Below are 56,608 nucleotides of genomic sequence, written 5' to 3'. Positions count from 1 at the left end.
AAGGGGGCCGGACAGTCGTTCGGGAAAGGGGCTGGGCGGAGTCTCGCGAGGTGCGGGAACTGGCTGGGGGCCTGAGGCATTCTGGGAGGCGATGCTGGGAAGGGGCGGTGGCCCTGTGCCCCACTACCGTGAGCTGTGTTTAACCCCTTCGGCGCTTCTCGCCTTGGGGCCGCCACGCGGGTAAAGCGGGGGGGATCGAGAAGTGGTAGCTCGACTTCCAGCGCCCACTTTGTGCCTCTCTCCGCCTGAGCGGTTTTCACTGACACTTCTTGTAGGTAACAAGAGACAGGACTTTCCCTTTTGGTCCTCCCCTAAATGACTCACTGCCGCATAATAATGAGACAAAAAGATACTCATACCAGTAAAACGGTTATTTCACGATTGATGAACCTAGACAGTTCTCCATTTTCTCCTGTGCTTTCATGCCGCTATGTGTTTGCAGAAGCTTTATTTGCAGAAGCTGCACACGCAGCCTACAGCGTTCATGCCACCTGGTGAACTTGGTGATACGATTACGGGTTGTGTGAAGAACTTGGACTTTGGGGACATACTTACCAGAATGCACCTGAGGCAATATCCTGAAGGGAACACAGAACCTGGAGTCAAACGGACCTAGACCGGAATTCTGGCTAAGCCACTCCATGGCTATCAGCCTAATACCTCACAGCATTATTGAGATTAAAATCAACATAAAACACCTGGCAGGTTGGAAGAGGGTGTGAAGGGGGACCATGACATTAGGTCCATATAATGTGGCTCCTGACATATAGCAAGTGTTTAATAATTGGTACCAGCTGAGGGGCAGTGGGCACCGTACTTACCCTCTCTGAGCCTTGGTTGCAGAGCATGAAATGAAATGATGTTCAGAGTACCCAACACACAGGTTTTCTGTGCCTATTTGTTGAACCAGTCAACGTCCAGAAACATTCCTAGAATCAGTCCTAAACTGGATAGTGGCCACTTCTTTAAAATTAGGGAGGAAGGGTCAATGGCCACATTTGAAAGTTATCCCAGGGTGAGGAAGCATACCCTCCACTCACTGGTGTTAGCGCAGTGCTTAGGGAAGATCAACACGTGCTGCCAAAGCCTAACATCATGGAGTTCAGTGCTCCTGCTTCTAACACTCGTCACACAGAAGACTTGCACATCCAATAAACAAAACCCTGCAAAGTGAATAGACTGTAGAAGGTGAAATAGGCATGTTTTTTAAATCTTCTGTCCGCTTCTAACTTCACCCCAATAGGGGGAAAGGAAGAACCCCACCTCCACGACCAAAAAATTGTTTGACCTGATTTTTCACAAAGGGGTGGTGGTGGTGATGGTGGTTTAATCTACAGCAGACGCAGTGACCTTTGACAAGTCATTTGGCTTGTTTCAAATGTTTTCTTCTTGAGTAGCTTCATCCCCCTCTGACCTCCAAGGAGTCAACTAGAGAAGATTAATTCTAAAATTTACATGTTTAGTACAGGCACTGTGGTTGGCAGAATAACGTCCTCCTCGCCCCCTCCCCCCCAAAAAATTAAAACTATCTATGCCCTAGTGCCTGGAACCTGTGAATATGTTACATTCCATGGCAAAAGGGACATTGCAGATGGAATTAAGGACCATAAAATAGGGAGATTATCCTGGATTATCAGGGTGGACCCAGTGTAATCACATGGACCCTTAAAAAGCAGAAGAGGAATGCAAAAGAGATGCTTTGGAGAGAAGAGGCAGGAGAAGAATCCGATTCGAAGCTTGAGAGGAACTCAACCCACTGTTGATGAAGGGGCCATGAGCCAGGGAACGTAGGCAGCCTTTAGAAGCTGAGAACAAGCCCTGTCAGCAAGTAATGGGACCTCAGTCCTGCGGCCTCATGGGACTGAGCTTTCACAACCTGACTGAGCTTGGAAGCAGGTTCTCCCCACCCCAACCCCGGAATCTGCAGAGAGGAGTCCAGTCCTACTAACACCTTGATTTTAGCTGTATCCAAGAACCAGCTAAGCCACACAGTCCAGACTTCTGACCCATAGAAAGTGTGAGACAGAAGGTTTTAAGCCACTAAATCTGGTAACTTTTTACAGTAGCAAAAGAAAGCTAATGTAGGCAGGCACCGTGGAAACGCCTTTAAGTTTTTCGGTCAATTCTGCCTGGCTGTCAGTTGGGTCAAGCCATGGGGGAATCCAGATGTGAATGTTCAAGGTCTCTGCCCTTGCAGGATCAAACGGAAACTAATGACAACATCATAGTTAAGTGGGAAAAGAGTATGTTCAGAGGACTATACAAGATGTGTGTTAGAAAATTGGCTTTAGTCACTAAACCTTAAATAGCTGTCATTTTTTAAGTTAATGACACTCATGAGTGTATTCTCTTGTCACAAGCACCAAAAACAAACCTATACCTTTTTTTGGTGTGTGTTTTTCTGTTTTTAATCACAGTGCTTTTATTACAGAATTTCTTTGAAGTCAACACAGGTGCCACAGGACAGTATAAGATAAACGGGACTGATATCCAACCCTGCCCTGTTTGGGGGTGAGTCAGTGTTTTCAAACTGCACAGTTATGAGCAAAGCACACATTCAGGAATCTGAATAACAAACACACCACCAGCAGACCCAAGCATTTCCAAAAGGACACATACACCCCTGGAACCTCACTATGAGATAATGTATTGCCACTGGCTTTGGACTTCAGCAGGCCTGGGTTTAAATCTTCTTGCAGTCATTCTCCAGCTGTGTGGTCTTGGTCAAGTTATGAAAACTCCCATTGACTCAGAGCCATCAATTTAGACAATGGGGTACATAAACTCAAAAGGTGGAATTGGGATTAAATGGGACCTTTGTGAAACACCTTGAACACAGTAGACTCACTAAAGGCCAGCTGTCTTTGCCACCGAGAAGGTTTAGAGTCTGAAGTGTAAAAAGTGTCTCATTTTTATACTTCAGTGAACCTTCAGTGAACCCTGAAACAGAGTTTGCCACACTAACGAATGTTCTCTCCCAGTGACTCTGTCCCCATTTTCAAATGAAGTTGAGGTTCAGAGAGGTCAAATTACCTCCCTCAGGTCCCAGTGAGATCACATCTGCTAAACTTCCAGCATAGCAGATGATCCACAAATGTGCACCTCTCCTGGTACCTCCCACATCTCATTTCCTTGTATGATTTCTGGTCTAATGTCTGCTCTTGTTAGCATCTTTTTGAGGTCATTATCACACCCCCAACATCTGGCACAGTCTTGGCACATGGTAGGCACTCAATCTGGATGACCTTACTCAATAATTACTTTATTGGACAAAGTCCCTAACTACAAATTTCCCATGGAATAAGCCCTATCCAGTATTTGGAACCTGCCCAGGCAGAATTGGTAAACAGTGAAGCATGATTCACCCAAACAGACCTATGCAAGTTGTAAAGATGCTTAGAGATGGAGACCTCCTCACCTCACTGTGGTCATTAGGCACAGAATCTGCCCACGTGATGGGCAGCCCTAACTCAGCTTACCTGCCATTCACCATCATTTAAATCCATTCCTGTTTTTTCAGTCTCCCATCAGGCTGAAAACGTGTTTAAATCCCATTTTACGCCACCAAAATGTTAATAATGGTTACTTCTGGCTTGTGAGACTACAGCCAATTTGGGGGGAGGGTGTTTCCTACAAAGTATTACTTTTTTTTTTTTTTTTTTTGTGCTACGCGGGCCTCTCACTGTTGTGGTCTCTCCCCTTGTGGAGCACAGCCTCCGGACGCGCAGGCTCAGCGGCCATGGCTCACGGGCCTAGCCGCTCCGCGGCATGTGGGATCTTCCCGGACCGGGGCACGAACCCGTGTCCCCTGCATCGGCAGGCGGACTCTCAACCACTGCACCACCAGGGAAGCCCACATTATTTTAATTGAAAAAAATTATTTTTCATCTAAACCACAAAACAAAGTGCTTAGATTAAGGTGGCAGATATAATGTTTTTCACTTCTTTACACTTGTCTGTAGTTTCCAAATCTTCTAGAATGAGTATGTGCTACTCATACTCATTTGAGTATGATGAAAAAAATAAAGATTTTAATGCTTAACAGTATGAGAACACCTTTAATAATACTTCTTTTCATTTTACTTAAGAAGATTTGTGGGGGGCTTCCCGGGTGGCGCAGTGGTTGAGAGTCCGCCTGCCGATGCAGGGGACACAGGTTCGTGCCCCGGTCTGGGAAGATGGGCCCGTGAGCCATGGCCACTGAGCCTGCGTGTCCGGAGCCTGTGCTCCGCAACGGGAGAGGCCACAACAGTGAGAGGCCCGTGTACCGCAAAAAAAAAAAAAAAAAAAAAAAAGATTTGTGGTGTCCCCTCCCAAATGGCCTCAAAGGATGACCTGAGCTAGTTTTTACTAAAAGTATAGATAATAAAAGCCCTCTGCCTGATTCTTTAAGGTTTTCACGTGGAGATTTCAGGACCCCATTAAGGAGCCCATCCCAATTTTCAATATCTCTTAATACTAAAGAAGTGTACTCATCTACCATAAATCTTTCTCATCTCAATTTAAGACATTTCCTCTATTCCTTCTCTGTGAAGAAGGAAAAGAAACTTTAAAGTGCATTTAAACACCAAAATTTTAAGAGTGGTGCTAATTTGATGAAATTGGGTTGTTTCTTCATTTTCAATTTTTTATACTGAAAACATTAACTTACACACTGCCTCAAGTGGCTTTTGTTCCCCCTCCTCTTTAATGATTGCTAATAACTGAATGTGAAGTTGAGGGTTTGAATAAATGGCTTTCACAGGCTTTAACTCTTGAATATCACAACCCACCATGTGAGCTGAGTAAGAAAATTGGCAGGGCCAGTAAAGCAAAGGAGCTTTCCCCAAGATCACACAATTAGTTGTTGTTGGAGTCGAGATTTAAACTTAAAACTCCTCATTCCAAATTCCTTCCAAGGCACTGTGGTAGCCAGCCTCCAAAATGCCCCCCGCCCCCCCCCCCATGATTCCCAGCCCTGACATTCATATCCTTTTTAGTCCCCTCCCACTTTGAATAGGGCTGAACTATGGAACCAATAGGATGTTTTGCAAATGACCATGTGTGGCTTCTGGGGCTAGGTCATAAAAGACACTGCCTTGTTCTCTTAGATCACAGGCTCTGGGGGAGGCCAGGCACCCTGTCGTGAGGACACTCAAGCAGCCATATGGAGAGGTGAGGTCTACACGGCCAGTAGCCCCAGACAAGCTTTCAGATGACTTCAGCCCTGGCTACCATCTTGAGAGATCAACCTCATAAGAGATCCAGAGCCAGAATCACCCAAATATGCTGCTCCTGGGAACCGTGTGAGATAATGTTTACTGTTTTAAGTCACTAAGTTCTCAGGTAATCTGTTACACAGCACTAGACAACTGAGAAAGACAGTGCCTCCCTTCTGCTTAGTTTGTACATTCTGTGAAAGCTGCTGAAAATCAAGGGACCCTCTTTCTGGACAAATTTTACTTACACCTATTTATACAAAATTCTTTAGAGCATTTCAGGGTGTGCCCAGACCCTCTGAAGCCAATATAGTAATGCTAGTAACAGTAGTACTCCCCCTTTTCTCAAAGTCTCAGAGAAATAAAACCACTTGTCCCAACTTGTGGGGCTACTATATGCCAGAGCCAGGATTGACACCCAAGTAACCTAACTTTGCACATACCTCACACTCTTTTTCACCTTGCTCCTATGATCCCGGAGCTCTAGGTTCAGAACCACTGCGCTAAGCTAAGTAATCCCATCCCTTCTCTAACTTCTGTATCCTTGCCCTTCAATTACAGAAGTTGCATTTCTTTACCCTATTTTAATTGCAGTTCCTAAGTTATCCACTGCGTCCTAGTTCCCGCCAAAGAGACAAAGTCAAGGTCACTGACCCTGAGGGCGCCCTGGTCTAATGGGATCACAGACGTGGAAACAAATAACTATACACATTCTTAAGACCCACCATCAATTTTGGACAAGGATGAAGTAACAAACGCTGGGAAGGCAGACTTCACAGAGCTGGTGATTCCCTGGTTCTTGAAGGCCCAGAGGAAAGAGGAGTGGCTCAGGCGAGTTCTAGGTAGAAGTGACAGTGAGTATGATGGGGGAAGGGGATGACAGCCTCCACGTGTGCATGAAAGTACAAGTGTGTTCAGTTGGGGAGGGGTCAGCAGTCCAGTGGGGCAGGAGGACCCAAGGGCAGAAAGGTGGGCTGGGGCCTAGTAGGGGCATAAGGGAGGGACAGGAGGTAGATCTCCAGGCTGAGGAGTTTTGATTGCCTCCTGTAACTACCAGGAATCAACAGAACTCTGATTTGAGCTCAGATACTGGCTCTTACCCAACTCTGTGGTCCCAGACCCAACAGCACAGAGCCTGACACAGAGCAGATGCTCTTTGTTTGCTGAACGGATACGTTCAAGCAGGACTGGGTGCTAACACTGGTCTGCAGTGGAGGGGGAGCAAGACGGGTGCAGTCGCCCCAGACTCCTCCTTGAATATTTCTTCGGCAAGGCCTTCTGCTGCCCTATACTCACTAAGTCCTTCACACTCCCATAGCATCCAAAGCTTCCTTCAAAATGTAATGAGGAAAAATATAATTCACTCTTGACATTAATAATGACTTCCTCAATGTCTGCTCCCCAATTAGACTGTCAGCCAGATAAGGTCAGGGACTGTGGGCCTATTTACCATCCTGCCCTCTGTCCTAGAAGAGAGGCTCTTCTATCCCAGAAAACAGTAGTACAGCATGGGGCACCTTCTTTAATTGGCAATGATAAGTTCGTACTGATACAAGCCCTGTGCTGAGCCCTGGGGACTAACAGTCCAATTAGACACAGTTCCTGCATCATATAGATGGATTTCAAGTGATGGCAAGTCAATATGGGAGGTGCCCTAGTGATAGAAACCTGGGGTGCTCCTGGAGCTGAGGGAAGGGGATATCTCAAAGCTGACACTATGTAGAGGAGAAATTATTTCCCAAATCAGCAATTATAGGGCTTCCTTGGTGGCGCAGCAGTTGAGAGTCCGCCTGCCAATGCAGGGGACACGGGTTCGTGCCCCTGTCCAGGAAGATCCCACATGCCGTGGAGCTGCTGGGCCCATGAGCCATGGCCGCTGAGCCTGCGCTTCCAGAGCCTGTGCTCCGCAACGGGAGAGGCCACAACAGCGAGAGGCCCGCGTACCGAAAAAAAAAAAAATTAATGAGTAGATACAGAGAACAGACTGGTGGTTGCCAGAGGTGGGGCTGTGGACAAGATGGGTAAAGGTGGTCAAAGGTACAAACTTCCAGTTATAAAATAAGTCCTGGGGATGTAATGTACAGCGTGGTGACTATAGTTAATATTACTGTATTGTATATTTGAAAGTTGCTAAGAGAGTAGATCTTAAAAGTTCTCATCACAAGAAAAAAAATGTACAACTCCATATGGTGCTAGATGTTAACTAGACTTATTGTGGTGATCATTTTACAATATACACAAATACAGAATCAATATGTTGTACCCCCTAAACTAATATAATGTTATATGTCAATTATATCTCAATTTAAAAAAATGAATAACTTTCTTATGTACTAAGAAAGTCACATTCACAACAACAACAAAACTTACACCATCTGGAAATACAGTTAATATAAAATCACACATCTTATATAAAGAAAACTATAAACTCCACCAAGGAGCATAAAGTCTTGGACCAATAAAGAGCACAGCTTGCCTCAGGCTGGAAGACCCTATAACGTGGATATGCATTATCTCAAAATTAGCCTATCCAGTAAATGGCATCCCAATCAAGATCCCAGTGAGATTTTATTGTCAAAGTGATCCTAAAATTCAACTGGAAAAATAGATGCATCGTTTTCATAACAAAAAGACTGAACATTTACTGACAACTTGCCATGTGCCAGACTCTGGCCCAAGGACCTCCTATGCATCATTTCATCTCATCTTCACAAAAACGCTGTAAGGTAGATACGGTTACTATTAACTTTAAACAGATGAGGAAGCAGAGGTTCAGAGAGAAAAAAATAACTTGCCCAAGATTACACAGCTAGCAGGTGGCTGACCTGGGATTAAAGCTCAGGCTGGCTGAACGAACCCAAACTCTGCGAATTTAACCACTCCGCCATACTGCCAAAAGAAGTTTGAAGATGAATGAGTTGGGACTTGTTCTACCAGATACTAAAATGCATTAGGTAGCTACACCAACTAAAACAGTACAGTTTTGACAAAGGAACTGACAGACCTATTAAACTGAACAGAGTACAGAAATAGAGCCAAGTGTATAAGGAAAGGACGGAAGTCAATAAACGGAACGGGACCACTGGGTAGCCATTGGGAGAAAAATTAAGTTGGAGCTCCATCTCCCTCCCTAAGTCTAAATTCCACCTCTTAGATCAAAGATGTACATGTGATAAAAGAAACAATAAAAGCATTGGAAGAAAAAAACAAGGGAATGTTTTAATAATCCTGGAACCGGAAGACTTTCTAAGCATGTTATAAAAGTTTTTAAAAAATCCGTCCAGTAAAATCAAGTCAAGATTTGACTTTATAAACTTAAAACTTCATATGTGGCAATAAAATACCACACACAAGGTTAAAGACAACCAATGAAGTGGAGGAAGATATCTGTCACATACATGACAAAGAGTTAAAATTCCTAATAAACAGGGACTTCCCTGGTGGCACAGTGGTTAAGACTCCACGCTCCCAGTGCAGGGGGCCTGGGTTCGATCCCTGACCAGGAAACTAGATCCCACACGTGTGCCACAACTAAGGAGCCAGTGAGCTGCAACTAAGGAGCCTGCCTGCTGCAACTGGTATGGTGCAACCAAATAAATAAATATATTTTTTAAAAGCTTCCTAATAAACAAAGAGTTTTTAAAAGTCAATAGGAAACACCTGAATTAGAAAAATAGTCAAATAACAATGGCCTAAAAAGGCAATTAACAAAAGAAGGATCACAAACGGAAATAAATACTTGAAAATATTTTCCACCTCATTAGTAATACTGGAACTACAGATAGAAACAAAATTGAGACACCATTTTTCAAGAGAATTGAAATTTTTCAGACTGGCAAAGGTTAAAAAGATTGGCAGAACCTAGTGTTAACAAGGATATAGGGAAATGGGCATAATTTATGCACGGCCGGTGGGAGTGCAAATTCATATAGGCATTTTGGGAGGCAGTTTACCAATATGGGACAAAATTATAATGGGAAAACCCTTTGATCTAGTAATTCATTTATAGTGATTTATCCTAGGAAGGAAATTAAACAAGTGAACAGTGATCTATATATAAGGTTGCTTTATACAGTATTGTATAAAACAAAATAATCTGAAAATGACTTCAATGACTATCTATAGCGTTAAATAAATTCTGGTATTCCATACAATAGATTACTAGGAAGCCATTTATTTATTTATTTATTTATTTATTTATTTATTTATTTTTTCCTTCCTTTCCTTTCTGCGGCACGCAGGCCTCTCACTGTTGGTGGCCTCCCCCGCCGCGGAGCACAGGCTCCGGACGCGCAGGCTCAGCGGCCACGGCTCACGGGCCCAGTTGCTCCGCGGCATGTGGGATCTTCCCGGACCGGGGCACGAACCTGCGTCCCCTGCATCAGCAGACGGACTCCCAACCACTGCGCCACCAGGGAAGCCCCCTAGGAAGCCATTAGAATAATAATATAAATCCATATTTATTAACTGGACATATGTCCATAACATATTATTGAGTGAAAATAGGACAGGTGTGTACTATGGACCCATATATATTATGAAGGTCGAACTAAAAGAGTTTGCATAAAGAGATATCTAAAAAACTGGCTATCAGCTATAAGAAATAGAATTTCCAGTGATTTGTAATTACTTCTTTAAGTGTTTTTGTATTGTTTGAATGTTTTACCATCAGAATATATAATTTTTATAATCAGAATATTGAATAAAGCTTGCTATATTTTGATTTTGAAATAGCACTTAACACTTATTATACAACCTAGGAAATTTATATTATCACATTTATCATATATCAACATGTATCAACCCTACAAGGAAGGTATTATTCATTCATTTTACAGGAAGGGACACAATCCAAGGCTCAGAAAGGTTAAGCAACTTGCAATGGAAGTATCAGGATTTGCACACAGGTCTGGCTGACACAAGAGCTCTTTCCATAATGCTGCACTGTTACTAATAATTAATAGTGCCATTAATATTTAATAATATATGCCTCTTATTGTATGCCTATGAAGTGACAGATCCTTGATGGATGTTTTCTTTCATCCTTCCAGCAACTCTTGAGAGCAGCGGGGTGGGTATTAACCCTCCTACCAAGGTGCAATAGCTTGCTTCGGGCAATAAGTGCTAACCCAGGTTTATCTAGCTCCAAAACCTCCCTGCTCCGTTTTGCCACATTTCCTGCTGATCTGGTAGAATACTGTCTTCACCTTGAGACACTGTTTGCCCCGAGGTCTTTGCTCTTCTACATGTCCTTGCATCTCCATCTTGTAACTCTTTGGATAGATTATAGTGCTTAAATAGAGATTATGTATTTGACCATAATGCAAATGTTTTCTTTTACCATGCAGTATTTAAACAAGAATGTCGTGAAGTCTTAGTTTATCTGCTAATTTTATCACTCAGCTCAGAAGCCTTGGGGTCTCCCTGGACAGACTAAAACCAAGGCAGCCAGGCTCCTACACAGTCTAGCCCAGAGTGCCCTGGGCTCCCTCCGTTCACACTCCTGACCACACCCCTCCTGGGTTTTTCAACATAGAAGCCCCAGCATCCGGCAGCAGGACTGGCCCAAAGTGGCATTCAGTAAGTGCCAGCTGAAGGGAGGAAAAAAGAAAACTCTACCATGAGAGACAAAGATTTTAACCAGGCAACTCGAAAGGGGCCTTGGAGGCTGAGTGAAATTTAATTGAGCGGAGATGAGGGTAGGCTTAGATGAAGGCAACATGCTCGCAAAGTCACCTGGAGACCCACCTCCATGCAGTGCTGTCCAGCTTTACAAAGTGCTTTCATATAATAATCATAACAGCTACTGTTGACAGAATGCTCGCCACATGCCAGGCGCCAGGTGCTTTACACATCTGCTTTCTTATTCATGTATTTTATTTATTATGATTATTATTGTCTTTATGATTAATATTTACTTTCTGTCTCTCTCCACTAGCTCCACACAAGCTCTAGGGGAGCAGATTTTTTTCCTGTTGTGTTCAAAACAGTACTTACTGCTGAATACATTACTGAATCCTCCACAGAGCTCCACAAGGTAAGGAGGACTTTTCATCCCCACTTTACAGATGAGCAACCTGAGGCTTAGAGGGGACAAGTGACTTTTCCAAAGGTAGAGATCCAACAAAAGGACAAGACTAAAAGTACATCCGTGGTCTCTCTCTCTCTCTCTCTCTCTCTCCATTACCTCTGCAACAGCCTGGATTCAGAAATGTCCATTTCCGGCCTTGGCGTTGGGAGCCGCCACCTGCCTGCTCCTTACTTGACTAATAATGACAACCACTCACTGAGCAACACTGCCCACTCACTGAGTACTTGCTACAGGCCAGGCACTGTTCCCAGTGCTTCACACATTTTGACTCAGAGCAACTTAGGAAGTACTTGCTATGATGCCTTTCTGGTAGTTGAGGAATCTGAAGCCCCAGGGAGGTTAAAAAAACTTTGCAATAATCATACAACTAGTCAATGGTGAGTTCAGAATTCACAATCCAGCAGTCTGGGTCCAGTGCCCACGCGTTTCACCACTGCCCACGCTGCCTTCGTAAGATGGCAAAGCAGGAGTCAGAGCAGTGGGGGAGGGCTGGGATTTCTGGAGCACTTACTAAGGCCAAGGCCACTCGGCCTGGCCTGTTAGGCATGCTCTCCTGTATTCTTTTCACGTTCTCTTTCCAACCTCATAATCACCCTGTGAAGTTACAGATGAGGAAACGGGGAGTTCCCAGACCCTAAAAGCACCAGGCAGATGAGATAGAGAGTACATTAGTGGGTTGCCTAGGGCTGTGGGGTTGGGAGGAAATGGGGAGTGGCAGTCAATGGGTACTTTTGGGGGTGACGAAAATGTTTTAAAATTGGTGGTGGCGATGATTGCACAGCTAGGTGAATATACTAAAAAGCAATAAATTATACACTTTAATGGGCAAATTGTGTGGCAGGTGAATTATATCTTAATAAAGCCTTTTATCTTAAAAGCGGGCTGGGGGGCACATGGAAGGAAGTGGCAGAGGTGGAATTTTCACCAGCTTCAGATCAAAAACTTTGGAGCTACTGTTGCCTCTTCTTTTTCTCTCACCTCTCACATACAGTTATCAGCAATCAGCATGCATCTTAAGACATCTTACCACTTCTCTCCGCCGCTCCCACTGCCTGGTCCAAGCCACCACCTCTCCTCCCAACCACCACTCCCCTTCCAGGCGGCCTCCTTCCTCTCCCGTTGTTCCCTCTGCTCTGTTCTCACAGAGCAGCCAGAGGAATCCTTTCAACCATTCCTGTCGGATTTCCCTCTCTTACTCTCCACCTCTTTTGCTTAAAAGCCTCCAATGGTCTAAAAATGAAATTCACTTACAATTCAGCCTTGGTCCCCCACCACCTGTCGAACCACACTGCCTACTAGCCACACTTTGCTGTCCCCAAACACAGCCCCACCACCAGGCCTCTACACTGTGGTTCCATTTCCCTGCAATACTCTTCCTCCCAGTACCAGATACCTACACGCTTGCTCCCCAGTTTCACTCAGGCCTCTGCTCGAATAGAACCTGTCACCACCGCAGAGAAGCCCCAGCGGACCTCCCAACCTCCCAACCTAACCCAGCCACCACCCCCAGCTCTTCACTCTCTAACCCCTGCCCTGCCTTGCTGTCCTTCAGGGCACCTCTGACCACCTGACAGTCCATTCTTTTTTGTTACCCATCTGTCTCCCCCACTAGAATGTGCCAGCCCTGGGAGCAGGAGCTTCATCCTGGACCCCGAGGACTAGAGCGAGGCCCACAACATAGTAGGTACTCAAAAAAATGAAGACAGGAATCTGGTGCTAAAGCCCTGGCTCTCCTCACTGCCCCAGGACAACCAAGCAAAGACGACGGATCCCTGCATTGAACACACCCCTCACGGAAATCTGCGCCCCCCGCCCCCAAGCACGCTCTGAGCACCGGATCTGAGCCACTGATCACTTCGAATTGTACATATTTGTGAATGACGATACCTCCCTACCAGAATGGGAGCTCTGGAAGCCCTGAGCCATAGGTAGCCCATGACATGTGGCACAGAGTTTGAACAGCATTATGTAAATCTTTTGTTCACTGGCCAAAGAAGATAAATTTCAAAACCAGTGGCAGAAGTTTAATTTCTCTGTTCCTAAACGTAGCAAAGGAACCACTTTCATTCTGCTACCCTGAAAAATGCCTCAGCCCCATTCCTAGGGAACCAAGCCACAGTCAACCCTTGGAATGCCTTGGGTTCTGAGCTGTGCCAGGGAAAGCTCCTTGCAGAATGGAATTTGCCAACCGAGCCCAGAAAACCTGTGTGAACAGCAGGCAAACTTAAAGCAGCACTTAGTGAAACTGCTTCCTGTTATCTCAGAGAGAAATAGTAGCATGAGAGGCTGGCTTAAGGAGAAAATGCTGGAGTGCAATAAATAGGGCTGGGCGTCACCCCCGCCCCCGATAAACACCCCCAAAAGCCTCCGAGGGCTGCCCCTCTAGCTACAGGCTGTGCCTTGGAGTTGAACCTCTTCTCACTCTCCACTCCCAGCACTCCAGGCCTCGGGTTCCCCAGCATGAGCCCCGTGTCTAGTTCATGCCGCTGCCTTCGTCTGGCATGTCCTTCCCTCCTCTCAGGCGAGTGAAACCCTACCCAATATTCAGGAGCACCGCTCAAATGCGGCCTCCTCTGTGAAGCCTTCCTCCACCTCTCCTGTCCTATCACTCCTTCCTCTGACAGAAAACACTCTGTCCTGAGCTGTGGGTGTCAGCACCGACCCAACTAGCTGATCCATCTAAGTGTCAAACCTAAGAAGACAACAGGACATGCCCTCGGGAACTTATTGTCTAATTGGGGGAGACCAACGTAAAGAAATACATTCATCGCAAGTTGGGGAAAGGGCTAAGAAGGAAGCACGGTTTATTTAGTGAGAGACACCACACAGCCAGGTGGAGATGGGGGGAAACCAGAATGCGTGGTTGGGGAAGGTTTCTTGGAAGAGATGACATTAAACTGGTACCTGATCAATGAGTACGAGTGAGCCAAGCAAAGAGTGGAGAGAAATTTCCAGAGAGAGGGCACAGCACATGTGAAGGTGTCACGGCATGAAAGCGCTTGGCATAACCCAGAACCAAAAGGATGCCCGGGAGCGCAGCGGGAGGAGAGGAGGCTGGCCTTCTCGGAGGTCCTAACCACTCTGAATCCCCGTCGTTCGGTGTTTTTGTCTCTCCCCGCCTCAGAAGGGCTGGAGAGCATTTCACTCCTCTCGGTCTCCAGTGAAGAGCAAGACACCTGGCACTCAACGAGCATTCAACAAGTTCCTGTGGGCTGCACTGTCCCCAGCCATGCGGGTGAGCCACTTCTCTCTCTGCCCGTTGCCCCGCCCCAAAAGCCAGTCCCCAGTCAGCTCGCCTAACCGAAGCACCGGGGACGGTTTACCACAGGCTGCTGATAGAAACAGAGGATGAAACAGGAGCAGCTGTGAGAGCTACAGTTACGTCCTTGATAAATGCCACCGACAACCCAGTTGGCAGATGTGACCACCGCATAGTCCTTGGAGACCAGATTCTCAGGGTAAAATTCAATCAGATGGCAACTCTAGTACAAAAGGACCTGCCAAAATCACGCGCCCTGAGACAAAATACCAGTGTGAAGTTCAAAACAGTTTCCAAGGTCAACTGTTTTTATTCACAGTACTGCTGCTGATGAAATGTATGCGTTTTTTCCCTCCACCCGATAATTAAGTCTGATTCTCCAGACACCAAGTGGGTGTCCTACAATTCAATTCAGTACTGACACTAACTCCCAGTATTTCAGGACTTGGTCCCACAAGACTGCCCCCACTTCAGAGGCTAGTCCAAAGTCCCAGGTTGCCACTTGTACCTCTGACCAACCAGCTATAACTGTTGAGGGTTTCCACAGTCCTGTCCTCAGGTTAAATAATTACTAGAATGAATGGCTCACGGAACTCAGGAAAGCACTGTAGCTACTATTACCGGTTTACTATAAAGGATGCAACTCAGGAACACCCAAATGGAAGAAATGCATAGTGCAAGGTTGGGGGAAGAGCGCGGAGCCTCCCTGCCCTTTTCGGGCGTGCCATCCTCCCAGCACCTTCGTGCGTTCGCCAACCTGGAAGCGCTCCAAACCCCCATCATTTAGGGGCTTTTATGGAGGTTCCATTAGGTAGGCACGATTGACTGAATTATTGACTATTGGTGATTAACTCAACCTACAGTTCCTCTCCCCTCCCTGGAGATCAGGAGGGAGATCAGGAAAGTTCCGACACTAATCACATGATCCGTTCCTCTGGCAACCAGCCTCCATCCTGAAGTTATCCATGGGTCATTTTATTAGCATAAGCTCAGGTATGGTTGAAAGGGGCTTGTTAGGAATACCAAAAGATACTCTTATCACTCAGGAAATTTCGAGAGTTGTAAAGTTTTGGGGGCATAAAGACCCTATATATTTCTTACTACATCACAGAAGGTTTGAGTAGTTTCTTGATTTTTTTTTTTTTTAAACAACCCGGAAGATGAGAAGACAACTTGGTGAGTCAGCAGGAATTTCCCAGTTGCCCTGTACCTCCCCTGATATATAGCCCCTGACCCACCCAGATTTCTGCCACTTTCAAGAACACACTCAGAATTCTTCAAATCACACTCTGAACCCTTGCTTTCTGGCTAATGAGTTTTGATCTGTTCTCAACCAATAATTATACAAGCTAAGCTAAGCTAACTCATTTTGGAAAGAAAGGGGGCTATAGGGACATTACACATAGTTTGAGGCCATCCTATGAAGAGTTAAGAATCACTTGCTTATAGGCCACCGTCTCCTCTGTGCTCTTCACGTTTCTTGTTGGTGTATATATTCTTAAAGTCCTCTACTAAATTCTATTCTGTAGTAGTTCTCCATGCTTCCCCCTAGTGAGGGTAAAAAAGGACTGCAGATAACTTCCTGTGAAATTCTACTTGTCTGTTACATGAGGCCTTCACAAACGCTGTTCCCTCTTTTTTTTTTTTTTTAAATAAATTTATCTATTTTTGGCTGTGTTGGGTCTTCGTTTCTGTGAGAGGGCTGCCTCTAGTTGCGGCGAGCGGGGACCACGCTTCATCGCGGTGCGCGGGCCTCTCACTGTCGCGGCCTTCTCTTGTTGCGGAGCACAGGCTCCAGACGCGCAGGCTCAGTAGTTGTGGCGCACGGGCTTAGTTGCTCCGCGGCATGTGGGATCTTCCCAGACCAGGGCTCGAACCCGCATCCCCTGCATTGGCAGGCAGATTCTCAACCACTGCGCCACCAGGGAAGCCCTGTTCCCTCTTTAAACAAATTCCCTTCCTTACTTTCTTGTCCAGATAACTCCTTGTCCTCTAAATCTCACTTTATGCCATTTCTCCAGAAAGCCCTTCCCTTCTTTACTCGCCCGATCCAAATTAGGCCCCTGTTACTCTCTCATAATGTCTTATAATATCACTTTACGGCATTTGTCATGATTTGTAATTCTACTTTTGTGTGCATTAGGTTACCATTTACCCTGCCTCCCTCCCCATTAAAGCACAAGCTCCATGCAGGCAGGGACCATGTTGCTCACATCTCTATATCCAGTGCCCAGAACAGCATGGCACATAGTAGGTACTCAATATGTATTTGTAAGTGATGAGCAGCTTTTCTACAGAGGCCTAGGGTTTTCTAAACATAATATGCCCAGTACTAGCTTCTAGTTCCTTAGGATACAAATTGTTCATGGTGTCTTCTGAACACAGGGTCCTGTCACAGCAATAACCACATTTTATTATTTTTTGGCCATACTGCGTGGCTTGTGGGCTCTTAGTTCCCCGACCAGGGATTGAACCCGGACCACGGCAGTGAAAGCATGGAGTCCTATTCACTGGACCACCAGGGAATTCCTAATAACCACATTTTCAAATGTCTGCTCTCATCCACATACTTGAGTACTTGTTGCTTTAAATGTAATGCTAATCCTCCACAATGGCCCTGCCAGGCGGGGATTATTGGCCCTATTTTACAGACAAGGACGCCAAGGTTCAGAGAGGTAAACTAAATTCCTCATAGTCACACAACTAGTAAGCAGAGGCACAACCAGGATTCAAGCCCAGCTCGGAGTCCACGGTCTGAGCTCCTTCTGCTGAGTCCCCACTCCACAGACAGGGTACATGACCCCCAGGGGGACACGCCAGCAGGCCTGAGCATATGAGAAACCATGAGACCAACAAGTGACCCATTTCTGGTATTTTTTTTCTTGATGGTAAATAACATGAAATATTTCTGTGTTAAAAAAAGATATATATTTTAAAGTATAATATGTAATAAATTTAAAGAAACATAAAAAACAAAACACAGAAATTAAAAGAAATTTCCTGCCTGTCTCAGGAACCTTCATGGAAAAACACGAGAAGCACTTGTCACTCTTTCTTCATTTCATGTCCCTTTACCTCATTGCTATATTTTTAAAATGCCAACATTCCAACTCAATCTTCATTTTCCATTCCCACCCTCCTTTCACTAGAAAAATTCAAATGTTTAGAGAAATTGTCAGTGTGTCAGCCACAGGCAAGTCATTTTCAAAAACGTTAGTCATTTATGAGGACACCTTTTTGTAAGTACAATAAATCTGATTGATTTTTATTACACATCTTAGTTTAGCATCACTTTTACATTCCTAGACAAAGAGATGATACAAATAAATATGAGTTGTAAAATTAGAGCCCCAAGTATTGGCATATTCTTTGTCTAAAGGTAGCCAAAGAGAAGGTCAAGATCGATAGTAACTCCAAAGAGCCATAAAGCCCACTGCCTCCTGCCTGCCCCAGGATCACTCCCTTCATAAATAACCTCAAAAGCACTTCATTCAAGAAACAAGGGTGGGGAGAAGGGGGGCAGGTTTCTGAACAGTACAAGACAAAACCCTGCATGACAGACAATAGCCAGGCCCACTCTTCTTATCCAGGTCCCTCTGAGCATTCCGATTATGGCTTTCAGAGAATATTAATAGCCCCCTTTTCGTCCACTGATGGCGCTGAGACGGCCCAAGGCGTTGTTTGCAGTGAGCCTCGACCTCAAGTGGGAAATGCGAGGCAGAACTGATATCCCACGTTAACAGGGAATCGACGCTTCTCAGAAACCTGGCAACGATTCTACATTCAGTGAAGGAGGACTTACAAGAGTCAGACAGAAGCGGGGCACGGCCCACGTCTGAGCTGCAGGACTCTCTTACGCCCTTGGTCGTGGAGGTGCGGGTGGTGAGATTCAAGCAGCATGCAGGCATTCGACGGAGGACAATCCAATATTAGGGCGGAGTCTTAAGAAAGTGCTTCATGCCTATGATTTGTGGCCTTGGGTTCTGAATCCAGGGGCCTGGGAGACATGGGATTTGAAATCTGAAGCCAGATACATTCCTACCAATCAGAGCAAAAGGGGGCCTCACTGAGGGGGGTTGCACACTCCGTCTCAAACTCCTTCTCTCAGATGAGCTGCTTAGATCCTGTTAGACTTGCTGCCAGACTTCATTAGCTGCTGCTGACTTGAAGGCCCTCAGATGGCTTGGAACATTCTAGCATGACTACAGACATGAAAACCAGGTCCCTCAGTCGACTTGGTAGGTCTACTCATTTGGCTCAATTCAGAGCCCAAAGCAGCAGCTTTCCGGTGGCAGCAAGACATTCTACTGTCTACTCTATTCGAACACTTCTCGGATCCATTCTGAGAGAAGAAAAGCACCGGAGACTGCTCTGGGGCGGGACGGCCTCACCTCCACCCAGGGGTTCTTCTACTTTGTTTCACAGACCACCAGATGAACACAGCCAAGTACAAGGCAAGCCTGTTTTCATAATCCTGCCTGTCAACTTGGCTTTCTTCTTTTGCCTTCTTAGAAAAGTTCTATGGTCACTCAATCACCTGTGGTCAGAATAGCCACCTCGAGACATCAGTATTCAGCTACAGTGTTATCTGCAATTTTCAATTCTCAGATTTGCCAAATGGATATGTTCAGCCTAGAGAATTCAGACTAGCTTCGAGGAAATGTGGTGCAAGAGAGAGGTGTAACCGGCAGGTCACCATCTGAGGCTACCCACCTCATTATCTGGTTTCTGTTCAAACAGGTAAATTCTTAGTAAATAATAAAGAAGCCGAGTTTGATCCCGAGAAAGATGAGGGATGCCTCCATTATGCTCTGGGAATTGCTGAAAAGGGCCCTGGGTTCAGAAAGAATGGTTATAAAAAGGAGACAAGCTGTCAGACGACAGAGCTCCATTTGTAGAGCACTAAGACATTGCACTTGGTACCTCCTCTTTCCCACGGGTTCTGATCCAGAAATGTGCCCTGGGAACTGAGCAGCTGAGTTAAAGTATAACTCAAGGCCCACCTGAGTCGCCACCTAACCGAGGCACCGTGCCAGCAAGGTGCGCCGGTGTGGCCGACTGGGGACGCATATTGTCCCCTCAGGCTTGGCTCGTGGACTCAGACACCAACGTGGGAGCTTCCAGCCTGGATTAATCATTCAACGGGCCTTTAATACAGACAAAGGCAACAACTGCACGGTAGCGTATTTCTAAAGTTGGGCAAGTTCTTGATCTCTCTCTCTCTCTTACAAACACACGCAGACACACTGGAAGCTTGTGCTTGCACACCCGTGCACATTTATGAGCTTCTCTTAGGGGGAAATGAGTAACATTCACCTAATGACCAACGTAAAATGAAGCTTTGAATTTCAATAATACAAAGAACTAAAACTTACAAACCAAACTAGTATATGTAAACGGCAATTCCTAACTCTCTCCTCTGAGCCTATGCGATCGCACAGCCACACCTCGCCACCACCTTTGGCTCTGCCTGAGAAGAGCCACAGTTCTAGGATTAGGTGAGTTTTCCGCTGAAGGCAGGCAGGATTCCTCTGCTTCCATCTGTTATGCCTTCCCTTGCCAATGCAAGAGTCAAAGCCTCTTGACTCTTGACCTGCCTGGTCACCCCAATGCTCTCTATGCAAATATGGAACAAAACGGGGGATGCAAAAGTGCCACTATGTGTCTCGTCCCCCCAGCTCTCGTCCCATCAGAGAAGGCAGAGCCAGCCTCCCTTCTCCCACACATCAGGCCCACTGCAGAGCATGCTCTGGAGGCAGAGGATGGGCCCAGGCAGGGATGCTCAGAGCATGCGTGCATGGGGAAAATGGTGACAAATGAAGAGTAAAGTGACACGGTGTATGGACATGGCATCAACTTACAGATTTATGTCTTTGACAAGATGGTCATGGTTTTGAGGTTTTCAAGAAGCTGTTTCCCTAAACTCTCCAAGGAGGCAAAGGGAATGTTATTTCTATTGCCTCTGACATTGAATCCTTCTGGAGCAGAAGTCGGTAGCTTCCTCGAAAAACATCTGCTCCTTCAGCAGATCCCAGAGGGAGATCCACTTCTTACTGAGGGGCATGGACCGTGCCCCTCAGAGGCTTGGCTCCAAATGAGATTTCTCATTTCTACCTACAAAAACAAGCACCTGTTCAAGTTCTAGGGCTTTCGCTTTCCAACCTCAGTATCATTTTATCCTGAGCCTCCAAAGACTTGGTCCTGCTAAGGTGACTCCTGATTCTGCCCTATTGTTCAACAAGAAGGGAGCCCAGTGTAAAGAACAGGCTAGAAAGGAGAGGGGAGAGGGTGGGAGGGCAAGGGAAGGGAGAGGAGAAGGAGGAAAGGGAGAAGGGAAGCAAGGTCTCTGGTCATTCTCTTGCTTTCCACTTCGGCTATCGCGCTTTACCTTACCCATGCATTTCTGAGATGCTAATTAAAGGACGGTTCCCAGAGGAGCTGAGTGCCAGATTATGACCAGCATGTTTCAACCAGATTAAGTTGGTTAATCTGCAAAGAGGCCATCGCTCCTCCCCAGCGGAATGGTTCTGAGTTTGGGCTCGAGTCCTCTCTGCGGGTTTTTGCTTGTCTCTTCTCTCAGAAGGCAAACGCTGTTTATACTCTGGGAGAGGAGGAAGTGGGTTTACTTTGGAACCAGCCCCCGAGACTGTGGATAAAGCTGAGATGCGGGGGTTCCTGAGGAAGAGGAGGAGGATCCCGACTTCCTTCCACTTTTAGGTCTGCAAAAGTCAAGCACATACGTACATTACACATCCCGTCTCTGACACAGATCAGATTCCTTTCCCATCAAATGCCATTACATCTCAGGGTGGCCTTGCCTCAGTGGACTTTCAACTGTAAAACTACCAGAGACTGGCACAGCCTGCCCCTCTTCAATGGCCAACACAACCTGCCAACGGAGGAGTGAGATCTCAGGGGAGGGCCTCTGATTCTCAGCAATTGTTATTCCATTAAAATCATATTTTGACTTTCTCCAAATTGGTAAAAAATACTAAGTTTGCAGGTAGAATTCACTCCTTTTTTGGTTTTTCACTCAATTATTTTCCTTAAATTTCAAATCCAGAATTTAACAAGATAGAATTTCTAATTTAGCACCAAATTAAATCCTTGGTCATTTAAACTGAGGCTCAGAGCCTGGGTTGTGGATTCAGATAGACCTAGGTTAACTCGGGCTCTGCCACTTACTTCCACGATAAACAAGCACTTTTGCCACACTCTCCCCTCATTTGTCCTTGTTCAAACATGTTCTGTTCAAACAGAGGTCACCAAAAGCCACTCACCTGGCCTTGGGTTTCTTATTTGCAGTGCTTTCAAAGGATGATGCGTCCACCTGTATCTCATCTTCATCCTGCAGAGCTGCATCCAACGCGGCCTGGACTTTGGGGGCAATGGCGGGCCCCTCGTAGTCTCTGGTGGTCCGGCTGGGCATGTCCAGCTCCAGCAGCACGATGTTTTCTGCCTGCAGAAGCAGAGCCAAGACCAGCTAGGATGGCCTCCAGTCACACAAAGGGAGTTCAAGCAATCTAAACCCAAGAACAGAACCTCAAATTGCATGCTACTCAAAGCCTACCAAGGGCCCGCCCGGAAGAAGTGATGTAGTTTTATAACTTTCTTCCTGGTGCAGTTACAGATGATTTTTATTTTCTTCTCTATGCTCTTTATTTTCCTTTTTTTTTTTTTTTTTTTTTTTGCGGTACGTGGGCCTCTCACTGTTGTGGCCTCTCCCGTTGCTGAGCACAGGCTCCAGACGCGCAGGCTCAGCGGCCATGGCTCACAGGCCTAGCTGCTCCGCGGCATGTGGGATCCTCTGAACCGGGGCACGAACCTGTGTCCCCTGCATTGGCAGGCGGACTCTCAACCACTGTGCCACCAGGGAAGCCTTACTTTCCTTTTTTTCTTTTGAAAAAAACAAAAAACAAAACCAATGAACATGTATTCTATCCTAAGGGGAATAATCAGGGGAAAAGAATAAATTAAGTAAAACCCATTTATTGTAGACAATGTGAAAATACAAAAAGATACGCAGGAGAAAATAGTAGTCACCAATAATCTCCCCACCTACGGCAGCTTTGATGAACTTTTTGGTTGCAGAGGGAAGGAGGCAGGTATGGTGTATATATGTGGAGGGTGTGTGTGTGGCAGTATATGTGCTTATTACCACATTTTAAAAATCAGACTGGGCCCTGCCTCATAACTGGCCTTGGAGATAGATTCCCTCACTTGATATCCCGCAGTGGGCCTTTACCTAGCTCCTAAATACCAAGTTGAGTGTGAAGAGGGAAGAACACCCATGGTTCCACATCTTCCCCTCTAGCTCCTCCCACGCAGTGGAGTTCAAGCCCCAGGGCCCCAGAGGGGGCACGAGGGGCCCCAGCTGGGAGAAGGTAGGGGAAAGAATAGCGTGGCTCCACTGATCAATTTTACATGTTGAGACACTGCATAACATTTCTCTTAATGGAGCCGGTCCATTGCTAAAAATCATCTGAGAGCCACTGCTTTAAATTCCACCTTTAGATCAAGGTAAGCCACCTGGAAACCCACATATTTGACTTGCAGGCTTTAAAATCATGTTTTTGGCTTAAGACATGAAATAACCGGCACTCTCTGAAACTGCTAGAAAAAAGTTTCTGAGGATTCTGTGTGACACATCACTCATCCTCCACTACATAAAGCCTCACCTAATACATCTTTTTTGCTTTTGTTTTCTTTAGGTAAAATAACTCAATGCCAGGAAGAACAGTGCCTGAGGAGCTAACTAATCCTAATCTGTTCTGCTCTGGCTGCTAAGGGAGATTCAAAAACATTTAAAATTTTTTAAGTGAAAATCTTTCATTATAAACGTAATACAGGGAACTCCCTGGTGGTCCAGTGGTTAGGACTTGGTGCTTTCATTGCTGTGGTCCAGGTTCGATCCCTGGTCGGGGAACTAAGATTCCATAAGCCACAGAGTGTGGCCTAAATAGATAAATAAATAAAAGTCATACCAGTTCCCCACTGACAGTTAGAAAATACAGATAAGCAAAAAGAAGAAAATTTAAAATGAGTTCACTTCCATTAACCAGCGACAACCAGTTCACATTCTGATCTACTTTGCACCAGATTTTTCAATTCATATATACACTTCCAGTACCAATTGCTCTATAACTTAGAAACACATGTGTCTCCTGATTCATCCACTTACCAGCTACCTGACCTTTAAGCCACAGGACTGACCGAACAGAGTAGGTGAGAGGGCTCAATTAGAGAAAGCAGCAAAGTGCCGAGTACAGTGCCTGGCACACAGCAAGTGCTTATCAACAGAAGCCTGTACGGTATTTTTATTGTAAAATACGTTTGAGTCATTAAATAGTCATCAATTATGTCACTTCAAATAACTACTTGACTCACACACATTATGTTAAACGGAAGGACCGTCAGCTCTTTCACGCATTTCCATCTCCTGTTACTAGACGTCTACTTTCCTTCCCATCTGCCCGCAAGGCCATTCTAAAGCTCATTATTGGCTACGTGGACAGTATGTTTGGACTCTCCTCCTTCCCTCCTGATTTGCTAAATCTCATTCTCTTTTACCTTTTTATTTATTATCGTTTGTTATTTATTAATTATATTCATCTATTATTTGTTATAATTGTTATTATTAATATTACTGTCCTCAGATCCCTCTGGAAAGAGGATACAAACTGTGACTTTGCAGACCGGTGCCTAAGGGTTTACATAAATCTAATCTCTTCTAAGACAGAGGAGAGAGAAACGCGAGTACAATCTTCTCACCCTATATCGAGCCTCTGGACGAATCATCATGGACATTCTTGCGTGCTGGCTCAACGGTCTCTTGTATCCCACAGCTGACACTGGCCGCTTCATCATCTGTTGATTCCTGGAAATGGACTGTGGTGGTCAAAGCCCTGGCTGGAGTGTGTTCCACAGTCCCAGGATCGGTACTGTGGAACCAGCACTCAGAAAACTGAGCCTTCTTTAGCTAGAACCTGAAGCAAGAAACTCCCTGGACTGAAGGCTGACATGTAAACGGGGCAGGAGCTGCTTGTATTTTCTGCTGGGGTGGCTTTCTGATTCAAGTGTGAGCATCACGCATCTCTTAAGCTGGAAGGGCCCTGAGTCAGCCTCCAGTTCTTAGGCAGCGGGCACGAAGCCTAGCTGTAGACACTCTCCACCCCCGCAGCCCTAGCAGACATCTCCCACCTTCCAGGGGAATCCGGATGCAGACTGAGAATCCTTCTCCACATTGCCAGACCGACACGTAAGAGAGCACCTATGTACCGCCCCTCCCTTGGCCCAGCAGTTTCACTTGACAGCTGGGGGAGCTGAAAAGCAGGAACTTGGGAAAGGTCATTAGTTCACTGTGATAAAGTCTCCCAATTCCTAACACCATACTCATCACCAAACTTTTACCTCATGGACTTATGGCAGCCACAAAGACCTGCAATTGGTTCCAAGTTTAAATGGATCAAACTGTGTTCTTACCATACCTCTCTGGCCGAGCCCAGCTTATCAACATTCTTTCCCTCCTCCCCACCTTAAAGTCTACTTGAAGTCATTTGTGACTTACTCCAGTCTGGTTATAGGATGTAATTTCCAATGATCTTCCTCTTCATCAAAGAAGGATCTATTCATAATTTTACTTTTTTCTTCCAGAGGGATGAAGTTTTCTATAATAAGATGCCTGTAAGAGCACACATACATGGGTGAATAGATGGAGAAAGAATACGAATGAGGTGTTGGCTATCTGGTCCCACGTGAAGTAAGTAATAGGTAAGGGTCAAGTCACTCAGCAAACATTTACTGAGCAGGTACTATGGGCCTAGCATCATACAAAGAGCTGGTTTACAGACATGAATGACACTTGGTTCTGCCTGAGATAAACAAACACTCTTTGGTATGCTGACAGGTCTGTCCTAGGAATATGGAAAGGTCACTTACGCCCAAGGAGTAGCAGCTTGAGGAGGTGAAAGGACTAAAGAGGAAGGCAATGCCTGGGCTACACTGGAGTAAACACGTGCTAAGTGAAGTATTTGGGGAGGGCCACTGGTACTGCTAAGCCAGCTCGTTAACTTCCAAAATGCTGAAAACAGATTAGAAATTAAACTGCCTTCCTCCAATCCTATGCATTGTTGCCCAAGGTGGAGAACTCCACATTCTAATCACCAGAACAAAGAGCAGAACGAGATGGATTTCAGTCCCTTAGACCCCTGAGAATGAAGACCATTCCTGAGAAGAGTCTCTGCACCCAGGGAACATGGCACCCAGGGAACATGGCAAACAATGAAACTGGAACCCACTGGGTTGTGTCTCTCCATGGTGATGACGATCTCCTGCCCCCTCTCTGTGTTCACTCTTTCAAAACCTCAGGACAGAACAATGCCAAAAGGGTGTTAACGTGGGAGAGACACAAAACAAACACCACAGAGGTGTAGGGTGCTATGAGAAACAGGCTGACTCGCTGTTTATTCAAAAGATATTAATTAGAGGGACTTCTCTGGTGGCTCAGTGGTTAAGAATCCGACTGCCAATGCAGGGGATACGGGTTCAAGCCCTGGTCCGGGAAGATCCCACATGCTGCAGAGCAACTAAGCCCGTGAGCCACAACTACTGAGCCTACGCTCTAGAGCCTGCAAGCCACAACTACTGAGCCCATGCGCCACAACTACTGAGCCCGTGCGCCACAACTACTGAAGCCCACGCACCTAGAGCCCATGCTCCGCAACGAGAGAAGCCACCGCAATGAGAAGCTCACACACCGCACCGAAGACTAGGCCCCGCTCCCCGCAATTAGAGAAAGCCTGAGAGCAGCAACAAACACCCAACACAGCCAAAAATATATATAATAATAATTTTTAAAAAAGATATTAATAAGAGACATAGCAATGAAAATGGCTTCCTTAAAGAAGAAAATATTTTGGAGAGAAGAAATTTTCTCTTTATTTGATATTTAAGAAACTATTTTTTGTAACATATATATATATTTTTTTCTTTCTGACTTTAAAGGTCCTATTTATACATTAGAAAATGTAAGAAATACAATTACACATAATTTCACCACCCAGAGATACTCTTATTATTTTGGCATATTTTGTTCTGACCTTTTTTCTAGGTGTACATGCCTAGAAAGAGGACTGACACATACATTTAATATTAAGGGCTCCTTTCCAAATTTAAAACTTAAACATTAAAAGAATCTCTTCGAAAAGTTCCTCTTTTTTTTTTTTTGACCACGCCTCGTGGCATGTAGGATCTTAGTGCCCCGACCAGGGATTGAATCTGTGTCCTCTGGAGTGGAAACGTGTAGTCTTAACCACTGAACCACCAGGGAAGTCGCCTGGAAAGTTCCTCTTTAAAGAAAACTTCGAGCAAATGTGGTGGAAGGACCGATATCAAAAAAACATCATTTTGCAAAACCCCTAATGAAATAATGCAGCCAAACAAAGATCATTGCTGGCTGAAACCATTAGCTCAGTGGTTCTCAAGGCAGGCTGCACATCAACAGCAGTTACAATATTTTAGCCGAACCTCATGAGAGATCAACGGTTCTCAAAGTGTGTTTACCAAACCAGCAGGAGCAACAGCTGGTACTTGTGAATGCAAATGCTCAGGCCCCACCCCAGACATACTGAATCAGATTCTCTGGGTGTGGGGCCCAGCAATCTGCATTTAACAAGCCCTTCGGATGATCTGGTGCCTGCTGAAAGTTTAAGGACCACTGCCCTAGACCAATGAAATTAGAATCTCTTAGCAGGGACCCAAGCATCACTATTTTTGAAAACTCCTCAGGTGATTTTGGTGCACATCCAAGGTTGAGCGCTCACTTCCAGTTACAGAGAAGTAAGGGAGATAGAGCCACAAGTTAAACGGCACTGTGAAGAAGCAGACTGACAAATCCAGAGCGTGGGATGTTTCTACAGGCTATCTGCCCTAGCCTTTTCATCAAGTCAACTATGAAAAAAAGTTTTTAACAGGAAAAAGGATTGCTCCAGATTAAAATAAGCTTAAGAGACATAATAACCAAATGCAATATGTGGTTCTTATGTAGATCTTAGTATTAATAAACCAAGAAAATCTGAATAGGGACAGGGTACAAGAGAAACAATGTTAATTTTGTTAGGTGGAAAGATATCATTACGTACGCAAAAATCTATTTTATTTCTTCTACACTACACTAGCAATAAACATTCTGAAAATAAAATTAAGAAAACAATTCCATATACAATAGCATCATAAAAATAAAATACTTAGGTATAAATCTAACAAAAGAGGTGTGAAGACTGCACTGAAAACTATAAACATTCTTGACAGAAATTAACGAAGATTTACATAAATGTAAAGACATCCCATGTTCATGGATCAGAATACTTAATACTGTTAAGATGACAATACTCTCCAAATTGATCTATACAGTCAACACAGTCCCTATCAAAACCCCAGCTGGCTTTTTTTTTTTTGCAGAAATTGAAAAGCCCATCTTAAAGTTTATATGGAAATGTAAGGGACCCTGAATAGCCACAAAGAATCTTGAAAAAGAACAACAAAGTTGGAAGACTCACATTTCCTCATTTCAAAACTTACTGCAAAGTTACAGTAATCAAGACAGTGTGGTACTGGCGTAAGGACAGACATACAGCTCAATCGAACAATACTGAGAATTCAGAAATAAACCCTTACATTTATGGTCAACTGATTTTCAACAAGGGTGCAAAGACAATGAAAGAAGAGCCTTTGCAACAAATGGTGCTGGAACAACTGGACAGCCACATACAAAAGAATGCATTTGGAACCATACCTCAGACTTTACAAGAAATTAACTCAAAATGGATCGCAGACCTAAAGGTAAGACCTAAAACTGTAAGACTCTTGGATAACCTAAGAGAATTGCAAACCTAAGTCCACAATAAAACTTGTACACACATGTTCACAGCCGCATTATTCATTATAACTGAAAGGTAGGGACAACCCAAATGTCCATCAACTAATGAATGGAAGAAATGTGGAATATCCATACAGTACCATATTGTTCAGCCATTAAAAAGAATGAAGTGCTAACATGCTACAACATGGATGACCCCTGAGAGCATGTTAATTGAAAGAAACCAGTCACAAAAGACCACATATTGTATAATTCCATTTATATGAAAGGTCGAGAATAGGCAAATTTATGGAGACAGAAAGTAGACCAGTAGTTATTAGGCTGGGGAACGCGGTAATGAGGAGTGACTGATAATTGGTACAGGGTTTCTTTGGGTGGGGGCGGGGGGCACACACAGATATTCTAAAATTAGATTGTGGTGATGACTTTACAACCCTGTAAATGTATTTTTTTTTAATGACTTGTAGGGGAGTTCCCTGGTGGCTCAGTGGGTAGGATTTCGGGCTTTCAGTGCCGGGGCCCAGGTTCAATCCCTAGTCAGGAAACTGAGATACTGCGAGCCACATGGCACGGCCAGAAAAACAAATGACTTGTATACTTTAAACAGGTGAATTGTATGGTATGTGAATTATATCTCAATAAAGCTTTTTTAAAGAAAAGCACTGTGGTCATGTATGTAGGTATATAGGAACGAGATAACATGAGGTAAGATTTGCTTTAAAATATTTTTATGAAAGATAGAAGACAAAAGATTGTTTATCATGGAATCTGGGTGATGGGTATTTGGCTGTTCATTATACCACTCAGAAAATTCTAGTTAAGAAAAGATTCCCTTTTATCAATAGATAGAAGCCTTCTTTAAAGGCAGGAAGGTAGAGTGGAAAGGAACTTGGAGATCATCTCAGTTAACAGATGGGACCCAGAGACAGAAAATAACTTTGTTTGGAATAAACAGAAGATAGACAAGGTGGCAGGAGATGGGGTGGAGAGAAGTAGGGCCCTGTCCTCAGGGGTGTGTTTCTGACTGAACACACAGCAAACCCAGCAAGTGCTAGGGGAGCCCTGGAAGGCCCAGACCTTACTTGAGTTTCAGCTCCCGGGTGAGCTCATTTTGTGTCTGTTCCAGCTCCTGCCGCTCCTTGATGTGCTCTTCTTGGAGGTCATGGATCTCTGCCTTCACTGCCTGAAGCTTGGAGAAGAGCTGGAACCGACAGAAGAGGCAGGTGAGAGGGGCAGCCCTCTAGACAACAGAGTTCTCCCTCTGCCCCAAGCCTCAAGGCACCTCTGCCTGGCCTCGTTCCTTTCATACCTTTTTGAGCTTCTTGGTCTTGATGTCCACCTCTTGCTGCAATGAGCTGTACGTCTCTTTCAGTTCCAAGGTCTCCTCGTCGCGGCTTTCCATCTGTTGCTGGATTTCTCTTTCTCGACGTTTCTGAGCAACATCACAAAATCACAAAATTGATCAGTGTGCCTAGAGACAAGGTCTATACAAGAATATGGGGCTGGGGGCTGCAAATCAGGGTCTCCCGCCAGGAAGGGGCTGACACACTTCAGTTCCGTTCCCTTTGAAGAGTCTAATACAAGAGATATTCGCTCTGTCGCATTAACACAACCTCACCCCACCCCATTCTCTCCAAAAAGGCATGAAAAGTTACCTGCTCTGCAATCTCCTGCCGTTTCTGCTCCAGGATTTTCTGCTGTTCGTTTGTATGATCTACTATATTTTTTCCTCCAACAAGCAGCTTACTCTCCATGGCCTTTGTGAGGAAAAAGTAGAACCCATCTGATGAGTGGCCTCCCTCAGAACACAGCTCCTCACAGGGAAGCCCATGAAAGCTAAAGAGCTCAGGACTGAGCCCAAGGGGATGAACTCTGGGGGAAAGTATAGTGTGCTCAGCTGTACCCTTCCCATCACGGGTGGGGCTGAGGCCGCTTCACTGGGGGCTTTATCTTGGAAACACTGAAGATACAGCTTCCCCAGACATACATGAATTGCAGCTTTCTTTTTAAAAAACACTGTTTGGGTTTGTTTGTACCAAGTATTTGACCCCACTAAGAACCTATGAAGCACCTCCTATGTGCTACGTACTGAGGATGCAGCTGTAAATACCAATCACAAAGCTGAGAGTCCACTGAGGGCCACAGACAAGCAAGCGGCCTCTTACCCTATGGAGTCGGATCCCATCAGGAGGAAAAGACCGAGTAATAAGGGGAGAGGCACACTGGAGGGAGAGAATTCTGGCTTTTGGAGGGAGTCAGGGAAAGCTTCCTGTCTCAAGGAATTAGCTAAGAAAAAAAAATTTTTTTCAGAGGGTAGGGTAGGGAGTGGTGATACATGAAGTTGGCAAAGCAATCAGGGGTCAATTCAAAAACCTCCAAGCCCTGTTAAGGGAGACTAAGCTTGACCCTGAGACCCGCAGGAACCACTGACGTGTCCTTTGAGCGTTAGGGTACAAAATCACACTTGTGTTTTAGAAACAAAAGTCCCCTGCGACAGGAAGAATAACTGGAAAAGGACAGGCTGGGTGGAAGGAGAGCAGACAGGAGGCAGTTTTAAAGGTCCAGGCCTGGGCTAGGGCAGTAGTGGTTGGGGAGAGCAAAGTGGATGGGTCCGAGAGAGGCAGCATTCAGAGGCTTACGGGAGAGGGGCAGCAGCTAGCAATGATAACCCTTCAGAGTCTGGCTAGACTGAGAAAAGGCAGGCAGGAGCGGGCTCTGGGTGGCCGCGGGCATCTCCGTGGAAATGTCCAGTAGGCAGAGGCCATCGGGCTGGGATATTAGGAGACAGCTCTGGGCTGGCTATACAGACTGCAAGGCTTCAGCATTTAGATGGTGGCTGAAGCCAGGGGAAGGATTTGCACCTGAAAAGCATGGAATCCAAAAACCCTACAACCTTGCTTTTAAGAAACTTATACCCCTGCCGCCATGTTTCAGGGAGCGCTTGAAATTTTCCTCTTCTCTCAAAACAAAGGGGCTGGACTGATTACTAACCCTCCCCTCACCACACACACCCTTCCGCCTCTAAAATTCTTTTGTCCTGTGATCTTACAGCATCCAGGGATGGAGAAAGACAGATGTAATGTCATTCTCCCATAAATAAAACTTATAAGAGGTACAGTGACCTTGAGGTGATGCTGAGTCTTGCCACACTAGGCTTCTGAGAGCTGCCCAAATATCCCAAGTTGTTTAGAGGGTCTAGGTGGTTCCTGGGCTTGAATAACAGATGTGATCTTAAAAACCAGCACGGAGGGGCTTCCCTGGTGGCGCAGTGGTTGGGAGTCCGCCTGCCGATGCAGGGGACGCAGGTTTGTGCCCCAGTCCTGGAGGATCCTGCATGCCGTGGGGCAGCTGGGCCCGTGGGCCATGGCCGCTGGGCCTGCGCGTCCGCAGCCTGTGCTCCACAGCGGGAGGGGCCACAGCAGTGAGAGGCCCGCGTACCGCAAAAAAAAAAAAAACATCATGGAAATCAAACATGGGTACACCCAGTTACACAAGTGCAGGAGTGAGGAGGGGTGAAGTAACATAATGGAATCCCATAGTAAGCCCCTCCCTGGAACACAGTTACCTCCTAATTGTGTTGTATGTGACTCCATTTTCACACCAGGTCTTGAAAGTCTTGGAAAGGACCCCTGCCTCTGAAGTAAAATAGGACCCAGCTCTGTGAAAGGGCTACTTTGATGCCACAGATAAAGTACAGCTTCATATGGTCGGGGAAGGGGAAGCAAGAAAGAGATCACTTGTGATTTTTAAATTAATAAACATAGATACATTTTAGAGTAGAAATGAAGTTTGCACAAATTCCATAAGATAGAACTTCAAAGGAATTCTGGGTTGTGGTCAGGCAGCGGTCATCCTCAGATTTCCAGAGCTAGCTCTGCACTCTCTTCTGCCATTAAAGCCCTGTGGCAGCCCAGAGTCCAGGCACCTGATGGAATTGTACAGTGTGGACAGAAAGAACACTCAAGGACACTCACAAGGGGCGCCTCCACGCTCTAGAATACAATTCAGCCACTGCCACACAGTGGTTGACGGCAAGGGAGCCTCTGGGCGGGGGGTGGTGACGGAACTGTTCTGTATCTTGCTTAATCAGAGACACAGCATATGAAAACCACAAGGAGATACCAGTGTATATCTACCGGATATACAAAAAGTCAAGTCTGCTAATCACAAGTGTTGGTAAGGATGAGGAACAACCAGGACTCATACCCTTCTGGTAGAAGCTTCAATTCACAGGGCCACGTTAGAAAGTGACATGTCACTGTCTAGCGAAGTTGAAGCTACACACACCCTAGGACCTGCTGGTGTCAGGCAAGAAACTCGCACGCACACATGTTCTCCTGGAGCCAAGTACAAGGAATTCAGGGCAAAAAAAAAAAAAAAGAAAAAAGAAACAGAAACAACCCACACTATCAGGAGAATGGAATACCACGGAATTCTCAGAACAACTATAAGGAATGAATCACAGCTTCAGGCATCAATATGGATAACTCTCATTAACATAACATTTAGCAAATAAAAGTAGAGCACAGTAGTGGGATTCCATTTATATAAAAGATAAAAAGTATGTGAAACTAAAACTATCTTTTATGTAGAGATATATATACACATTTGGGAAAACTATAAAGACAAGCAAGGAAAGAATAAACACCAAAACCAAGATAACAGTTACCTCTGAGCGGGCGGGGACACAAAGAGCTTGTAAAGCTACGGATGCTGTTCTGCTTCTCATACTGGGCCGGGGCGGGGGAGGGGGTACATGGGTGTTAGTCTTATTGCTGTCAAAGAAAAATTGTTTTTCTTCATCCAATTCAATTCAACAAATGTTCCTCGGACACTGGGTATCACAAACCCTAAAGAGACACCATCCTTCATATCATTTTTTTTGATAAAACAAGAAGGTTTGAAAGAAAAAAGACCACGCCTAAGGCAGGGTACAGTACCTTGATTTTGGCGCCCAGCATCTCGGCAGCATCCTTTTCCCGCCGCAGATCCTCCATCTTTTTCTCCTTCTCCTTCAGCAGCCTCATCTTCTCCTCTGCAACCAAGCTGTGGTCCTCTACAATGGCCCGCTTCTCGATCTCCAGTTTTTCTTGCTGTTCCCGCCAGTAATCATCCTTATCATCCCCTTCGTCCTCACCCTCTTCTCCCTCCTCCTCCTCCTCTTCCCCACCCCCACCCCCGCCCCCACCTTCCCTCCGCTTCTCTCGCCTCTTCCTTCTGCCAATGGACCGTTTTTCCAGCTGGGCCTTGAGCCGAGCAATCTCTTCCTGGAATTCTCGAAGGAGGGCATCCTTAGGGTCCTCATTGACCCTTGGCTTGTTCTTAATGTTCTTGGCACGGTTGGCGTATCTCAGAGTGGTTAGAGTCTCTTCTACGTTGTACGAGGCAGGCCCCACGTTGGCCACCATCACAGTTTTAGCATTGCCACCGAGAGAATCTTGGAGGAGCCTGGTAAGCTTTGAGTCCCGATATGGAATGTGAGTGCTTTTGCCGTCCACCAGGGCAGAGATGACGTTACCCAAGGCTGAAAGGGACAGGTTGATCTTGGTAGCTTCCTTCAATCTCTCCCCTTGTGCACCGGTCTTGGCCTGCCGTTCGCTGCCAGCAAGATCTACAAGGTTCAATTTCCCTACCCGGATATGGTTTTCGCCATCGAGGCCCACCTCACTGCACTCGATGGTGATGACAAAAATTGCATGCGAACGGGAACTGTGCTCGTTCATGTTGGTAGCACCGACAGAACGGTTCTGGTTCCCCACATTCATCACGTGCTCTATTTCCTTCACACTCTTGGTGACAAAGGAAGACAGGTCTTTCACGTACACTCCAGTGTCCGGCCTCTCCTTGAGCTCGAGCCTTTTGGTCTGATCCTTTGAGAGGAGATCTCGGATCTCCTCCTGGTAGATCTCTAAGTAAGAGGCCCTGACCAGGTACTGTTGATTCTGGGATCGAGAGATATGGGTGAAGATGTGATCAAAAGAGTTAGGGATGACCCCTCTTTTTTCAGGGTCACCCCGGACTCCTTCCATCGTGTAGGTTTTCCCAGTCCCAGTCTGTCCATAAGCAAAAATCGTCCCATTGAAACCCTGCAGGACGGAGTCCACCAGTGGTCGGAACGTCTCGTCGTAGAGTTCAAACTGCTTGGCGTTCCAGTCGTAGACGGCATCAAAGGTGAAGGTCTTGGGCATTTCATGGGCCACTCCCTTGGGGTTCTTCACCGACACCTGCCCCAGCTTCACGTCCACATCCACCACCTTGTCGTACGAAGCAGCCTTTTCCTTGCCATTCATGGGCCGACAGCGAACCACCACCCGGACTGACTCTGAGCTTTTCAACTTTGACATGATGAGCTCTGACCGGGTCGATCTTAAGGGCTATGAATCCAAAATGAGTCTCACAATGCTAGGGTCCTATAGGAAAAACAAAACAGAGTAAGCAAGGACAGTACAGCTGTCACTGGGGGCTGCTGAAAAGCACATGACACACCCAGGTCCCCTCCATCTTGCCAACCTTCCGACAGCTGCACTTAATAACTCCACTACATTGGATATTTCCTCATGGGATCTTAACCAGCTGCAGTGGGAAAAATAAAAGCACTAGTCCACCTATAGTGTTAACTAGCTTGTCCTCCCTTCAACTGATAGTTTATCTTATACTACAGGCTGAGGCAGCTGGAAACTTTATAAAAGCCTGGGTAATCTTACGTGCTGTGGAACTACTACAGCCTCTGCACAGAGCCATTCGGAACTATCTATCTAAATTCAAAATGCACGTCCCTTTTGATCTAGCAGCTGTATTTCTAAGAATTTATCCTACAGATAGAAGGATATCTGTGTTGTGGCATCATCTGTGGTAGCAACAGATTTCAGGCAACCCCAATTCCCATCAAGAGGGGACTGATTAAATAAATTTAATATATTTAATATATACAAATCCTGGAATCCTGGGCAGTTACTAAAGAGAATGTGCTAACCTAAACGCAATCCTAAAAGAAGATATGTTGTTAAGTGAAAAACGCAGATGAGGAACAACGTGTATAGTACAGTTTACATATGCATGCTACAATGTAAATATACATGTAAAAGTGGTAACAGTGGCAGACTCAGCAGGGGAACTATGGGCCCAGACAGTGTGTATAGTACAGTTTACATATGCATGCTACAATGTAAGTATACATGTAAAAGTGGTAACAGTGGCAGACTCAGCAGGGGAACTATGGGCCCCCGATGACACTCAGAGGTCTAGAGAGAGGAAAATGACTTTTCACAATACAATTGTTTGTACTGTTTGAATTTCCTATCTTGTACTGATAATACTTTTCCATTCTAAAATCATCAACTATGGCTTGTGCAAAATGTATTCAAATAAACAAGGATGTGGGATAATACATTACAAAGAAAGCACTTATCCAATCAATAAATTTAATACAATTTGAATGCAAATACGAAAATAGATGTTAAGAAATTTTTAAATAAAACCAAAAACAGAACTTCATTTGGTGCTGAAAAACTCAGGCAGCAGAAGCAAGTATGATTAAATGGGTCCTTTGGGAAGGGGTACGGAGCAAGCAGATCAGAGCAAAGCGGTATGTATGAGGACCTTAAACTCCCGAAAACCCCAGTGCAAGAGTTTTTAAACAACAGGTAATTCACATGGTTCTTGACTCAAAAGGCCCTTTGGTGACAGGTCTCTCTCCTTTACCTGTTCTCCAGCCACCCAGTTCCCTGCTTACAAGGTGAGTGTTATTAGATTTTTATCCTCCTGAACTAGTTTATGCATAACAAGCAAATATGTATTAATACATACTTACCCTCTCCCTTTTTACACAAGTGTAGTATGTTATACACAGTAATATGCAGTGTCCTGCATCTTGCTTTTTTTCATTAGACAACCTATCTTGGAGTTTGTTCCCCTCAGTAAATGCAGAGCTGCCTTATTCTTTATGACAGCAGCAAACTATCCCTCTGTATGGAAGCACCATTATTTATTTAACCCCTACCCTAGCACTTAAGCTGTTTCTGATATGTTACTGTGAAAAACCTAGGACCACATCCTTTCATGTGTGGGAAAATCTATCTGTAAGGATAAATTTCTAGAAGCGCAATTGCTGGATCACAGGATATACACATTTGTGATTTTAGTAGCTACTTGAACAGTAATAACAGGATCCTTTTTAGTTGTGAGAATGACCTATTCTTTGCCAACAAAAGGTGGGAAAATGTGAAGCAGGGCTGGGCCGCTCTAGGTATATATGCTGCAAGTTAATAAATACAGAGTCAATATATTCCTCCGTTGGTCTTTCATAAAAACATTGTTCTGCTGCTAAGCGCATGGAAACATGAAAAGTTACTTTTCATACTTCTTCTAGTTGTTATATTAATAGAATAATGTTGTCTAGAATGCAGAACCAGAAGACCTCTTACCCTCTCGTCACCCATTTTCTGTAAAACCTGTAAAACAGGGGTAATTCTTCGTTTTGGATGCTTGTGAGACTAAAAGCCACTTACAAAGGTGGAAGTGCTTTGTGAACTAATATAAAGCTGGATTAAAATTAACTAATACAGTTTCATCCGAAACCCTTGTCAAAGGGTCATTCCAGAGATTACTAGTGAGCCCTAATTTAATGCATTAAAAAACAGAAAGGGGTGGGTGGGGAACGGGTCACTGGAGAGGATCAATTCTTTTACATTACATACCCGGGAAGAGGCCGAGCTGTCCAGCTTTTACCTATCAAAACACTGTGGCCCCAAGCCTGTTTAATAAAAAAAGCCTGCGGCAGGTTTTCTTGCAGATCTTGATGTTCAGATGCTTCTGTTACAGCTGCATATATTTTTAAGCTCTCCAAAACAATAAAAACAAAGGAATGACAATGACCTACAATAATCTTAAAAATCTTTTAAAAAGAAGTAATTCCCAAAGCCTGAGTCCCCTTAATTAAATCTCCTTGATTTGGAACACAGAACACCATTTCTTTTCTGAACTCACAGAGCTCGGCTGAGCTAGTCATGTACTACTGACATATTATTTCAGGAAGATGGACTAATTTAATTTCCTGCCACCAGGGCTTAAAATCTCGCTGTGGGTCCTCCTCAAAGGAGAAGGTTTTCTTGGAAGGATGCCCTGATTCTCTTTCTTTACTTTATTACCTTCCTTCTCCTTCTTCTGGTCAGTCTAATTACAGTGATAAATCTTTAAAGGAACTCACAACATTGCCAGGAAAGAAGGAACCACAGGTCAGCAGTTCAGCATTTTTGTCCTGAATACTTTTTCTGCTAGAACTTGTCATCTCGATGTTAACAACCACTATTTGAATGGCTACTACACGAGAAAAATTGAGTCTTCCCCTAACTTCATCTCTTTTGTCCGCTGAGGAAATCAGTTGCACATTTCTCATGGCAGCCACTCTCTTCCAGAATCTTTGAGGACTTCCCTGGTGGCGCAGTGGTTAAGAATCCACCTGCCAATGCAGTGGACACAGGTTTGAGCCCTGGTCCGGGAAGCAACATGCCACGGAGCAACTAAGCCCGTGCGCCACAACTACTGAGCCCACACACCTAGAGCCTGCGAGCCACACTACTGAGCCCACGCACCTAGAGCCCCTACTCCACAACGGGAGAGGCCACCGCAACAACAAGCCCACGCACTGCAGTGAAGAGTAGCCCCCACTTGCTGCAACTGGAGAAGGCCTGCGTGCAGCAACAAAGACCCAACACAGCCAAAAATAAATAAATAATTTTATTAAAAAAAGAAACTTACATGATTGGATTCACGCTCTCTCACCCTTGCTAGCTGTCATGGAGTCCACCTCAAATTCTAGAACCAGGTGCAGACTGGATGCTTAGTAACTACTGGCTTCCTATAGAGATTCTAGAACAGAGGTCACAGACTGATCACATTCTACCTGCCCCCTCTGCCCCAACTAGAGAAAGCCCGCATGCAGCAACGAAGATGCAATGCAGCCATAAATAAATTTAAAAAAAGAGAGCGGTGTTGTTAAAAACAAAAAACAAAACCCCAGCAATTCCACGTCTATATTTGTGTATGTCCTGGTGAAAAACCTTTGCACCTGTGCACAAGGAAACACAGACAAGGGTGCTTCCTGCAGCACTGTTAAAATAATAGAAAACTGGAAACAACCATCCATTTACAGAGGAACTGAAAAATAAAATATGGTATACTCACATTACAGATAGTATACTATTCAGCAGTTCAAAGTAATAAATTAGAGCAGGGGTCAGCAAATGACAGCCCACAGGCCAAATCCAGTCCATAGCCTGTTTTAGTAAATAAAGTTTTATTGGAACACAACCATACCCCTTTGTTTACATATCATCTATGGCTGCTTTAGCTATAAAATAGCACAGCTGAGGGCTTCCCTGGTGGCGCAGTGGTTGAGAGTCCACCTGCTGATGCAGGGGACACGGGTTCGTGCCCTGGTCCGGGAAGATCCCACATGCCCTGGAGCGGCTGGGCCCGTGAGCCATGGCCGCTAAGCGTGCGCGTCCGGAGCCTGTGCTCCGCAACGGGAGAGGCCACAACAGTGAGAGGCCCGCGTACCGCAAAAAAAGAAAAAAAAAAAAATAGCACAGCTGAGTAGCTGCAGCAGACAGTATGGCCCACAGAACATAAAATATTTACCACCTGATCTTTCACAAAAAAAGTGTGCCAACCCTGAATTAGAGTTATATATATTTACATGGATAAATAAATAGGTTGAGTGGAAAAGCAAGCTGCAGAGTGATGATTATGACTAAAAACTTAGAAAACAATATGGTGCTCATGGATTTGCATTAACGTATACGTAAGTATTCCCCCAAATGGGTAGAAGGATATACAACAATTTATGATAGTGGCTGTCCAAGTTGGGCAGGGTGAAATGTTAAGAATGGGACAAGAAATGTGACGAATTTTTCAATTTTATCTGTAATATTTTATCATTTCTCCTAAACAAAGAAACAGGGAATGAGACTTGAAGCAAATAAGAGAAAATGTTAATAATTATCAATTCTGTTTCCTATATTTTTCTCTGAATGTTTAAGATTTCTCAAAAAAGAAAAGAAAAAGAAAACCAGCAATTTCACATTGAAACAGAAAAACCAGATTTTCTGCTTCTCTGGAATAATGGGAATATCTGACAGCCCAGGCCCCAAGTGGCAGCAATGGGAACTGAGTGACGGCTGCCCCTCTAATGGGCCTGGCCACCCAATCCTCCCCAGCCCACACTCCCTACTGTCTCACACCCAGCATGCTCTGCTCATTTATACTGCCTGCCTGGCTCCTGTAGGCATCCCTGTCCATGACCAAATTCATGTATACATGATCTAATTGAGAAAGGCCTGCCATGTTAGTCCATCTCTTTTTTTTTCTTTTCAATATTTATTTATTTATTTGGATGTGCTGGGTCTTAGTTGTGGCACGAGGGATCTTTGTGGCGGCATGCATGTGGGATCTAGTTCCCTGACCAGGGATCAAACCCGGGCCCCCTGCATTGGGAGCGTGGAGTCTTAACCACTGGACCACCAGGGAAGTCCTAGTCCATGTTTTAAAATGACATTTACCAAGGCTCTGTAATGACATGGAATATGCTTAGAATAAATGAAAAAGCAGTTTACAAAATTGAATGCATGCAATCACAATTGTATAAAAATAAGATACACATCAAAACATTAATAGTGGTCCACTTTGTGTGATGGGACTACATATAGGTGATTTCCCCTGCTCCTTCGACATTTCTGTATTTTTCAAATTTTCTGTAACAAGCATGTGGTATCTTCAAATGGGAAAAAATAAAGGTCTGGCAATTCACCAGAAACATCCCTGCAAGGAGGAGCAATGTGCGGTCACACAAAGCACATACTAATGCATCTTTAATCACTGCACTCCAATGCAACGTCCTCTAAGATCTGACCGAGCAACCACCTGCCAACTGCCTGGCCTAGAGCTCAAGGACTCAGAGTGTCTGAAAGGCAGCCCAAACTACGGATCACAGGGGCCATCAGGAAAGCAGCAACACTCAGGCAAGAAGATAAAAGTGACTCCCTATTAACCAGCCCAAACCAAGTCCCTGGGCAGGTTTCTCTAGGGGAAGCAGCTGTTTCTACTCCGTATCCAACTCATCACCATCAACACTACGTTCTTTCTCAACTGTTGCTAATTGTTTTGAAGTATCAGGACTCCTTGTCTGCAAACCCTGAACCAACACCAAGAGAGCAATTCCAACTCTGGGTCTTTGGTTCCCATGACGGTCAGCTATCAAAATGTGAATTACACAATTTTCAGAACAAGATTATTCATCTCCAGTTGAAAAAATAACATCACTGTCTGGAGAACTTTTAAAAGGACATGGAATGTGTGTTGAGGGACTAGTCCTATATTTGCTTCTATTTACATAAAATATATCTGAAGGGATATGCAAGAGCCAGATAACAACACTGGCTGCCTGTAGGGAAAAGAGCTGGGTGGCTGAAGGCCAAGAGTATAAGGGAGGCTTTGCAGTGTATAATCCTTTTATACCTCTTGAATCATGTAAATATATTACCTAGTCAGAAAAATCAAATTAGGGGAGAAAAAAAGATGGAAAAAATCTGTAAAATTAACTACATCCAGGTGTTAAAACTCATTTTTCTCTTTTCATCTATCCACCATGAATATAATGTAATAAAATGTTTTAACTGATGAACAAAGGGTCCTAGTTGTAAAACTATTTGTCTTAACTTCATGGTAAAGCTTCATAAAAGAGCTTCTATGAGGTCTACAGCAATGGAAATCCTTAACTTCCTAATGTCAATGTAGCATGTCACATAGCCTCAGCCATAAAAGGCATTCAGAGCAAAGATGTCAAAATAACAGACTAATAAAATATATTCTGGGGACTTCCCTGGGGGTCCAGTGGTTTAGACTTCGCCTTCCAATGTAGGGGGTGTGGGTTCGATCCCTGGCTGGGGAGCTAAGATCCTACATGCCTCACAGCCAAAAAACCAAAACATAAAACAGAAGCAATACTGTAACAAATTCAATAAACACTTTAAAAATGGTCCACATCAAAAAATAAATAAAATATATTTATTTTAGTGTAATATAGTGTAATAACAGGCACTGTTTATCAACACAGGTCATCTGTTTTTTGTAAGCCAAACAGTTGTGTGAACGGTCTAAACACTTTCAAACTGTCTCTTACAGTACATATGAGAGCCACAGACTCTTAAACCGGCACATACTATTCGAGGGCATCTGAGCAGTCAACATCAAAACACTGAAACGCAACACTCAAAATGTAATACTCCCTTGAAACAGCAACTCCATTTCTTGGAACTATTTTAAGGCCTTCAGTGAATAACTGAATACATGTGGAAGATGTACTTACACCTTTATGCTTATCTCAGCAGCATCTCTAACCACTTAAATACTCATTGATAAGGGATTGGTTAGATTATGACACATCTCTACAATGGGAAATTATGCAGTCATTAAGAATGGCAATATAGGGCTTCCCTGGTGGCGCAGTGGTTAAGAATCCGCCTGCCAATGCAGGGGACATGGGTTCGAGCCCTGGTTCAGGAAGATCCCACATGCCGCGGAGCAGCTAGATCCCACATGCCGCGGAGCAGCTAAGCCCGTGCGCCTAGAGCCTGCGCTCTGTAACAAAAGAAGCCACCACGATGAGAAGCCCACGCACCGCAACGACGAGTAGCCCCCGTCCACTGCAAGTAGAGAAAGCCCGCACGCAACAACGAAGACCCAACGCAGCCAAAAATAAAATAAATGAAATAAATAAACTTATTAAAAAAAAAAGAATGGCAATATACTTCTAAGTATTTACACATGGGAAGATGTTCATGACATTTTGTTGAGTGAAAAAAAGCGGCTACCAGGGACTTCTCTGGTGGTGCAGTGGTTAAGAATCTGCCTGCCAATGCAGGGTTCAATCCCTGGTCTGGGAAGATCCCACATGCCGCGAAGCAACTAAGCCCATGTGCCACAACTACTGAGCCTGCGCTCTAGAGCCTTCGAGCCACAACTACTGAGCCCGCATGACCCAACTACTGAAGCCTGCCTGCCCAGAGCCTGTGCTTTGCAACAAGAGAAGCCACTGCAATGAGAAGCCTGCACACCACAACAAAGAGTAGCCCCTGCTCGCTGCAACTAGAGAAAGCCCTCGCGCGGCAACGAAGACCCAACGCAGCCAAAAATAAATAAAATAAAATAAAATAAATTTATATTAAAAAAGCAGGCTACCAAACAGAAGACTTACTATGATGTGATTTATGTTTACATGTGTACATGCACAAGTGCAGAGAAAGTTGTGAATGAGACAGTGTAAAGTCATGATTCAAAGCATGAACTTTAGTATTCAACGCGTCAGCATTTGAATTTCTGCTCTGCCACTTAGCTATAAAATCTTGAGAAAGTTACATTAAGTCATAGTTTCTTCTACAAAATGGGATTAATAACAACACCTACCATAAAGAACTGTTCTAAGGATTATTAAGTAAGCTAATAAATGTTAAATGGTTAGCCTAGTGCAAGATGTTTAATAAACACTCAAGAAAGGCAAACAATATTGATCTCTGGGGGGTGAGCTTGCAAGTGATTGTTTTTGCTTTCTTTGGCCTTCTTCACAGGTGCATGTAGTTTGTTTCTTACAATCAAGCAGGGGGATGGCAATAAAGCTATTTTTTCTTTGGGGAAAAAAGTCTAGTAACTTGGTTTCAGCTTACACATCTTAGGAAGACAGGCTACTTATCTGGAAAGAAACCTAGAAAGGTCACGGATAAGAAACATGAACAACTAAACGCCTGCTCTGAATTCAAATTGGCGCCAAGCACTCCCTGTCACTTGATGACCCCAACAGGCTAACAAAGAAAGCATTTAACTGATAAGGGGGAAAAAGAGGCAAAGAAATCCTATTTTGCGAAACATTCATAACATACATTCATAAAAAATATATTCAGGGATCCCTGGTGGCTCAGTGGTTAAGAATCTGCCTGCCAATGCAGGGGACACAGGTTCGAGCCCTGATCCAGGAAGATCCCACATGCTGCGGAGCAACTAAGCCCGTGCGCCACAGCTACTGAGCCTGCACTCCAGAGCTTGAGCCACAATTACTGAGCCCAAGAGCCACAACTACTGAGCCCAGGTGCCACAACTACTGAAGCCCACGCACCTAGAGCCGGAGCTCTGCAACAAGAGAAGCCACCACAATGAGAAGCCAGCGCACCGCAAGGGAGAGTAGCCCCCACTCGCCGCAACTAGGAAAAGCCCGTGCGCCGCAATGAAGACCAAACCCAGCCAAAAATAAATTTAAAAAATAAATAAATTTATTTAAAAATATATATATATATATTCAAGTCTAGAGGACGCTAATTCAGAATCAATGTGGGTCTGGGGCTTTGCTGTATTCAATAGTCACAGCTCATAGTACATTAGGAACTTAATGTATATTCCTCTTCTAATCCTCAAAATCACCTTATGAGGAATAGTATTAGCCTTATTTTAAAAATAAGGATGGGAGGCTCAGAGAAATTAACTGGCTCAAGGTCACACAGCAATTAAATGGAACAGTCAGAATTCAAAACCAGGTTTGTCTTATTAAAAGACCCTAATTTAAACTTATTTTAAACACACAAACACACGCACATGCGTATACACATGTGTATTAATATATGAATAGATTAAAACAATTCAAGTTGTACATACAGTGAACAGGTAAATCTTCCCCCTACCCCTGGGGAGATACTCGAAGCATATGCAAGCATTAACGTATCTATATTGCTTCCCTACCTTGTTTTTTGTTTTTAAACTCAAGTTTAAGTATAGTATCACCATTCTCTATCTTACTTTGTAGATCTTGGGGCCCCCCCACCCCCACCCCCATCCCCACCTTTTAAGTAGCTGCCTAAATGCCATGGTACAGTTCTCTTATAATGTATTTGATTAGCCCCCTGCTGAGGGAACCTCTGATAGTTTCTGGTCTTTGCTAGTGCAAACAATGCTGCAGTGAATATCCTAAACATATACCTTTAGCTACACACGAGGGTCCTTCGTAGGAGTTATTCCTGGATGTGTAAACACTACACATGTTCCTTTTTGACAGAGGGCACCATCCTACCCACTTCCCAGGCTGTACCATTTATCCTCCCACCAACAGTGCACCGACTGCCCACACAACCCCAATGTCCGGGGCTCGTGCTCTGAACCACCACGAAGCTATGAAGCTGGAAGAACCTGCCTGTCAGGAACTTCTCATTCCATGTACTGATCCAGGAAAGAAATGAAACTGTTTCTCTGCTAAACATTTACACTCTGATGTCAGAGACTTAATCAACCAAATACAACATTTGGCCCTTGAGTAGGGCCCTTTTTTGGATCTTGATTCAAACACACCGATTGTTAAAAATGTATGAGACCATCAAGGAAATTTGAACATTAAGGAATGTTAAGGAATTATTGTTACATTTTTAGGTGTGGAAATGGTATTTTTTAAAGAAGGTTCTTACTCTTAGAGACACACACAAAAGCATTTTCGTATAAAGTTTTTTTTTAACATCTTTATTGGAGTATAATTGCTTTACATTGTTGTATTAGTTTCTGCTATATAACAAAGTGAATCAGCTGTATGTATACATATATCCCCATATCCCCTCCCTCTTGCATCTCCCTCCCACCCTCTCTGTCCCACCCCTCTAGGTGGTCATGAAGCACCGAGCTGATCTCCCTGTGCTATGCGGCTGCTTCCCACTAGCATATAAAGCTATATGCTGACTGGGACCAAAATAATCAGAGGTGAGGTGGGGTGGGATGAGTAAGAGGTTATAAGTGAGACAGAACTGCCATGTGCTGCTAACTGCTGGAGCTGGGTAATGGGTCCATGGTTCATTACACTATTCCATTTTTATGTATGCTTGAAAGTTTCCAAGATGGGGGGGGGGAAAAAAAAGATTGCCCTCTGACCAATGCCTTTTAACTTTTAAGAAAATTTTAATTGTGGTTAAAAAAACCCCACATAATATAAAATGTACCCTCTTAACCGTTTTTAAGTGTACAGTTCAGTAATGACAACGATATTCACATTGTTGTGTGACAGATCTCTAGAACTTTTTCATCTTGCTAAACTGAAACTCCATACCTATCAAATGGCAACTTCCCATTTCCCTGTCTCCCCAACCCCTGGAAACCACCATTCTACCTCAGGGTTCATCCATGTTGTGTAGCATGTGACAAGATCTCTTTTTTTTATAAGGCTAAATAACAACCTATTGTGTGTATATACCACATTATCTTTATCCATTGATCTGTCCACAGACATCTGGGCTACTAGCACCTCTCATCTCTCGTGAGATCACAGGTGTACTCAATGACTTGTCCTTTTAATCAGACTGCCCTGCAGCTGGGTAGAGAGCCACAGCAAATTCTACATTTAAAAGAGGGAGGTGGCCTGGAATAACAAAAAAGAGATTCAGACACACCTGGGAATGAAACCCAGCCCAACCATTCCCAGCTCTGGGAGTCCAGGCAAGTTCCTTCAACCAGCTAAGCCTATATCCTCCTCTGCAAAATGGGACTACCACAAATGCCCTGCTCCTTGCGGCTGTGTGAGGATTAGAGGAGGACAAGCATGACAAGGCCTGGCCCACAAGAGGTGCTTCTGCCCTGACCCAATTTACAGGAGAAAAAAACCTGAGACTTGGAGAGAGAAGCAACATGGCAGACTGAGTTAATCAGCAGCAAAGTAAGCAGAAACCAGGGCTACCGGGCTCCGAAGTTCATGGCGTTTTTCCACACCAGCGTGTCCTAAATGTCAGTCATCTGATTGTCTCTTCACAATTTCTGCCATATCCACACACCACCTGTACCATTATTTAGTTAAGATTTTGCTTTAAATCTACTTTAACACTTTTTTTTTTTTTAATTTATTTTTTTGGCCATGCACGGCTTGCAGGATCTCAGTTCCCTGACCAGGGACTGAAGCCAGGCCACAACAGTGAAAGCCCAGAATCCTAACAACTAGGCCACCAGGGAACTCCCAAATTTCTTTTTAACAGAAACTTCGTATGACTACCATGAATGGAAAACCAGTATCACTTGTTGTAAATAGAAGGTAACTGAAAATGAAGACAAACAACCATGTTACTAAATTCGAACTAGATACTGTAGCTTACCTAGGGCCAGAGGCCTGATCTCTCTTGGTTAGAAAGCCAGTAGAAGGGTGAGATAGGGAGGGTGGGAGGAAGGCTCAAGAGGGAGTGGATATGGGGAAATATGTATGCATATGGCTGATTCACTTTGTTGTCTAACAGAAACTAACACAGTATTGCGAAGCAATTATACTCCAATAAAGATGTATTAAAAAAAAAAAGAAACTAAGAAAGCCAGTTTAGCACGTGTTAAGAAAGACTGGAACCAAACAAATACTCTCCTTGACATAGTCAAAAGAACCAAAAGAGTTTCAAAGGGAATAACTCTCACCGTGTCGTTCAACATAATTTAGGATGTTGTGTCTGAGTGTCAACTAAAATCTTCTGTTCCACCTGGTTTAGCTCCGGAATCTAAGGCCATCCATGTCCCCAAATCAGAGTCCCGTTATCAAGATCCCTGGTGATTGGTGTGTACATGAATGTTGGAGAAACTGCCCACATATGCTACCTTTATCGTAAACAGTTCCCAAAGTTGATCAAGCAGAATGTCCCATAAATCACAGAATTTGTTTCAGTAATATAACGAGTTAAATACATTAAAAAAAATCTCCTGCCTAAAGTCCACCAGAACCGTCATGGTTCACTGTCCAATTCCATAATGACATGCTCTCACAGCTCATTCAGTGCACAAAACTGATCATGTACATACAATATTCCTGGTTAATGTCACCAGCCAACAGTCTGTTCATAGAATGAAGGGTTTAAATGTTAAAGGCTCAGGTTCTGGGTCCTACTCATAGGGAATTCTGTATCAAAAAGAAAAACAGATTAAGAAGCAGCAGCAAAGAAGGCGACAAAAACTATGAAAAGATACCTTATGGCTTGTGAATTATACCTCAATAAAGCTTTTTTTTTTTTTGAAGATATTTTTAGGGTCCTAATCAAATTTTAAGAAGGAAAATGTACAGTTCTCCTTTTCAACTTTTTAAAGTTCTAACTTTCCGCAAACTAATTTATTTAGAATTGTTCTCTTATGAGGCTGAGAGGGAAGCAAAGATATTCACTACAGCACTATATGTGATTATAAAAAGCCAGAAACAACGTCAATGCCCAATGCTAGGGAAAGTTTACTAGCTCATAATTACTAAACATGGGAAAATGGTTATGAAATGTTACATGAACATTTCCAAATGCAAAATGGGAGATACACTTTGAGAGCAACTACCTAAAAAGATAGCTATGCAAGTGGACAAACAAGCTGAAACTGAGTCAGGATACCCTTTGCACAGGTAATCCCTCTCCACCAAACTGCACTAATGTCTACCTTTTCAACTGTATTTAGACACTACCTTGTTAAAAACATTATTTAAGGAGGCTGCCTTTATAATTAAAATTTTTTAACAATGAAAGGATCTAGTTTAAAGAAATCATCAGAAATGTAGACAAAAGTTTATGCAAAGAAAAAAAAGTTTATGCAAAGATAATCTTCAAGATGTTCTCTGTAGCATTATTCATAGCATTTAAGTATTGAAACCTGCCTAAATGACAACGACTGGGCAAACAGGTAAGAACTGCACATTCATGAGATAAAATACATTTAGGAATATATTTTCCTTTGGACAGTAAGATGTTTTAACAGTAGTTATTTCTGAGTGAATCTTATTTAATCTTTTCAGGGTTTTCCTCAATGGAAATTATTTTTATAATTTTAAAAAAATTCTATTAAAAAATGCTGGCAATTGAAGAAGTAAGGAGGGAAAAATACTATATATTTCTTAGGCTAGAATCTGACCTGCTATTGCAGACCGTGCAAAACCAGTAACTATTTCCACCAAGAACTATCTTCTTGCTGTTATCTTAAGTAACTTGAGCTGACATTTTGTCTTACCTGGATGGAATCTTTTATGATTTACTAGCTAGATTTCTTTGCTTAGGTTACTGAAATGTGTTATAAAATAATGGTTACTGCAGTCCCCTAAGCTGCTGGAGACAGTACTATGAGCTTTAGTTTCTGTGTAATTTATGTCACACACAAAAGCCCCAAAGCAAGCCCTTCCTGAAACCACTGCTGAAAGGGATGTTAAGAACCCCAGAGTGGGTAACAGCATGTCCAGTCTCAGCTCCCAGTAGTCTACTACAATCTCTATTTCACTTGGACTCACTTCCATTTATACACTATGTTCAAATATGACAAAATGCAACTGCTGCAAATATCTTGCCAAAAACTTAAAAATAAAACCACACCCACCACAATTATCACTGGTGCTCTCTAATGCAAACTATGATTTAAATAAATCAGCATTCTAAAAAGATAGATCTGCCTGTGTGTGAAGAGCTCAGTGTCTGCTATCAGTGTGACAAAGCGAGGAGACACAACGTGTCACCAAGATTAACTGAAGCCTTAAACAAGAACATCCCAAGCTGCAATGCAGATGTGTGATGCTGATAAGATGAGCTGATTGCAATGATCTCTGACTGCCAAGAAACAGCTCTAAAAGCCCCACCCTGGAAGGCTGGGAGAAAGCCCTGCATGAAGTCACCAAGGAAGAGGAAAATATTACCCAACCCAAAGCTGTCTTTCAGGCAGCGCTGCAAGAGCCTTGGAAGATTATCCCACGTCCTTATTTTGCCTATACAGACACTGAGGGCCAGAGAGGCTGAGTTACTTGCCTTGGGTCACATAGCAAGTGGCAGAATTGCTATTAAAATTCACGTCTCCACCCAGATCCCACTGCCTTTTCACACCAGAATTTCCTGTGGTGGCACAGGCCTTGACCAAGAAATCTTTCTAAGACTGCAGAGATAAGGGATGTTGAAGGGAAAATAATGAGCCCACATGGCAGACAGGGAAAACTGAGGCTTGACAAAATTGAATCTTTTACAGATTAAAAAATGGGTAAAAATATTCTTTGGTGACAGAAGATAGGGTAGTGGTCACCCTTCTGGAGGGAGGTAAGGAAGGCTTCTGGAGTGCTGGTAATGTTCTATATCTTGATCTGGGTGGTGGTATCATGGGTGAGTTCATTTTATGAAAATTCAACAAACTATACAGTTACAATCATCTAATTTTTCTGCCTGTATCTTATCCTTCAATAAAAACATTACATTAAGAAAAGAAAAGAAAAAAAAACGGAATCTTTTGCAATTAGTCAGCAGTGGCATAGGGCTTTAGCCACCCTCTCCTCACGGGTGCAGATGTTATCACCAGAATCAAGAAACAGTTCAGGGCCGAATGACTCAGAATACAAGCTCTCAGTTCCTACCCGCTTCATGTTTCAGCCCTGAGTTAGAGCTAAGAAGGATGAGAGGTAGCCTATCTCACAAATCAGATTATCTATTTGTTGCCTATCAGTGAAGTAACTGACACCCATGGTTATGTTAAAATACCTCAAGGGTTTTTCCCCTGATTTCTTCAAACATTCTATGAAGTCAGTTTTCTTCATCAGGCTTTAAAGTTATTTACCCAGATACAGAAGAGAAAGAAAGGCTTTTGACAAGACGTCAGGGATGTACTGCCCACCTGAAAAACAGATGAACAAGTGAGTGGTAGGAAGAGCAATGGACTTGGAATCAGACCTGGGTAAGTTATTTGACTTTTCTGTGCCTCTACTTTCCTTTTCCGGAAAATGGGATTCATAACAGTCCTCATGTTACAGGGTTGCTGTGAGGACTAAATGAGACGACATGTGTAAAGTGCTGAAAACAGCACTTGGCTCAATAAATGTTAGCTATTTCTATTACAGGTAGACCTCGGAGATACTGCAGGTTTGGTGCCAGACCACCATAATAAAGCAAATCTTGCAATAAAGCAGGTCACACAAATTTTTTGGTTTCCCAGCGCATATATAAGTAATGTTTACACTACACTGTAGTCTACTGAGTGTGCAAGAGTATTATGTCTAAAGAAACAGTGTACATTAATTAATGTACACTAATTAAAAAATACTTTATTGCTAAAAAATGCATCATCTGACAACGCAGAGTTGCCATAAACCTTCAAATTGTAAAAAAAAAATGCAGTACTTGTGAACCACATAAAAAAAGGTAAGCCTGTACTTTTATTATCACTATCTTTGGCAAGTCCTAGTTTTGCTACTTATTAACAAAGGAGTACATCTCAAGCTTTAATGTACTCAGGAAACACCCGGGGGTCTTGGTAGAATGCAGACTGGCTTATTGTATCTAGACTTAGACTCTGCACTTCTAACAAGCTCTCAGGGCACACGGGTGCCTCAGTCATGCAGAACACACTTGGAGTGGCAAGGATCTACCGAACCCAGCACCTACCGGTGCTTCATATGACTGACCAAAATGAATGACCCCTCAGTAGCTCAATGCTTCATCTGTAAACTGGGGATAATACATATGCCATGTGATCTCAACTGACTGAACGTTAGTACACAAGAATGCACAGGAAAGAGCGTCCTAAACTGCAAACAAAGCTACCCAAGCAGAGGTGGTAGGATTATCAGTCTTGCTATTCGCAATGTTGAATTTACAACATTGTGAAACCTAAACTTACAGGGGCAATTATTAGCATACGGTAAAAGAAGGCTCGAATTCCCTTGCTAGAATTCTAGCAAGAACACAACAGCTTCTCCAGGGATTCCCAAATCAAAAGCTCTGAAACTTTAGAAATGTCATTCGATGGCCAAGAAAGAACCACTTTGGCAGGGAGAGTGTGGCCATTTGAGGCACTAAGCTTCAAGAGTGATTCCATTCTCTCTCGCAGAGATGGCCAGCCTCCTCCCAGCTTTCATCAGCCAAGATCTCAAGTCAGGACAGCAATGCCAACAGCATGAGACAGATGGGCACTGCCCTGGCAGAGCCCACACCTGCCACTCCACTAGCTGGCAAAGAGCCAGACTTCGAGAAAAGCAGGGCTTCCGGATGTCCAAGGTGGAGGCTTCAAAAAGATGTACCTGGCTATCTTCCTGCAGTATAAGCAGGGATCTCCTCCCCAGAGGCTGTAAGTATGATGTTTACACCTGTGCCTCTCCTTCAAGGGTTCACAGGGAACCAGAGCTAATTCTTCCACACAGGGCACCTTACCAAAAAGTTCTCTCATCATTTTAGAGGCAGGTGGCACCATCAACATCTACCTAATTGAGCAGGCCAAACCCAAGAGACGCCTCCGATTCCTCTAGCCCTTCCCCTCAACCACCATCCTGCTGGCTTCACCTCCATGACACATCCCCAATCCATCCTCCTGTACCATCTCCACCGTCACCACCCTAGAAAGCCGCCATCACCTTTCACCTGGCCTCCTAACTACCCTCCTGCCTGCCATTCTTACACCCCTTAAAATTCACTGGCCACAGGGGCCAAAGTGATGTTTTTAAAAAACAAAAAACAGATCACATCACTCCCCTTCTTAAAGCCTTCAAAGCCTTCCCATTGCTTTTGGAATAAAGTCCCACCTCCTCACTCTAGTCCACAGGCCCTAGATGACTTGAGGCCTCACCCCCAGCCCAGCCCCCACTTGGCCATCTCACCATTCTCCCCTCCCCGCGCCCCAGCCCACCTGCTCCAGCTGCTCTGAGCCTTCTTTCAGTTCCCAGAACTTACTAAGCTTATTCCCACCTGAGAGCCTTTACTTTTGCTGTTCCTTCTGCCATATTCTCAAATGTTTGGCCCCTTTCTGGCAGCAAGTCTCAGCAAAAATGTCACCCCCTCAGAGTGGCCTTCTCAGACCACCCAATTAATTGGCAGCATCCCCATGGGGAAGTCACTCTCCATCACATCACTGTTTTATTGTTTGCACAGTACTTATTTCCATCCAAGTGACCTTGTTCATTTATTGGTCTATTTTTCCGCCGCTGCCACTAGAATGGAAGCTGCACGAGAGCAAGGACCTCACCTACCTCTCTACCATCACATCCCTAGGCTAGAACTGGGCCTGACACATACCAGGTGTTCAGCAAATGCTGAATGAATGAAACTGAGGCAGTAGAGGTAAAAGCACTGAACTTGGAGTCAGAACGCCTGGAGGTCAGTGTGAAATGGGCCACCTACCAGCAGCCTGGCCTCTCTTACCTCAGGTCTCTTGACTGTAAAATGGGAATCTCAATCTGCACCCTCCCTTCCTTGCAGGGTTACCGATAGACTAAGTGAGTGAAGACACGTTTAAGCATCTTTTTTTTTTGCGTTACGTGGGCCTCTCACTGTTGTGGCCTCTCCCGTGGCGGAGCACAGGCTCCGGGCGCGCAGGCTCAGCGGCCATGGCTCACGGGCCCAGCCGCTCCGCGGCATGTGGGATCTTCCCGGACCGGAGCATGAATCCGTGTCCCCTGCATCAGCAGGCAGACTCTCAACCACTGCGCCACCAGGGAAGCCCTTAAGCATTTTTGTAAACCATTAAGACACCATAAAGAGAGCACTGTATTATTAGCCAGCATAAGAGAATGCTCTTTCTTAGGGACCCATAAATCAGTGGATGAAAGGACTTAGAGAGCAAGCCAAGGCTTCTAGCCCAGGCACCCAACAGAAGCATGAGGACACAAGAGATGCTTTACTCTGAGGAGGGCAAACACAAGATATGGATTCATTTAAAGACATCAAATTCATTTCAAATGCTAGTAATAGGGCTTCCCTGGTGGCGCGGTGGTTGGGAGTCCGCCTGCCGATGCAGGGGACATGGGTTCGTGTCCCGGTCCGGGAAGATCCCACATGCCGCAGAGCGGCTGGGCCCGTGAGTCATGGCCGCTGGGCCTGCGCGTCCGGAGCCTGTGCCCCGCAATGGGAGAGGCCACAGCAGTGAGAGGTCCGCGTACCACAAAAAAAAAAAAAAAAAAAGCTAGTAATATGCAAATTAAGCTCTGAGGTCCTTGAAGAATGTGGAGTTGGGGCTGATCTCCACATGCCCCACTGTGCTTGGCATAAAGGGACTTAGTAAACATTTACTGAACTATGGGTCGGACTACCAAACCTGGTATCCTATCATCAGCTTTCATTTTTCTTTGCAACCCATTCTGGCATGGGATTACAGGTTCCTGGGGCAACTCTGTAATACTGACATTTATGACATTTATATAATACTATGACAGCTACTGTTTCATGCATGCAATGACCCTGTGAGGTTGACAGACCTGGTATCGTCAGCACATGCTTTAATTTATTCATTCACCAATCATAAATAGAATATAAAGTATAATACAGGTGCTATGTTAAGCCCAAATAACAATAATGTTTACCAAACATGCCAGGCACTTTACATGTATTAGGTGCAAATAAATCCTCATAACAGCTATATATAGTGGATACTATTATTATCTCCCTTTTACAAATAATGAAACTATAGCACAAAGAGGTGAAGTAAAATTACTCAGTGGCATGCAGCTTGGAAGTGGCAGAGTCAAGATTTGAACCCAGGCAGCCTGATTCCATGCTTTTAAACCACCAGCATGCAATCAGAATTGTACAATAGCACCAAAAGGGCCTACCAGCCAGCCTACTCCTCTCACTTTAAAGAGGAGGGGGCATGGGGACAGAAAAGCCCCTTGTAAACATTCCAACTTTGTTTTGAGGTCCCCACTTTGGATGGTATCTATTTAAATGAAGCTTTATGTAAGATCTTGTTTCCTTGCCAGTGGAAGAAAAGCCTCTAGCCAAAGCAGTCAGAAGGAACAAAAGAAGACCCTTGTGGCTTTGTAACAGCTACTGCTGAGAAATCAGAGATATCAGGGTACAGGGAAGAAAATACAGGATTTACCTGGAAATGTGTCCAGCTCCATCACTTAATAGGTATAAAATTCTTAGGCAAGTCATTCACTTTTCTTAGCCTCAGTTTCCTCATCTTCGAAATGGGGATGACATCACCACCTACCTGGCAAAGTCTATGTGAAGATTAAATGAGATAATATACCTGAAAAGTGCTCCTTAATCATATACAGTTGACCCTCAGTATTTGTAGGGGATTCCAGGAGCCCCCTTGGATACCAAAATCCACGGATGCTCAAGTCCATTATATATAAAGGTGAAGTACATACCTTCCTTGAAAAAAAAATCCACATCCACACAGTTCAAACCTGTGTTGTTCAAGGGCCAACCAGACTTGTAAATAGCTATTACTGTTTCAAGCCCTTCTCCAAAGACATAAAGATAACTCTTTGTCTTCTGGAAGGGTCAACAAGGCCTAAGTAGAAAATAAAACCATAACCTCAAACAACTACAAGGACTTGACCCCAGGGTTTCCCCCACCAGGACTACTTTGCAGAAGTCCACACCACCTCCCTTTCTCTGGGCAGAATGGAGAAGTAAAACTGAGGGTGGGGGGGATGTCAACAGGGGGAGGAATATCCAATGAGCTGGTGAACTACACACCTAAATCCTACCTGTCTCAAAGTCAACTCCTCCAGGAAGCCTTACCCAAACCACCCTTCATGCCTCATAATAGCTTGCTGAGCACTTACTATGTGCCAAGCTACTTGACATACCCATCTTACTGGATTCCCACACTGGTTCATTAACGCATTTTACAGATAAAGAAAAGAAGGCTCAAGGAGATTAACTTGCCCAAGGCCACACAGTTCCTAAGTGTAGATGCAAAGTCTCAAATTCAGACACTCGGACTTAAAGTTGGACTCTCGGTCCTTCTCCTCCCCATTTAGGGCACTTTCAACATACACCTCTCATAATCTTAACCACTCTGAGCAGCAAGTGATAGGACCCCATTGTGCAAAAAGGTCAACTGAGGCCAAGAGGGGAAGGGACTTGTCCAAGGTCACACAGCGAGCCAGGGGCAGCGTCGAGGTTTGGACCCCAAGCTTTCGCTTCCCCGCCTCCCTCCCGAGCTGGGTCCCAGACTCCGACCCCTCGCGGCCGGGTCTGGGGGTCGGGCCGCACCCCTGCCCGGGGGAGGAGGGGCGAGGTCGCCCGGACTGCCTGAAGATGCCCAGGAGGCAAGGCAGAAGATGCTCCCGCTCCCGGAGCAGCAAAGCCAGTCGGTGGTGCTGCCCCGGGCCTTCGGGAAGATCCCAGGCGGCGGAAGGATCGGCCCTGCCCGGCGGTCGTTCGCATCGTCGCCGACTCACCTGCAGCCCGAGCCGAACGCGGGCGGCGGCGGCAGCGGCGGCAGGAGCGGCTGCGAACCGTGGGCTCAGCCATTCCCCGCTGCCCCGGATGGGGAGAGACCGAGGCCGCTCACTTCCTTAGCAACCCGGCTCGGCGACCTACTTCCTTAGCAACCGGTGTCAATTTCAATAACTTTATTGGGACACGAGCGGCGGACCTGGAGAGCCGGGCGAGCCAGGCGGGGAAGGGCCGGGCCAGGTATTGGCGCTTAGTAGGTATCCAGCAGCCTGCGGTCCTTTCACCCATCTAAGGGGATATGAGACGAGCGCGACATGGCCTGACAACCACCTGCTAGTATCTCGTGCCTCGGTTTCACCATCTGTAAAATGGAACGCACTGGCTTGGTTGCGCCATTTGACCTTTCCTAAAGCGCCTTCACATCTCAAATTGCTGAGATAGCTCGCATTTAGGGCCCACTCGGTCACTCAACCAAAAATTTAGGAATCATTTCTGTCCCTTCCCTCTCTTTCACTCCCCCCACCCGGCCCCCACATCCAATCGGTCACCATGTCCCTTAGAGTACTCCTCAAATATTTCTCCTATCCACCTTTCTTCATCTCCAGGGCCACCACATCAGGCCAGGCAGAGCTCCCCTCACCTCTAGCCTGCCTGCCTTCTCTGTGCTCTGCTTCTACTCTTTTGTCCAGCCCTGACCTGTCAATCTATTTTCCACAAGGTGGCCAAAATGATCATTTTAAAACATAAGACAGATCGTGTCACATTCTGCTTAACACCATTTAATGGACTCCCACTGCTTTTAAAGTCAAACCCAAAGCCCTTACTACTTTCTACAAAATCAATAAAACTCTGTTCCACCCCCATTGGCCTGGAAGGCCAGGTTCCATACCCGCTCCCCCCAAGAACTTGACCTGCTGTTACCCACTATGCAGAAGCTCCTGAGAGCAGGATCCCTTTATTCATGGTTACATCTGCCACTCTTGGTCCATAGTAGGTGCTCAATAAATATGTGTTGAATGA

General features: G+C 44.6%; 1 protein-coding gene across 1 annotated transcript; it reads right to left on the bottom strand.

The window, feature by feature from the left end:
• Positions 1 to 19,679: 19,679 nt before the first annotated feature.
• KIF3B (kinesin family member 3B) lies at positions 19,680 to 55,683 on the bottom strand. Its single transcript, XM_082671077.1, has 9 exons — positions 55,591 to 55,683; positions 33,365 to 34,834; positions 30,080 to 30,181; positions 29,734 to 29,856; positions 29,507 to 29,625; positions 25,116 to 25,229; positions 24,320 to 24,425; positions 21,829 to 22,007; positions 19,680 to 21,267 (listed from the first exon to the last, which is right to left on the bottom strand). Exons 2-9 carry the CDS (start codon positions 34,766 to 34,768, stop codon positions 21,171 to 21,173), a joined length of 2,244 nt encoding a protein of 747 aa, XP_082527203.1. The 5' UTR covers positions 34,769 to 34,834; positions 55,591 to 55,683; the 3' UTR covers positions 19,680 to 21,170.
• Positions 55,684 to 56,608: the final 925 nt, after the last annotated feature.

This window comes from Grampus griseus (assembly GCF_964374135.1).
Source record: "Grampus griseus genome assembly, chromosome: 14".
In the NCBI taxonomy this organism is placed as follows: Eukaryota; Metazoa; Chordata; class Mammalia; order Artiodactyla; family Delphinidae; genus Grampus; species Grampus griseus.
Note: the sequence above shows the minus strand (reverse complement) of the source record. Positions and strands in the feature narration are given on the sequence as shown.

What these genes read in the sequence shown, in the direction of transcription:
- KIF3B (XM_082671077.1), bottom strand. Translation starts at nt 34,768, where the DNA reads ATGTCAAAGTTGAAAAGCTCAGAGTCAGTCCGGGTGGTGGTTCGCTGT. An exon ending in TGCTGGGCGCCAAAATCAAG is followed by an intron (nt 30,182 to 33,364) that starts GTACTGTACCCT and finishes TTCCTCACAAAG; the next exon opens with GCCATGGAGAGTAAGCTGCT. An exon ending in GGCAGGAGATTGCAGAGCAG is followed by an intron (nt 29,857 to 30,079) that starts GTAACTTTTCAT and finishes GATGTTGCTCAG; the next exon opens with AAACGTCGAGAAAGAGAAAT.